This window comes from Trematomus bernacchii, unplaced genomic scaffold (assembly GCF_902827165.1).
Source record: "Trematomus bernacchii unplaced genomic scaffold, fTreBer1.1, whole genome shotgun sequence".
Classification (NCBI taxonomy): Eukaryota; Metazoa; Chordata; class Actinopteri; order Perciformes; family Nototheniidae; genus Trematomus; species Trematomus bernacchii.
In genome coordinates this window covers 37,015-109,103 of record NW_022987641.1, presented here as the reverse complement: position 1 = coordinate 109,103, position 72,089 = coordinate 37,015, and the positions used below count along the sequence as shown (strand labels likewise).

General features: G+C 40.0%; 10 non-coding genes across 10 annotated transcripts; 6 read left to right on the top strand and 4 right to left on the bottom strand.

Moving 5' to 3' along the window:
* Positions 1-34,660: 34,660 nt before the first annotated feature.
* Positions 34,661-34,733, bottom strand: trnak-cuu. Its single transcript has one exon. It is a non-coding gene; the product is annotated as a tRNA-Lys (tRNA).
* A 355-nt stretch (positions 34,734-35,088) lies between these two features.
* On the bottom strand, positions 35,089-35,161 carry trnak-cuu. Its single transcript has one exon. It is a non-coding gene; the product is annotated as a tRNA-Lys (tRNA).
* Positions 35,162-35,452: 291 nt separating this feature from the next.
* On the bottom strand, positions 35,453-35,525 carry trnak-cuu. The gene has a single exon. It is a non-coding gene; the product is annotated as a tRNA-Lys (tRNA).
* A 14,941-nt stretch (positions 35,526-50,466) lies between these two features.
* On the top strand, positions 50,467-50,538 carry trnaq-cug. The gene has a single exon. It is a non-coding gene; the product is annotated as a tRNA-Gln (tRNA).
* A 537-nt stretch (positions 50,539-51,075) lies between these two features.
* On the top strand, positions 51,076-51,147 carry trnae-cuc. Its single transcript has one exon. It is a non-coding gene; the product is annotated as a tRNA-Glu (tRNA).
* Positions 51,148-51,252: 105 nt separating this feature from the next.
* On the top strand, positions 51,253-51,324 carry trnaq-cug. Its single transcript has one exon. It is a non-coding gene; the product is annotated as a tRNA-Gln (tRNA).
* Positions 51,325-52,157: 833 nt separating this feature from the next.
* Positions 52,158-52,229, top strand: trnaq-cug. Its single transcript has one exon. It is a non-coding gene; the product is annotated as a tRNA-Gln (tRNA).
* Positions 52,230-52,774: 545 nt separating this feature from the next.
* Positions 52,775-52,846, top strand: trnae-cuc. Its single transcript has one exon. It is a non-coding gene; the product is annotated as a tRNA-Glu (tRNA).
* A 94-nt stretch (positions 52,847-52,940) lies between these two features.
* On the top strand, positions 52,941-53,012 carry trnaq-cug. Its single transcript has one exon. It is a non-coding gene; the product is annotated as a tRNA-Gln (tRNA).
* A 604-nt stretch (positions 53,013-53,616) lies between these two features.
* Positions 53,617-53,689, bottom strand: trnav-cac. The gene has a single exon. It is a non-coding gene; the product is annotated as a tRNA-Val (tRNA).
* Between the last annotated feature and the right edge of the window lie 18,400 nt (positions 53,690-72,089).

Below are 72,089 nucleotides of genomic sequence, written 5' to 3'. Positions count from 1 at the left end.
GAAATACTATACTATGATTTGAAGACAACAGTTTTTTTAAATGTAAAAAACACTTTTTTTATTTACAGAATTTCATATTTACAATTTATTGTTTTCACCCCATAGGAATCAATAATACATTTATACTGATTGCAACATCCCCAGGATCTTCTCCAGCACAGAATCCCCCAGATGAAGGGAAATATTATAATGGAGTTTTTGCACCTCGGCCAAAGTATTCATGTGTATGCTGTTTTTGACACAAAGATGCATTACATCTACAAACAGAGCATACAATGCGAGCACATGATACACTTTTGGTGTTTGTTTCATTTCTTCGGTAATGTTACAGAATGTTTCGGAAAATGAAGATTCCAGTACCATTTTAAATGTTTCGTTTACAATCGTTTCCCAATGACCCGGAATAGTACTGCCAGAATGAACGATATCCAAAATGTCTTCTAGTTTACAAACTTCAGCCGTTCTGTTTACACGGGGATCACTACTCATTCTGTTTTCAATCGTCATCAACAACACACTTATTAAACAGGTATTGACTGCATTCTGATAGATAAATACAGATTGTTTTCCATAGTAGTTACCCATTTTTATTTTAGTTTAAAGAAAAGTCAAAGTATCGAAGAAAAAAAAATCCCCGGCTTCAATCAACCGCTGGTTATTAGTCTTCTTCCTCTCCATCCAGCTCGGCATGGATCTTTTCAAGTCTCTCCTTGAGGCGTCTGCAGTTTTGAGATTGTGCAGAAAAGCCTCCGAAGCGCCTTGGATCCTCCATTCAGCCGTGTAAATGTTTATATCATTAAGACTCTGGTCAATCGCAGTAATGAAGTCGGCGAGCCAAAGTCTTTTTCATTAACGCGTTGTAATTGTTTCTGAAGAAATATTCTGGAATGTCATTCACACAATCGTGTTGCCTCTGGCCGGGGTGACTGACTCGGCATCCATTGCAGATTTTTTCTCTGTACCGATGCAGCACCCCTCTCCAGAATATCAACCAACTCCGATTTCACTATGTTCAAAAACAGAGACGTCTTGGCCCCAGGAGTAACATCAGCAGCTGTAGTATTGCAAGATTTGGGTGTCCACAATGGTGGTGACGATAGTAGTCCAGGAGTTTGTTCCTGGCTGCAACTCGCGGGGGGAGACTTGGTTTTTCTCAGATCCCTGGCTAGTTTTCAACGGGCGTCTTAGTGGGGTCCTTCGTTTTAGATGATTTGCTGAATGGGGGGTGGACTTATTGTGTTGAGTGGGGGGATTCATCTGTAGAATTGAGAGTTTTTAGAAAAGTTCTTTAAGCTTTGTAGCTTTTTCATCTATCATTTCCAACCAAGCAGCAAGAGGTCAAATGTAAGAATAAGTAATAGTTTGTCACGATTTTACGGAAAAAGTCAAAAGTATAGTTTGTCTGAAAAAAAAATATATATATATATATATATATATATATGGAAAAGTCATTGTGTACAATAGTATGTTGAAAAACAAAAACAAAAAAGAAAACTCAATTCATTACAAAATAATGAATATTTTACCAAGTTATAAAGTTTTGCATCCATTAAAGTGTAACTATAAGTATCTTTGTAGGAGAAAAAAATAAAAAATAATTTAAGTTACTTCCATAAAACTGGATTGTCTTACCTTTAAGAGTCACAGTCTTAAAGAAAATCTGTTCAGAAAAAGTACTTAACTTTCTACCAGTTGTAAAGTTGTCATACATAAAACTGTATCCAAAAAGTAAGTGAAAGACAACGGGAGAAAAATAATAAAACTTCCCCTTTTAGAGTCACAGTCTTTAAAAAAATACATTTTATTACAAAATAATTGACATTCTACCAGTTGCCAAATGTTCCTACATTAAAGTGTATCAAAAAAGTATCTTGGTAGCTGAAAATAACTAAAATATCAGAGAAAACCTACATTATTTAACTGTACAAGTGTTTTTAAAAGTGTTGCATACCTCAAAGTGTGTCAAAAAGTATCTTGACATGAGAAAAAAGCCAAAATCTGCCTTGTGTCAGTGAATAAGTGTTAAAATCACAAACTTATAGATAAGCTAGAGGCTATTTTAGATTTGTCTATTAGAGTTAAAGGGTTAAATAACATTTTCAACTGCTGTTCATAGTTACTGGATACATAACGAACCTCATCATTATCTCGATTTTCTACTTCCATTTTTATTTAACAGTGAAACGTCTTATTTTAGTACAGTCTAGTCAAAGGAGTTAATACTATTACTATATATGAAAGCAAAAATAAAACACATTTTCATTTGTTATGGTTGCTTAATTGAAAAACACACCATTCGCCACATTTTCAGAAAGACATATTACATTTGACCAAGTTAATGTCGTAGTGCATACAAGGTAATAGACTTAACGATTTGCACTGCTGCTTCTCTCCGCGTTTCATTTACAGTGATCGGTTTATCGTTCAATTCACATTGCCCAAGTAGATGTTTAGGGGTCTCTTGGAAGTAAATGAATGCATTTTTTATATCAGATAAGTGCATTAACATCACTTGCAAATTCTCTATCCTTTCACCCGCAACGATTATAATCTGCTTTGCTTCTTCTTCGGTTTCACCATTATTAGCTCTGAATGTAATCCTTTCTGGGGCTTGCTTTTGGTATTTGTTCAACACATTCGCAGCAGTCGGTTAGCGGTAGATGATCTATAAGATTATTATGATCCGGTAATGGCTCTACAACACTATCAGCATCCTCTATAGTTAGTTGAAATTTCTTCACTTTGTTCCTTTTTCTTTTCACCTTCCTTCTTTTTGTCTTTTTCCGTCCTATTGTCCCTTTTCTTTTCATTCGCAATCTGCGTTTGCTTTTCATTTTTCTTCTCCTTTTCATTTTGCTTTTTCTTTTTCTTCGGTTTTCTTTACTTTTGCTTTTCTTTTCTGCTAATTGTCGTTTGCGATCTTGGCGAGTAGTATGAGATATATTGTTTCTATAAAGGTTATCTATAATACCATCTTTTAAAGAAAGGTATTCTTCATATGTCATTTTATCATAGTCCTCTTTTGTCCTAAAGACCTTACACGGATATGATATAGAGGGAAGCTCTTCTTCGGGAACATCCTCTCCCTTACTTTGTAACATCCAGTCATTAAGCCCATATCCGTTATCCTGGTGATAATAAGGGTAGGCTACATCAGACTTGGTTTTTCTCAGATCCATGGCTAGTTTTCAACGGTCGTCTTAGCGGGGTCCTTAGTTTTGGATGATTTGCTGAGTGGGGTGGGACTTATTGCGTTGGGTGGGGGGAGTCATCTGTAGAAATGAGAGTTTCTTTCACCCGTATAATGTCCCTCGCTGTTTGACTCTTTTTAAAAAGTTATTTTTCATCTATCATTTTCAACCAAGCAGCATGAGGTCAAATTTAATAAGTAATAGTTTGTCACGATTTTACGGGAAAAAAGTCAGAGCGCAATGTCACATCTTAAAGACAGCTTGAACTGGATAGATGGTTAGTCTTTTTTCAAACATACCATATGTTCTGCATGTTAGTATATTTGGCCAGTCGGGTTAGGCCCTACTGCCCCACTCCCCAATAGGGAAGTCACGCTTTGGGAAGAGGTGTTTAATTTCACAGATCTGACTTAATTGTTGTTGTGATGGTTGAAGGAAGAGGGACGGGGGAGGAAAATTCAGAGGGTGAAGAAGCAGAAAGATAACTTGTTTGTAAAACGGACAGCACGTCAGTTTCAGGAAAGATGACACCGGTTTTATGCATGACATGCCAAATATCCTGAAGCCCTACACAGAAAAAGGTACAAGTATATTGTGTTGAAAATATCGCAAAAAGTCGTAATATTGTATAATGTATTAGTTGCATGTTGTATTTTGATAAAAATCACTGTATATTCAAAAATATAATGGAGAGAAAAAAACAAAATATCACAGTATGTTGAAAAATATGAAAAAGTAATGTTGTGTTAAAATAACATGAAAGAAATCAAAAGTAAAGCATCTAAAAACATATATTTAAAAAAGTAATGTTAGTCAAGTCAAGTTATCAAAACTGCATTGTTTCATCGAAACAGTGTTAAAATCACAAACTCTCCATTTAGAGTTTGATTCTTGAAGAAAACTCAATTCATTACAAATGAATGAATATTTTACCAAGTTATAAAGTTTTGCATCCATTAAAGTGTAACTATAAGTATCTTTGTAGGAGAAAAAACGAAAATCATTTAAGTTATTTCCAGAAAACTGGATTGTTTTACTAAAATCCCAAAGTGCCTTTAAGAGTCACAGTCTTAAAGAAAATCTGTTCGTCTTAGTGGGGGTCCTTAGTTTTGGATGATTTGCTAATTGGGGTGGGACTTATTGCGTTGAATGTCTGTATATTCAAAAATATAATGGAAAAAAGGAGAGAAAAAAACAAAATATCACAGTATGTTGAAAAATATTAAAAAAGTAATGTTAGTCAAGTCAAGTTATCAAAACTGCATTGTTTCATCGAAACAGTGTTGAAAATCACAAACTCTCCATTAGAGTTTGATTCTTGAAGAAAACTCAATTCGTTACAAATGAATGAATATTTGACCAAGTTATAAAGTTTTCCATACATAAACGTGTATCTTACAGTTCCTTTGCGAGAGAATTACGCACAAATCTGTCATATCAAAAACATTCTATTGCAGTATTTTATCTGTTTTATGTGCACTGTTGGAGGAGCCTGTGACCTATGTTTTTTCATTGACATATCTACACTGTAGCTGATGGGCATATGCCATAAAGCCTTGAAACTTGAAAACTTAAAATGATCAGAAACTGCATTGTCTCACTGAAAACAACTCTAAAGAAAACCCCATTCCAATAAAAGTTTTAGGTGACTAAGGCCCCGCTCACACGGGACCGTTTGCGTTTATGCACAGTATGCGTATTCAAAAAAGTCTTCCGTTCACATGCATTTGTTTCATTTAACGTGTCTGTTCAAACGAGGCCGCTGGAAACGCTGTAGTACATATGCCGGGACTGTAAGTGGCGCTGTAACTTCCGCCAAAATACACCAAAAGCAGCGAAGAAGAGCAGCCCCAGCAGCCCCCGCCGCAATGTTGCCATGGCTACCCTTCTGTTCATGCCCCGCCGTGTATTTAGCAACATGTAGTTCATGTAATTCTCCATGTCCACTTGTTGCTGATGGTTGTGGTAGAGGAGCTGTATATTTTTGTACTAATATCTGTAGCATGGTCAGTAGCAGTAGCACTAGCAGTAGCTACTGACAGGAGGAAGTGTGTGTGGTGATTGCTGGTATTCAGCGGGATATAGTAATTTCCTCAGCATATGGATAAATGCTACGGGGAAGTTAACTGAAAGAAACCGAATCTGTGGATATTGCATCGACCGACGTCTCCGTGGAGAGGACCCGCTCAGAAAAGAGAGATATTCTCTACAAACACCGGGTGAGATCCTCCTTTGTCAATATAATGGATCAATGCATGAAATCTGACTCTGTTTATTTTGTTTAAGGAGTATATTGGGCGTTAACTATTCTGGTTTGCCTTTTATAATATTATTTCATTCAAGAACCCCTTGTGCGTTTAATTAACACAGCTATTTTTGATAGTTGCTACAGCAATGAGCAGGAGAGGTTTTTTTTTTTTTTTTTCGCTATTTTTTCAGGAAATATTCATATAGAGGTGATTACACGGACTCGGTTGACCCCCCAGAGCGTTCGTTTGCAAATCTATCCACCTTGGGACCCGTTATCGTTTGTGGGGTCAGTTTCTATCGGCCTCGTGTAAATAATAGGGCTATACGCACGCGAAACTATGCAGATACAAGCAGTTTTCTCCTCGTGTAAACGGCGCCTTAGTGAATGAGAATTAACGGCTGATAGCAAGATCAGGAGGTGACAGGCAGGGGGGATGGGAGGGCGTGGGAGGGGGTGTGAGGGGAGACTCTTCTCTTTTCTCCATACCTGCAGCTATTTCTAATATTACCCCCACCCCGCCTCATATAACTTCATATAGGGATTATTTTATTAATGGAGTGATGTAATTAAACATAAAGAAAAAAACCAAATACCAGGGGGTCATTAAGATCTTTAATTTATTGTCAACCTCTTCAGAGAGACTTCGTTGCAGTTAATACTAGATTACCCCCTCCTTTCAATAAGAGAGCCCCTTACAGTTAGTAAAGTAATTAAACATTAGTTCACAATCCGTACAATTCAAGAGAGCATCCTTAGTTATTAGCACAACTCATATTTAAAAAAAAACGGTCTGGGTAGGAGGGGAATACGTGTATATGTGTGTGTGTGTGTGTGTGTGTGTGTGTGTGTGTGTGTGTGTGTGTGTGTGTGTGTGTGTGTGTGTGTGTGTGGAGGGAAATCTCTCCGGTCAGAATGATATCCCCTTTAGCACAATACCGCATCAGTTGCACCACTTTACTGCACCGTCTTTTAATAAGCAGGTAGTCATATCATTAGCTAGAACTAGCTAGATCTGATCGATATGGACATAAACGCGAGTAAAGTCTAATCTGACGGGAGAGACCAGCTGTTGCTGACGAGTCGACACGTAGCTCTGCATGATCCCCTGCAGCGGTGAGCGGAACAAAACACACGCTTCAGGTTAGAATATCACACGCAGCTATTTTAATTACCTCTCAAGCTACCTAAACTAGTTATAGATATGTTTAGTTTTACTGTCGGGTCACTCATTATTGGATCCGCGAGCTGCATGATACTGGCGTGTTGTCAGGAGAGGGGGAGAGCGCTCCGTTTATTATTCCCGTGTTATTGTAAATTACTGTACACGTTTGAATAGTTAATTCATCTACTATAATTAGTTTGTTTAATATCGAATCATATCAATTTGTTTCAAAAGCTCAATAAATAACATAGAAGACCTTTGACCGGCACTTTTCTAATTTTGTCCGTAAGATTTAAACTGTAACGGACATGTTGACCGGACAGGAGGGGGGAGGAGGAGGGGGGTGGGTTGAGAGGGGTGGGGGCTGAGAGGGGAGGGGGCTGAGAGGGGTGGGGGCGACAGGGCGGATGTGACACCTGTATGTGAGGGGGAGGGGGGTGGGCTGAGAGGGGTGGGGGCTACCGGGAGGATGTAACACCTGTACGCGATAACACCTCGAACAAAGGGGCTCATTAGCATATCAAAGGGGGGCTCATTAGCATAATTAGGGGGCGGGACTTAGAAGGTGTGACCTGTCACTTTTTTATGCATACTAATGTGATTGAAAGGGGATTGGTAATACTACTCCAAGGACCTCATATTATGTCTGTCATTAATGTTACATCACCTATTATAACAATTTTCTTTCCTTTTTTCTCTTCTCTTAACTGAATAGTCCTGTCTTTAAGTATAACCCAATGTAAAGTCCTTTTCCTGCACCATTTTAAGGCTTCAAAACAGGCATTTGTACTGTATGTGTTTGGAGAAATTACACAATCAATGGCCCAGAATTGTACTGTATAAACTATGAATCTTGTGGTACTTGAAGAAATACAGACTGGTTAAGCCGGCCAGGTTATATATATATATATATATATATATATATATATATATATATATATATATATATATATATATGCCTTTTTTGGAGCCCTTTTTTGCAATATTTATTAAAATGTCACTAGTTATTTAAACAAACCACTATCTGAGGATAATACAAGCAACAATAAAACGTCCTTTATCTAGAGAGCCATTGAAGCCCATGAAGAATTTTTCTTTCCACACATTTTTTCAACTGCTGTACCTGTTAGACCCCAAGCCTGTTTTTCAGATTTCAGGCTCGAAAATGACATGCCCAGAACAAATGACTATAACTTCACTTCTAAAAGGGTTAAATTAATCATCTTTTTTCTCAAAGCAAGGTTACATCTGTGAGATGGATGTAGAAGTGTCAGAATCAATATAGATGTTTCTGTGTCAGAGTGAATTCAGATGGAACATAGTAAAAAAGTGTAAATTCTTACCTCCGCCTAACAAAAAACCATTACTTATAGTGAAAACCACCCTTGAATGATGGGTTAGTAGCCTAAAAGCTTTAGGAATCCAAATTATAGCATATAATAAGTACCCTGTATCAAGATTGAGGCAAAACAAGTGAAAATTTACCTTTTTAGAGATATTTAGGGAAAAAAATTCCAGGCGGAATAAGCTTTGGTCACATTTGGGCACATCTGGTTCCATCAGTGCCATTTGACCTTTTTCAGGTACCAGACTGTAAAAATCATTTTATAACATTGAATCATCACTATAATTATTCATTCCATCAAAAAAAAAAAAAAAAAAATAAAAGAAATTATTGTAAAATTTAACCTGCTAATTATTGTCATGGATTTGAAAACTGATGTTGTTTATTTGCTATGTTCTGGCTGCTAGCTCAGTGAATTATTGCCTGCAGTGATGGGGTGTATACCCATGGAATCTGTGGAATCTCAGCTTTCAGATGATGTGTTGTTTGTGCAGAAAGTATAATTATAAATGATAATTTTTGTGAGTTATGAGCAGAAATAGCATTAGTCCGTATTTGCTAAGGGCTCATGAGCCGCGTTCACACCAAGTACTTTCCTGTACTTAGTTCCGGCACTAAGAGCCCTGGCGCTTTTAACCCCAGGGCACTTAGTACAGATCGCGTTCACACCGGAGTACTTTTCCCTGAGGGAAGATTACAAGTACAGTAGGTGGCGGTAAGCACCTTAAAGTTGTTTGCAATCCGCTACAAAACAAGAGAAGAAGAAAAACTTCCCGCGTATACTGTCTGTTGTTTACCTTCCGACCTCAGACATGATGGAGATGGAGTCGACTGGAGTTGTGCTGTTTGTGCTCATGTTATACAGCTTTGTAACTTCGTTAATGCGACCAGAGCCTGAGCCTATTAGGCGTCCGACAAAAATCCGGAGCCGCCACACGTCGAATGCTATAATCGCAAAGTTTCTTCAGCATCAAAGGCAGTTCAAAAGCTTTAGGAAAAGGATTGGCCGACGGAAAGCACACATGACTGCCATGTTTCACCGTAGGATGGCTGATACAGGATCTGTTTAATCGCCATGTCGGTTTTCTTTATTGCACTCTCAAGACATAACATTAAATAGAAATATTTTAAATGTAACTAAAGTGTCAGTTGTACATGTCAGTAAACATTGTCAATATAAAATAAAGTGTCAGTTGTACTATATAATAACAGTAATAATAATATAAAATAAACTGTCCCAGCTGTAGGGAGTCTCAGCAGCAAACCCACCTTTATTATATATCTTCCTGAGACCCACTGCATCCGTCAGCCATAAACACTATGCAAACATACATGTTAGTTTTGGCCCATAGTGGACTCCATGTTGTGTTGTGTGAAATGGGGGGGAATTAAAAGTTTAGGTCAAATAATATTTAAAATGATATAAATTATCATATTTGTGTATGTGCCGCTGCCATTCCCCCACAAGGTTGCAACATTGATGATAAATAAATGACAAATAAAGCTTTGCCAGTTTATAACCGATGAAACATGATGGTATCAGAATAATCACTTACATGTGATGTATAGGATGCTACACAGGTCACTAAAGATAAAGTGTCAGGAGAAATAAGCTTAATCGCCATGTCGGTTTTCTTTATTGCACTCTCAAGACATAACATTAAATAGAACAATTTTAAATGTAAATAAAGTGTCAGTTGTACATGTCAGTAAACATTATATATAAAATAAAGTCATAACAGTAATAACAATATAAAATAAACTGTCCCAGGTGTAGGGATATTCTCAGCAGCATACACACCTTAGTGCAACGTTGTGTGTCGTGTGTCAGTATTTACATTTACAAAAACTATACCAAATAAACTGTTATTAAATGCAGTTTGTCGCTCATCCTGCCGCTGCGCCGACGCTTCCTCATGGCGCAGCGCCCACACTTCATCCTGGTGCTGCTGGCGCTCCATCTGCTGCTTGAACACTTCTGCCTGGCGCTCCATCGAGGTGAGCATCTTGTCCTCCGTTTCCTGGGCCTTGGTGAACAGCACCATCTGATCTCCACACAGCGACTCATTCACCACGGCACGCCGGTCCTCCAACGCCTGGGCGGTGTCAAAGAAATTCGCATCCCGTGTCCGCTTTCCTAAGAGGGGAAAATAAGCAAGATACAAGATCTGTTTAGTCGCCATGTAGTTTTACAACATACTAGGAATGTTTTTTTGTATTTTCACAAATAGAATTAAGGTTTCACAAATCTGAAACTGTGTTCTAAAGAATCTTTTGACTCTCTGGGATAATCCAGTCCAGATTTGATAAGTCTAGGTATAGTGGTTTTAGATCAGGACCTGGTCTAATGTGGTCTAATGTGGTCTACATGTAAAAAAAGCACTGAAATCTCCCTTTTTTGTATTTTCACAAATAGAATTAAGGTTTCACAAATCTGAAACTGTGTTATAAAGAATGTTTGGCCTCTCTGGGATAATCCAGTCCAAATAAATCGGCTATGCAGCGATTCAAGAGGTTCAAACACGGAGGATTGTTCCTTTTTGAAGAGTGCTTCATGTATGCTTGAACTTTGTTTAATGTTGTTGAGGCAAGTTAAACATAAAATATGATGAATATTATGAAATAAACATGATTGTGAACATCAGTTCGATGCGTAACGTTCTTTCAAGACAAAGTTACAGTGTGTGTACCTTTGCGTTTGGTTGCTGGTAAGGAGGACGAGCTAGCGCTGTGATCTAGAATGCAAAGCTCGCTTGTTTCCAATCCCGAGAGTTGTCCATCCTCGCCTGAAACACACGATTAGTGCCATGAGTTAGTGAAGCAAATTACAGAAACACTGCACAGTTATTCACAAGTCAAAACGTTTTCAGAGCGGCCGAGAATATCTAGCTAGCTAGATGTAGCTAGCTCGGAGCCTAGCATGGCTAGCTTGATCTACTGAGCAAATAAAAGTACATCTGAGACCATTATTGTGCAGATTAAAACCCCAGTGCATGTAGTTGATTTTACCTTCGTCGTGGTAGTCATCGTTGGCCACTGAATCCGCCGTTTGTAGTCCTGCCTGAGTTTCTTTATTTTTAGCCGGTGGGGCTGTGCACAATTCCCAGGTCGAGTGAAAGCTACCGAACTGGCTTCAGTAGCATTCCCTGGGTCGCCTCCTCGGCGTAGATCTCCAGAAGCGCCGACACCTCCTCATCATTTCTTGATGCTTGCCATAACTGCTTTCAAAAACAAACACAACGCACGGAGCGTTGTGTTTTTGTAGCGAGGAAAATCAATGGCGTCTCCACACAACATTTTCAGAGTTGTACGGGCGTGGTTTGCAATTCGCCCAGCCAATCAGCACTGGGGCACTTTTGGAGCACTTTTCACCCACAGAAAAGTACGCTCTCTGAGCTGGCTCTAAAAATGGGGGTAAAAGTACCCGAGATTAAGTACGATTGTTGGTGTGAACGCGACATAAGGGGTACTCACGGAACTAAAATGCGAAAAGTACGGTGAAAGTACTCCGGTGTGAACGCGGCTATGGAAAGGCTTCTTGTGGGAATTATTATTATTATAATTTTTTTTTTTTTTCATATAGTCAGTTAGCTGAGTTTCTTCCCGTCAGCTGGGTGTGGAACATTAATAGTTTCATAAATGACACTTCAGAGATCACACTGGTGCTAGCAGATTTTCGGACCCTTCGGCGGGTCCTTGGGGTTTAACAGGTTTAATAAAGTTGCCACGTGTTTTCAAATTCAAGTTAAGGCACTATCTGTGCAGAACATTACAAATATTCTTCATTTGCAGTATTTTAAAAGTGTTCAGAAAGACTGCATCAATTATATGCTATATATATATATATGCTATATATATATATATATATATCTATATATATATATATAGATATATATATATAATATCAATATTAACTTCAACCAAAGTCAATTGAAATAGCGGGCAAAAATGGGTTAATTGCCATGGATGTGGTGTTTAATATAGTTTACGTTCAATTTTAACTATTTTAGGCAGAAAAACGTATATTGACCAAACCTTTTTTAATAATTTACTATAATTTAGAAAGGTTTTTGTGAGAAATCATTTCAAAAGTAAACATTTTATATTTAAATTGTTAAATTAAACAGAACATTATTAATTAATACATTTTTATAATTTTTTTTAATTATGAATCCATTAATTTTATTGTATTTCCTTGAGGCTGGGGATATCCAGCATGTGGTTCAACATGTAATACAAGTAAGTATATATGTACAACATGGAAAAGTAAATAAAATAAGTTTAATAGGAGGATGTGGATTTATTTTCTCTCACCTCCCACACAATCAAACAATCTATAATTTAGCTCTGACCTTCACAAAAACATTTTGTTGAATTGGACACATTTTTCGAAGCTCTATTGACTGACATGCGATGACTGGGACTGATGGAAGAATCTGAGAGGAATGAACTAGGAGCAGAGAAATAATCATATTTAAAAGACAGCAGCATCATAAGAGGCCAACAAGAGTCACAAGGGTGTGTCACTTTGCTGAAGGATATTTGTGACCAGCTCTCCAGGCCAGACTCTAAAGACTTTCCAAGGGGTAAAATGCTGCTGCTGGAGTACTGAGTGGAAGTATTGCTGATATCATGTCTACCATCCTCTTAAAGTACTCTGTCCAACAATATCAGTCTCATGAGAAAGGTGTTTTAACGCTTATTCAAAATAGCAGAGAAACATGCATTATTGTACTCAGGAGGGGACATTGACAGAGGATTACTCAAAAAGTACACAGTAAAAGTACTTCATAGTACTTGTGGGACTAGTACTGAGTCCAACAGTGTCAATCTCACGAAGAACTAATGGCAACAAATAATTTTTTCCCTCATCAAACTTAGCAGAAGTGGCTTGATTTTGTTCTCAGGAGGGGACTTTGACAGAGGATTAAAAAAAAAAACACACACTAGAAGTACTTCAATGTATTGTGAGGTGTAATAATACTGAGTCCAGCAGTCTCAATATCATTAAGAACTTATGGTAAAATTGTCTTTTTATCACGCATTATGTACTACGGAGGGGACTCTGACAGAGGATTACACACAAAGTACACAGTAAAAGTACTTCATTTTATTTCTGGTAGCAGTCAACTAGTACTGAGTCCAACAGTATCAGTTTTATTAAGAACTTGTGGTAACAAATATTTGTATCACTCATTGAAAGAGCAGGAAAGAAAATGAAGAGCAGCTGATTTGAAAAGACAAACTCGAGAGACGGCTGAGTGACCGCAGTGCAGAATCGCTGTATAGTTTAAATCTCCTTACAATGTTGTCCATTTTACCCATAGGCTTATTATATTTACAGCCCTTAATAACATTCATTTTCTGGGCTCAATGTGTGTCTTGGCTGTTTTCGTTGTGATCGCTAAATTCACCTTATAATATTATCACTATAACACTGACCCAGATCGCTGGATCGCTAGAAACACCTGCCATCAGACTGGCAAGGGCTGTTCCATGCTCTGCTCAACCTCCCGCCTTCCCAATGGACTCAGTAGCGCCCCCTGCTGCCATGGAGCATGCTTGAGTGAGCATGTGTGAGTGTGTTTGAGCACAACCAAGGCGGAATATTACTGCCAAATGTCACGTGAGTGAGTCACGTGACTTTTGGCAGTAATATTCCGCCGTGAGAAGAAAAAGTTTTGTACTTGTAAAAAAAAGTTGTGTACTTGTAAAACCAATGCTGAATTTGTCTCTGAAACATGATTTATTCGAAAAATGTTATGTGTTTGTTTGATAGATACGTTTTTTCTTTTCAAAACTAAATGCATTAGTTTGTAGATGGTGTTTTGTATTTGCAAACCACATTGTGTTTGTTAGTGAATCATGAGGCATTTGTAAAACCTGTTTAGTTTGTTTGTGGAGTTATGGCAGGAAATTAGCTCCATATGAACATCTTTGCCACATTAAGGTAGCGGGCCTTCTATATGCAAAACTGTCATAAAACATTGCAGTTTGAAGTTAACATGCTGACTACCTTCAGCAAGTGGAAAAGAAGTGAAAGCTCCTTTGTGCGGGATCACACTAAGCAAAGCCCCAACGATGTTTCTTCAAAAATTCAAGGTAGCATTGGAAGAGAAATTGATTAAAGTTATTATTTTTGGGATGACTTCATTTTTGTGGACACTTTGTCGCACTATTCTGACTTGTATATGCATCCTTCAATAGTGGCTAGTATCAAAAAAATAAAAAAAATATGGACTTTTATTAATCCCCGTGGGGAAATTGTTTCTCTGCATTTGACCCATCCTAGTGTCAGGAGCAGTGGGCTGCCATTTTGAACGGCGCCCGGGGAGCAGTGTAGGGAACGGTGCCTTGCTCAGGGACACCTCGGTAGCACTTGGTCTTGCCGGGAATTGAACTGGTGACCTTTTCTAAAAAGTATATGGCTGTTTCCTAGAGATACTATGTACAAGTACTGATCTGTTACAAACCGTACTATGACGCTCTCCCTGCAGAGATCCACAACATCCCCACGCTTCACGCCTTTATAAGGGCCCTCAAGTCCAGGCTGAAGACTTTTATTTTTGCCGCTGCTTTTAATTGAACTATTCATATCTTTAACTGCACTGTAACTTTTATCCATGTATTTTTTCTTTTAATGTTTATTTTATTATCTTTTCTTTTTAATGACTGATTTTAAATGCCATTTTCTTAATGTCTTCCAGTTTTGTAAAGCACTTTGAATTGCCTTGTGTTGAAAGGTGCTATATAAATAAACTTGCCTTGCCTTGCCTTGCCTTGCCTTGCCTCAAGTCCCACCTCTCTGCCAAGGCCTTCGACTGTTTGTCTGACTGTTTGTCTGACTGTTTGTCTGACTGTTTGTCTGACTGTTTTTTCTGTAAAGCGACCTTTGGTCCCCTGAAAGGCGCTATATAAATCGAAGTTATTATTATTATTATTATTATTATTGTTATCAGGAAGAATTGCATGCTATATTGAAATGTATGCTGAGCTGTTTTTTGAGAGAGTCTTTTGTTCTTATTAAACTAACTTATCCTATATTTTGATTTGACTTTACTGATTGCTTTGTTGGCTTTCATGTGTATTACCGTGTGTTTGTACGGTTCAACTGTTTTATCTTGGTTTTAGTTGTTTTTGGCTGCTTTCCAAAGCAAATAATAATAATGATTATCTCAACAAAACAAAAAAAATCAAAGTTATACTTACCACATCTAGAATTGCCAGAAGTGACATTTGGAGAAAGACCTGTGTTGTTTCCCTGTAGTCTTTGACAGGTCGGATCATTGAGCGCAGCTCCTTGGTTTTGGTCAGGTTCAGGTGGGTTAGAATATCTTGATAGGAGAAGTTACTTTCTATTGGGAGGACATCAAGACAATATCTCTATCAGAGAGTTACTTATTCATAGGAACAACTCTCTCAGAGAGCAGACCCGGAGGTAGAGAGCAGAAAGAGAGGAGCGGATGGAGAGCAGAGAGAGGAGAGCGAAGATGACAGAGAAGAGATAAAAGAGAGAGACGCGAGCGAGAAGAGAGAGAGCGCTCGCTCTCTCCTATGCTATACTCTATCATCTCTCTCTCACTTCGTCTATTCTTCTCTCTCTCTCTCTCTCTCTCTCTCTCTCTCTCTCTCTCTCTCTCTCTCTCTCTCTCTTCCCTTAAACTTATCCAGTGCTGTACAGTATTCACATGGAGATAAGCCCCGAATATTCGCATCGCTCTAATCGCTCGAGTTTCACCGCGGCTGTCAGCTGTGTTTACTCCTGTCATTCAAACAGGACGCGCTGGAGAGGGGGCGGGACTTATATCCATGCAAATACTATGGTAGATACCAACTACAACAAAATGAACATATTTTACGGTGATTTAATTGTGATACACCTTTCAAAATGATGCCGAAGTAACAACATACTGATAGCGGTTAGTAAAAACCATGAATTAATGCTTTGACAAGACGGCAGGCGAAACACCTTCAAAAGTGCGTGTTTTCTGAATCGAGATCGGATCGATCAGGCTAAGCTAACCTGTACACTGCAAAAACAGCCCTTCCAAAAACAAGCAAAAATATTCTTGAATCTAGTCGGATGTTCCTGTACCAAGCAAAACAATCTGCCAATGGGGTGAGCCAAATTAGCTTGGCTAGAATTCTTAAAACTAGAATTAAAATCTAGCAACTGAAAGACGGTAATGGGCCTTGAAACTAGACTTAAAATTAGTGTTTTGGTTGAGTTGACTAAGAATGTATTTCTTAAATTAAGATTTATAATTAGCAAAGAAAGCTTACAATAATAATCATTGGCTTTAATTGACTCAATATATGAGTGACTTTGTCTTAAACTTAGAATGTAAATCTTAAATTAAGTTTAAAAATCAGCAAATAAAGCTTACAATAAGAATTAAATTCTTTAATTGGCATAATATATAAGTGCATTTGTCTTAAATTAAGACAGCGGGAACATTCTTATTGTTGGTGTGTGTGTGTGTTGTGTGTGCAGTTACATTACATGTTACTTGTTAGATGCTTTTATCCAAAGCGACTAACATACTCAATACTGTGGACAATCCCAACAGGAGCACTTTGGGGTGAAGTGTCTTGCCCAGGGACACAACGACATGCTGACTGCAGTGGGGTTTGAACCTGTGCTCCCCTGATCACAACACCAACAAACTATACCACTGCGCCACATGCCTCCAGTTGTCTCAATGACAATGTGAAAAGTGAATAGACAGCTCTCGACAATGAATAAATATATATAATTTTCAGGGTTCGTACGGGTGCTGGAAATCCTTGAAAATGCTTGAAATTGTACGAGGTGTTTTCAAGGTTTGAAAAGTGCTTGAATTTTGGGAATGGTGCTTGAATTTGGGATAAAGTGCTTGAAATTGTAAATCCTTTACTTCGCTTTTTAGATTAAAAGAAAATAAAGAAGTCGGAGCGCCTTAATTGCTTCGCTTTTACATAAAACAGCCCCGCTCCGGCCTTCCCGCGCTATGCGCGTGACCTGCAAGTGTTTTTGTTACGTGTGACCTGGACATTCTGATGAGAGTGATAGATGACAGTATGCCAGGAGGTTGCAGTTACAACGAGCGCTGGCTAGCAGAAGACAAATACAAGCCATGGCTAAAACGAGGGTCAATCCCACGAGTAGCCTCCTGCAAAGTTTGCAAAAAATAACGATGCGAGAGTCTGCGCTGACGAGCCACATGAAAGGTACGCCGTAGTAGAGCATTTTAGATTAGGCTAACGTTGCATGTTACGTTTGTTTAAGCTAACGTTAGCAAGCTGAATAGCGAACTCGATGAGGGATAATAATAATTGCAGGGGACAATCATTTCAGAGGAGCATACCTACGTTAATATGTGCGTTACAGTCGCTATCCTGTGGTGTTCAGAGGATGAAGCACTCACTGTTGTAATTCAACCCAGTCTCACGGCATTTCGTGTTATAGTCACGAAATATAATCTATTGATTCGACACAGAGTGATTTTAAAAGAAATGTATTTCTACTGGTAGTATGTTTCGTGCCTAAACCAAATGTGACTTGCTCTATCGAAATCAGTCACATTGACCCAAAGACACATTTTTGTTTGTATTACTGGTCTGGGGGAAGCTCGCGAGTGTGTGTGTATTTTTGTGTTTGTGTGTATTGTGTTTTGAAGTAAAAAGATATGATTCTAGACTGTATTGAAGTAAACATGTATTATTTTGAATTGTATTTTAGTGAACATGTATTGTTTGAACTGTTTTAAGTAATCCCATATATAATGTCTTCTCACTTACAACTCACTGACCCAGAGATCCTGTTTCACACCCACACAGCTCCTTTTCACCAGAGTGCACATACACATGTTCTTTTCAAGGTTCTTATGGACATCATTATATTTGTGCACAAGGTTTAATTGTATGAGAAAGAATAGTTTATGTGAAAGATCCCATGGGAAAGTAAGGGAGTGTATATCGGGGCAGAGATAAGATTGACTTTGACCTTGTGGAACCTTAGAATCTCACGTTCTGGTCAGAACTCTGATTCGCTGTATTGAACCCGACCAGAAGTGAATCCAACCAGTAAAAACACCTGGGGGATGTGAGCAGCTCACACAGCTCCTCCTCACGGACTCTCTAATTCGCTTCGGAGTAAAATGGGAAGGAAAAAGTCAACACATCTTCGCCCCAAAATATGAATATGAATACTGTTGTTTTTGTATGTAAAATGCTTCTGGTTTGCTGAAGGCTGGTCTAGAGATGTGTAAACCGCATCCCAAACCTGAAGTCTGTACTTCTCGTTTCCTGAAGGCTGGTCTGTCTACCTGTAAACCGCATCACAAACCTGAAGTCCGGAGTACTCTGTATAACTTGTATACGTGTTCTATTCCCTACCAGTAAACTCAGATAATTGTTATAACTTTTGATTCCGGTGTTTTCAATTCCTTTCTTTATTAAATAGAGATCAGCCTCATTCAACAAACGGCGCGGAGGGGGGGCTATCAGCCACCAGATAGGTGTTCTGCTCCAACAGTTTGTGTAGCGGGGAAACACTGACAAGAAACACCGGCTGTTGTTATGCCTGCTGTGACATTAAGTTACTCCGTTCTCCGCTTGTAATTATGCCGTTACAAGCTTCAAAGTTGTATTTATCATCTGAATTTGCGGAAACAAGTTTAATATTCTGAAAGCCAATACTTTGTTTATTTGAAAACAGATGAAAACAAACTGTCCCGGACCCTGTTGTGTTATCTATGATTACTATACGCCTTTACTTCATAATTTCAGCCGGAGGGAGGGGGGGCGGCGCTGCGGAAGAGCAGGGTGCGAGTTGAGAGGTGCCTCTTCTTCCCTTTGCAAGCTTAAAACATTTATTTATCATGAGATTTTGGCAATAACAGTTTCATATTCTGAAAGCCAAGACTTTGTTTATTTAAAATCAAACAAAACACCCAAACCCTGAAAATCTAGTTTTTTTACACAAATCCACGTTTATTTTTTAAATGACCCGTTGCGACTTTTGACTGATTTCGATAGAGCGGGTCACAAATAATAACTATTAGAAGGAAAAAAAATATATACAGATTTCAGTATTCTGAGGCTCTGAGCCCCATTTCTTTTCCTCACAGATGGCAAAAAAAGCCCGACATTATACGATTTAAAATAAAAACAATAATCGAGTTTTTATGAACCCCACAGCTTCTGGTCTTCCAAGACCCGACCGGACAAGACGCAGGCACGAAACACACTACCAATATAAATACATTGCTTTTAAAATCGTTCTGTGTGACACGAAAAAAAGGGGAAAATCGTGTTGGTGAACACGAATCAATAAATTACATTTATTTCGTGAAAATATAGTTAAAGTAGCGACAGTAAAAGTAGTCATTGTGCAGATTGGTCCATTTCAGAATAATATATATGATATGTTTTATAATGATTGAGCATTAAAGTGTTATCAAAGCAGGTAAAGGTGCAGCTAGTTTGAATGACTTTGTATACTGCAGGGTTGCTTGTGAATTTACTCCAGGTGGAACTAAAGTCTGATTTAACACTTGATTATATTTCACATCATTCATCCACATCTGTAAAGTAACTAAAGGTATTACATACATGTAGTGGAGTAAAAGTACACCATTTACCTCTGACTTATGTTTACTGCCAACCTAAAAGTACCTCAAAAATAGTAATCAATAATGTATTGAAAAGTGATTTGGCTGATTGTTTTATATTGGCTCAGCCAGGTTATATGGGATGCCCAGTCTACGTACAGATGGGTCACTCATTTTGAAATATTAAACTTAGTTTTCTTTTCTTTAATTTTTCATCCTCATGTAGAATGCTATTATGAAACACACATTTGGTTGTTTATAGCATAAAGAACATCTGATTTAATGTGAGGTAGGGAAATAATCATTTGAGTATAAGTATGTGTATATAAATATGTCATTTACAACAGCTGTAAGATGCTTGAAAAGCTTGAAAATGCACCTTGAAAATGCTTGAAAAGTGTTGAATTTGACTTTGGAAAAGGTGTAAGAACCCTGAATTTGTTTAGAGCGTTGGTTTCATTGCTTTTAAATTGTCTATTGTTTTTACTTGTACTTGTTTTATGGTATGTGAGCTGTGCTGTGTTATTTGTTGTATGTTTTGTTTTGTTTATCTGACTGTACAGCACTTTGGTCTGGAGGTTTAAAGTGCTCTATAAATAAAGCTGTGTTGTATTATATTGTATATCCTCAATTGTTAAGCCACTAAATCATATCATTAATATTGCTACCAATCAAGGGAGTTTTCCCAATCAATGGAAGCCTGCTGTTGTGGTCCCGCTATTCAAAGGTGGTGACCCTCTCATGACATCCAACTACAAGCCCATCAGTATCTTACCCATAGTATCCAAGGTATTTGAAAAACGGATTGCCAGACAAATCATCAATCATCTCAACAACAGCTCCTTTCCACTGCATCCAATGCAATTTGGATTCAGGGCCAACCACTCAGAAACAGCGACATGCTTCTTCGTAGAGAAAGTAAAGGCATCAATGGACAGGGTTGGGGGGGCCATGTTCCTTGATTTACGGAAAGCTTTTGGCACTGTTAATCATAACATCGTATTGCAAAAAATGCTCAACTTAAATGTTTCTATAGAATTCACCAACCTCTTTAAATTGTATCTTTCATCCCGCTCCCAATGTGTTAAAATTGAGAACCATAAGTCTAGTGCGCTATGTCTGTCAACTGGAGTATCGCAGGGCTCTGTATTGGGCCCAATCCTGTTTAGCATGTACATCAATGATCTGCCTTCTGTGTGTGGACAATGTGATGTATTAATGTATGCTGATGATACTGTTGTTTTTACTCATGGCAAAACCGCAGAAGAGGCTGCTACCAAGGTCACTGATGTCTTGGTGAATATTACATCCTGGCTTAACAATAATTGTTTGCAACCAAATATTTCAAAGACAGTGTATGTTCTTCTCCAAGGGCCACAGCATTGTTACAGAACAAGATGTTTTCTTCTCTGGAAGGAGACTACAGGTTGTCTCAGAGTCTAAGTACTTAGGAATACACATTGACACAAACCTCAGTTTCAAAACCCACATCAAAAAGGTCTGCAATAAAGTGAAGTTCAATCTGTCAAATTTCAGATACATTAGAAACTTCCTATCAACTGCAGCAGCAGAGCTATACCTTCACTCAATGGTCCTCTCCCACATCAACTACTGTCTGATAAGCTACTCTAATGCACACTCTACAGCTCTAAAACCACTGGAATCACTGTATAAACAAGCACTCAGAACACTGGACAAAAAGCCATTCCGGTATCATCATTGCCACATTGTTAAAAAGTTTAATCTGTTCGGCTGGGAAAATCTCATAGTTTACAAAAACGTCTGCTTAGTTTATAAGAGCACTCGTGGGTTGGCTCCTCCTCCTCTGGCTGGCTGCATCAGCCTAAAGCCCACCTCAACCAGGGCTAGAGGTGCGGCTAGGGGAGACTGCACCATCCCATTTAGGAAGAGTGCATTCAGCCAGGCTGTCTTTTCATTCCACGCATCCCATCAATGGAATTCACTACCACCATCTATAAGAGAGTCCTCATCCTACTACTCATTCAAACACAGTGTTAAAAAGTGGCTCATTGAAAACCAACAGTGTCAGCACTGATGTGTGTGTGTTAGGGATGTGCATCTCCATCACTGAGGCCGATACGATGCGCATCTCGATACGCTACCAACGATACAATACATTAACGATACCTTTGAAACACCAGGCGATACGATACGATACGATTCACCCCTGTTGCGATATAGTTCGATACGATTTGATTCAACATTATGCGATACGGGACGATACGATGTGATTCAACACGATGCAAAATAATGATACAATTCATTATGGTAGGACAGAGGATTTTGTTTTATTCCTTATATGCAGCAAATCATACATTAACAAAAAAGTGCTTCACATATTTGCTTCTCTCTACTAGTACTGCACATCCCATCATGCTGTTTCTTTTTTACCTTAAAAAAAAAAAAACACTTGGACCTTTCATAAACTGGCCTTTTCACAAGTGTAGTAGTGTTCTCTGTCTCCAGAGTACAGTTCAATTTTATAACACCTCACAGTTAAACAATTTAAGGATGCCCAGGATTAACAATGTGCAAATAACAACTACCATAGTGCAATGCACATACAACTGCCAGCCTGATGTGCTTAACTCACCAGTGAGCAGAAAGCAGTGGTTTCTATAGGAACAATAAAGAAAATAACCTTTCACAAACAGGTATTTCATAACTGCTTACAATTGTAAGGAAGCCTGTGACTGCCAGTCACAGGCTGTTGTAAACTAAACACCACTCTCACTGACAGAACACCTCACTGAGTGATTGAACTCATATGTCTAACTTTCAGGTTTCTCTTTTCAGCCGCAGACCCCATGTTGCCTCTATGTGCGTTGCTAAGTTCCTCGTACTACTTGTGTACTTTAAAGCCGCACGGCATCGTTTACAATTTGCGAGCGATTTTTCAAGTTGTCCGTCTTCAACCCAAACTGTAGCCGATGTGCACTCTTTCAACCGGTGCACTCGCATCTTGAACGTTTATGCCGGTGCACCGATGCGAATCGGTGAATCTTAACATCCCTAGTGTGTGTGTGTGTGTGTGGTGTGTGTGTGTGTGTGTGTGTGTGTGTGTGTGTGTGTGTGTGTGTGTGTGTGTGTGTGTGTGTGTGTGTGTGTGTGTGTGTGTGTGTGTGTGTGTGTGAGGGTGTAGGTGTTAGTATGAGTGCGTATTGTGAATGTTTTCTTTATTATCATGACTTGCTCCTTACCTGTATTCAGTGATGTCGTCTATTGTAAATATGTACATTTTTTTTGTATAACAATGTCGTGGTATTTTAATTCTTGCTTGTAGGATGCCTATCACCATCTGGCAAAGGGACTATCGGTGAAAACTAGCCTTTTGGCTCATTCGAGTACTTTTACATGTTTTTAATATGTTGATTAATGTACACTGTTTTAAATAAATCAATTCAATTCAATATATGAAATGTAAAATTGGTGTAATTTCATCAGATTCTTAAATTGAAAAGTTGTTTGACGGTTTATTTCTTAAAATAAGAAAAAATAAATCTGTTCCATGCTGCAAAAAAGGAATTTTAAGATAGTAAAAAAACTTGTTTCTGGGAAACAATTCTTATTTTTCGTCTAAAAAGTCAAATAATCTTGTTAAGAATGTTTTGCTTAAGAAAAGTAGTCTTACTTTGAGAAAATATATCTTACTTTTTTTTCCGGCATGCCGGGAATGTATGCAAACCAATACTTTAACTTGTTACTGGTTAATTCTAGCTCAATATAAGATAGCATTTTTTAATAAGAAAAAGTAAGATATATTTTCTCAAAGTAAGAATACTTTTCTTAAGCAAAACATTCTCAACCAGATTATCTGACTTTTTAGACGAAAAATAAGAATTGTTTCCAAGAAACAAGTTTTTTTTACATTCTTAAAATTCCTTTTTTGCAGTGTAGCTGCTCCGTCCAAACTCACAACAACGTCAAACAGGTAATACGTGGCGCTGTCCGGTGCTGACCAATCACCAAGCGTAATTTCTTGACTGGCAGCAAAACAATCAATCACAGCAGTGCTTCTCCGGCTGGCTCTGTCCAATCATAAACAAGAAGTGTTCTCCCTAAAGGAATACCCTTTCCGTAATTTTCTGAAATGTTGTAGTGTTTTGTGAAATGTTGTTTTGACTTGCACTTCAGGGCCACCGTACGTCTGTGTTCAAATTAATGTTGCATTATTACAGCCATAAACAATTGTCCTTTAGCTGTAAAATCAGTTTTAAACACATTAACCATTACTGGTTTCGATTATGATTTTGTTGAAATAGACCGACACAATCACACACAAATACACAGAGAAAAGTAAACTGTACACACTATTTTTTTTCCCTTTTCAACCCGTTATTACTTGACACTTCACTCATGTCAACAAAGCACTTTGAATTGAATATACTGCAGGTTTTGTGTGTTTCCTGAACACTGAACTCACCCTGGCTGACCACCACCAACACCATGAGAGCGAGAACCACAGTCTTCATGTTTTCACCAGTCTGTACACAAATCTGTGTATGGAAAAAAGCAAAGGGGAAAAGTGTGACAAATTAAAAGCTACTTTTAAGTTGAAGCATTTCAATAAATGCACATTTGAAAAGAGAACTCAAAGATATCTAACCTTGTATTGTCCCACTGCGTTGTTGATTCTTCTGATCTGTGCTGCCAGGCTGCAAGTTTAGGACTTGTTGAGCAACTGAATCCATCCAGCGTCAATGAAGCCTTTACTTACGGGCTCCAGGGTTAAGAGTGATGCTGCCACAGACTTGATTCAAACAAGTCTCCACAGGACCTGGACACGTCTTGGAGGTGCCTGCACATTAACACTTCAACGCTTCACCTGGAAACATTTACAAATAATGTCAAACCATTGTAAAGAATGTACAAACCACAAATGATTGTTCTTCTGTTTTAACCAGATGTACTGTAATCCTCATTTTGTAGATGAAGAGTTGTTCATTTGGACAATAGAAAACACACAAACATAACGAAGATCAAATAAATCACATACGTCTATTAACAGATAGAAAGTCAGAAAATAATGAGACTTCAAAACATGGATGGCAAACTATATGATCATGGCATGATTTAAACAGTGATGCAAATTAGGATGAAACATAAACAAAGCAAAACAAAGACAGATAATGGTGTGTAAGAGTGTGTGTTCAGTATATGTGTGTATGCAAAAGGGATCATGAATCAGAATGAAAATGGACAAGTAAGACATTAAGCGTTTGAAAGAGCATATTTAGAGTAGTTAGCTGCAGTTGTAAGTGTTTCCTGAACACTGAACTCACCCTGGCTGACCACCACCAACACCACGAGAGCCAGAATCACAGTCTTCATGTGTTCACGTGTCTGTAGACCAGTGTCTGTTTAGAAAAAGCAAAGGTGGATAAGCTTGAGAAATCAAATGCAATATTTATGGACACACATTAGTCATGCACATTTGAAAAAAGACATCCCACCTTATATTGTCCTGCTGCGGTGTTGATTCTTCAGATGTGTGCTGCCAGAGTGTCAGACTCCTTTTTATTTGGACTTGTTGAGCAATTGATTCAAATCCAGTGTATCATTAACTCTAAAATGTGTTCTTATTTGCAAACAAAGCAACTTATCAAGGCCAGATGTGGATGCTACAATCCCAATGAACCCGCTAATCAACCAGGAAAATATCTAAATATTACAATTCTCATATTTTAATATTGCTCATGTAAGCCTTACATAGTCTGAGTTATTCAGATGAACGTAGTTTAACTGGATGAAGACACCTGTGAAGCACATCTAGAACAACTTGGCAAACAAGTCAAATTTGGCCCCCTATCATTTGTATGTTGATATAGCAGCATCATTTTATCTTAAAAACATCAACAGATCACACCAAAAATGATAAAGACAGTTTGAAAGTTCATGAATCATTTCTGAACCTTTTGATTGTCAACAGATTTCCAGTGCAAAGTGTATTTACTGGATTATTTCCAAGAGGCGTGCCTGAACACTGTTTTGCAACAGCAACACACTTGAAAGAAAATGATCAGACAAACAAGGCAACGTTACATTGGGACTTTAGATAAAGCAAAACTATAGAAAACAACAAAGCACAAGCTACAGTTTAACATTCTGGCAGTCCCTCATATTAAAACAGTTTGTTGTTTCCACCTGACTTGAAAGCTTAATTAGGAATTGGGCGGAAAATGTGCCTTAAGCCTAACTGCCTGTATAACATCTTACAACATGTCTCTGCAAAGAAAAAAAAGGGTGGAAGTTTGAGATCAGAAAACGTATTGTTGTATTCTGTTTCATAAACCACATATCAGAAAAACGTTAAGATATCACACCTGGTAAATAGCTTAGCAGAGAACTAACATTCACTTTGAAATCCTGTAAACACGTGACGCACAAGTTGTCCTAAAAACAAAACAGTTTCCCCGTTGATTTGGCACACTGTCCTTCATAGGGCAGTATACTGTACAAAGTTAAAATATAGGTAACACTTTATTTTGATAGTCCATAGTTAACACTCTATAAGTCATCAGTTGACATTCAACAACACTGTTTCAACAGACAAGTAACATGCATTTAACTAACTGCCAGTAGAATATAAGGTACATCTCAAGTGTTGATCTATAGATTTTACAAAAAGTGTCTGTTAACGGTCAACATATTTTTTGCAACAGGTTATTAACCGATATTCAACCTTACTATCTGTAGATTGTGTCAACATCTTCAAAATTGACAATCAACTACTCAAAATCAATCTGTCAGTTGAAGGTCAACAGGGTCATGTCGACTATCTGTTGATAATCTGTTGAGAGTCAAGATGTCAACTAAAGATTACATTAAGCATTAGTTGATGATCAACAGATAAGCAACTTTAGAGTTTAGTTGACTATCTGTTGATCGTCAACTAATCCATAGTTGACTATCAGTATACTTTTAGTAGGCATTCTCCACTAAGCGTTTGTCGGCATGTGTTAGGACTATCCAATTAAAGTGAAAAACAGTTGAGAACAGTAGAAAGTCTATCAACAGAATCCACTAATTATATGCAACAGACATGGGAATAAAGCGAAATGTTTTGCACAACTGATCACGAACACTGGATAACTGAAGTCAATACCAGGCTATAAAGCACAGTAAAACAAACAGTATATGCAGCATATCAGAGATAGAAAGCTTTTTTATTTTAAGAATATACTACAAATATAGTAAAAACACTGAACAGTTGTGAAATGATCAAAAATAAAGTTTGAAACACATTATCTACCAGCTGGTAGTCAATACCAGGCAAACGGAAATAAATCACTGCACTGCAGATTTGAACAGTGTAATAACTATAAATAAAATAAACAACGAAACTTGACCAACAGAAGAACATTAAATTATTGATCTACCCTGAGGCCAAGGTCAACCGTTAAAGGTATAATATGTAGGAATTTCCTATAAAACAATGTATAGATATATATATATATATATATATATATATATATATATATATATGATCCACTACAAGTGTGTGATGGTGTCTGTATCTACAGAGACCCTGCCCTCTGCCTGTATTTTCTCTTCTCCTTTTATTTTGCTGTGTTCAGGACGTTTATGGGCGTCAGCAAAGAGCCTTTGGGTCCAATGTGTGGGTCTAGCCCCCAGCCAATTACCAGGGTGTGCAGCTCCATCAGTAAACAACAGTAATTAGGCTACAGAAAGGTCCTAAACTGATCCGTGGTTACCATCCCTTATGTCCTTGATAAGTCTTCCAAGTACACCATGTTTATATGTTCTTGCTAACCAGTAGGTCCACTCTATGAAGGAGAGCTGTTTTTTTACGGTTTTCTCAGAACGATTTCCCCGCATACGCCAAACTTCCCTCTTGTATGTCTGCCATGCTCTCTCAATATTTTGAGTATGTAGTCCTGTTTGTGGATCAACATCATTCTGGCTGTGGTTGACCCTGACATGCCAGTAGCCCTCCTGGGAAAGACTGGCATATGCTCTCCACTCATCACTCACAACAAGACTTTGAGGCTTGATATGCTTCTTGATGATGGGAACAAGGGTCTTCTTGTTTCTTCTCTTTACTAGGCGAAGAATGGGACGTCTGCTTGCAGCTTTGATCTCGAGTATACCAAACACCCACGATCTCTTTCTTTTCCAGGTGTTACCAAAGCGTCCTCTTCCATACTACCAAAAAACAGTGTGAACATTATTACAAAATAATCTCTTGACTTTATGTTTAATCAATCTATTGTTAGTCAGGTGTAATTACCTTTTCATTGAAATCTGTTTTAAATGTTATGTTTATGCATGGTTTTTGTTGTGTGATTTCCTGTTTTGCTCCTTTTACCCCTCACTACTCTGTCTCTCCTTCTCTGCAGGGCTGGTGTGTGACAGGGGGCGTGGCTGGTATTCTCCTGGCTGCAGATGAGGCACACCTGTTCCCATTCAGATAATCACCTGCTCTTTAAGAGCCTGGCCCTCACCTCACTTCTCTGCCAGAGAATTAAATGCTGTTCAACGATCCAGAGTGCCTTTCTGCAGCCTTGAGTTTTGTTTTGTTTCTTTGCAGTTTTTGAGCTACTTTTCGAGTATAGCCTGGGACGTTTCCCTCTGCTTTGTTTTTGGACCTTTCTGCAGCCAGCCAGCTCCCTGTTTTCAGTACCTGCCTTGGCCTATTATTTATTAAACACCTTGAGCTTAACTTGTGTCTGTCTCTGCTTTGGGGTCCAAGAATCCATAAGTCACATTAAATTCCTTAAAACACAGTAAACATGCTTACAAAATGATTTACTGGAAAGGGATAATCTTCTCAAGGTCTAACCCTAAGGTTATCTTTTTTCTCCTCGACAGTTCATGAATTTATGCTTTTATTTGTGTCACTATGACCACATTAGGAACCAGAAAATCTTGACTGAAATTGATTGAAAACAATTACCAAATCTTGTGACACTGCAATGCAATTCAATTTAGTCTTGACTCTGGCTTTGTGTGAATATTTAGTTATTTATTCATTATCTATGTAATGTTTGAGTTAGGAACACCTGTTCCTGTTTTATTTGACTAATATATAAGATAAATACAGAAGCCTAATGCATTCACTTGAGAAAAAAAGGTTTTTCACAAGAACTTTTCCTGGAATTCTGAGATAATAATCTTGTTGATTAAGAAAAACAGAAAACGTTTATTTCTCATGTGTATGCATTACGCTTCCCTAAATAAACCCTCTTTAGGTTAAACAAATACAATAAAATGTCAATGAGTGCAAATTGTTTCCCCTGTGTATGAATAAGTTACATATTTGTTATCTTTGGGTTGGAAACCACCTCACACAAAAGCCCAAATAATTAACATCTTCCTTAACATAATCAATATGGCACTATTATTGGAGAGGATGTTTGGTGATAGGAAGGCACAATTTTCACCGGATGCTGGTTTTATTTAACATCAATAAAGCAGTTTTATGTGTTTTCCCTATGCTTTCACATTGTAGGCAAGGCAAGGCAAGGCAAGTTTATTTATATAGCACATTTCAACACAAGGCAATTCAAAGTGCTTTACAAAAATGGAAGACATTATGAAAATGGCATTTAAAATCAGTCATTAAAAAGAAAAGATAATAAAATAAACATTAAAAGAAAAAATACATGGATAAAAGTTAAAAGTTACAGTGCAGTTTAAGAAGTGAATAGTTCAATTAAAAGCAGCGGCAAAAAGAAAAGTCTTCAGCCTGGATTTAATAGTAAGAGTTGCAGCGGACCTGCAGGTTTCTGGGAGTTTGTTCCAGATATTTGGAGCATAATAACTGAATGCTGCTTCATGTTTAGTTCTCACTCTGGGGACAGAAAGCTGACCAGTCCCTGAAGACCTGAGAGATCTGGATGGTTCATAATTTAGCAGTAGGTCAGACATGTATTTTGGGCCTAAACCATTCAAAGCTTTATAAACCAGCAGCAGTATTTTTGAAATCTATTCTTTGACACACAGGAAGCCAGTGTAAGGACTTCAGAACAGGAGTGATGTGATCCACTTTCTTAATGTTAGTGAGGACTCGAGCAGCGGCGTTCTGAATTAGCTGCAGCTTTCTAATAGATTTTTTAGTGAGACCTGTAAAGACACCATTACAGTAGTCGAGTCTACTGAAGATAAAAGCATGGACAAGTTTTTCCAAATCCTGCTGTGACATTAGTCTTTTAATCCTAGATATGTTCTTTAGGTGATAGTAGGCTGATTTAGTAACTGTTTTAATGTGACTGTTGAAACTCAGGTCAGAGTCCATGACTACACCTAGATTTCTGGCTTTATCTGTTGTTTTGAACATTGCAGACTGAAGCTCAGCGCTAACTTTTATACGTTCTGCCTTGGCTCCAAAAACCATTACCTCAGTTTTTTCTTTGTTTAATTGGAGAAAGTTCTGACACATCCAGTCATTGATTTGTTCAATGCACTTACTCAGTGTTTGAATTGGAGCATAATCTCCTGGTGAAATTGTTACGTAAATTTGTGTGTCATCCGCATAGCTATGGTAACTTATTTTGTTGTTTTTCATTATCTGAGCCAGTAGTAGCATGTAGATGTTAAAGAGAAGAGGCCCCAAGATGGAGCCTTGAGGTACCCCACATGTCATATTTGTCAACTCAGATGTGTATTTACCTATAGAAACAACGTTTTTTCTGTCCTTTAAGTAGGACTCAAACCAATTTAGAACTGTTGCCGAAAGTCCCACCCAGTTTTCTAGTCGGTCTAGTAATATGTTGTGGTCAACAGTGTCAAACGCAGCACTGAGATCTAATAATACTAACACTGAAGTTCTGCCACTGTCTGTGTTTAAGTGGATGTCATTGAAGACCTTTACAAGAGCAGTCTCAGTGCTGTGGTTTGGACGAAATCCTGACTGGAACACATCCAAACAGTTATTTAAATGCAAGAAGTTACTCAACTGTTGAAATACAACTTTTTCAATGATTTTACCTAGAAATGGCAGGTTTGATATTGGCCTGTAATTGTTCATTACTGAAGCATCTAGATTATTCCTTTTTAAGAGCGGTTTAATGACTGCAGTTTTCAGGGCCTCTGGAAAAATACCTGAGTGAAGAGATGTGTTTACTATATGAAGTAGATCTGAGGCCATGCAAGGAAAAACATCTTTGAAAAATCCTGTTGGAATAATATCAAGGCAGCAGGAGGAGGATTTCAGATGTTGAATAATGTCCTCTAAGTTTTTACCATTAATCTGATGGAATTGTGTCATGGTGTTTGAATTGATATTAGGTGGACATAGGGACAACACATTTGCTGTACCTGATGCAGAGGCACTGACTGCTTGTCTAATTTTCTGAATTTTGTCAGTGAAGAAGGAGGCAAAATCATTGCACGCCCTGGTGGATAGAAATTCAGAGGCTACTGACACTGGGGGGTTAGTTAGTCTGTCGACGGTAGCAAACAAGGCACGTGCGTTGTTTTTGTTTTTGGTAATGATGTCAGAGAAGAAAGACTGTCGTGCGTTTTTCAATTCCAAATTATAAAGGCCAAGTCTCTCTTTATAGATTTCAAAATGAACCTGGAGATTTGTTTTTCGCCACCTACGTTCAGCTTTTCGACACTCTCTTTTTTCTGTTCTCACGGTCATGGCCTTTCTCCATGGAGATATTTTCTTGCCAATCACTTCCTTTACCGTAGTTGGAGCAATGGTATCTATAATATTTTTAATTTTTGAATTAAAATGATCTACTAGCTCATTTACTGAGATGTTAGCAGGGGAGAGTGTGGATGAAAAATTATGAGTAAACATTTCCCTAGTATTTTCAGTTAAATATCGCTTTGTGGTTACCTCTTTCTGAACATTTTTGTGAACAGAAATAGAGCTCTCAAAGAAAACACAGGAATGATCAGAGAGTGCAACATCAGTCACCACAACCTTTGAGATATTCAGACCCTTTGAGATAATTAAGTCCAGAGTGTGCCCCTTATTGTGCGTGGGCTCCGCCACATGCTGAGTCAGTCCATAGTTATCAAGAACACAAAACAGTTATTTAGCCCCTCTGTCCTGGGGGTTGTCAACATGGATGTTAAAATCACCAACAATGACTAGACGGTCAAAGTCAATACACACTATAGACAGCAGTTCAGTAAAATCATCAAAAAAGCTTGCACAGTATTTGGGTGGTCTATAGATATTTAGGAACAGAGCTCGAGAGGAGCATTTCAGCTGAAGGGCCACATATTCAAAAGAAGCAAAGTCCCCATAAGATGTCTTCCTGCATTGAATGGAATCATTGAACAAAATAGCAACTCCACCCCCTTTCTTATGCATTCTTTCCTGACTCATAAAACTAAAGTTGGGAGGGGTTGATTCGATAAGAACAGCTGCACTGTTATTTTGTTCAATCCAAGTTTCCGTTAAAAACATAAAATCGAGATTGTGCTCAGTGATAAAATCATTGATTAAAAATGTTTTTCCTGCCAAAGACCTGACATTTAATAAAGCTAGTTTAAGTTTGTTAAATACACTATCAGTAAAAACATTTGTGACAAGCTGTGGCTGACATGGAATCACTGCTAAATTTGATAACCTCACACAAACGTTTGAGCACTTCCTGTTTCTAAGCTGATTTACCGCTCTTAATCTATTACCTATCAACACAGATATCGGCAAAGCTACTGGCAGGCAGGGCCCCGGCATGTGCTGGAAAGAGTTGAGAGTGCCAAACGCCCTTGAGCCTGGAGTACTGAAGTTTGGCTTCTTCATTTCCTGTAGATTGTAAATAGGACATCCTTGGCAGGGGAATGGGGAGGGTGGATCACCATTGTAAAATTACAGTGGCATGATGACATCATAATGAAACAGTTTTTTTATTAACTGATTGACAGCTTTGGGGAGAGTGATAGTCATTTCGGCCATTTAAAAAAAAATATCCTATCTATAGGCGCATTCACACCGCAGTACTTTTCCCACAAAGGTTCATAAGAACTTAGTTCATGAGAACTCTTTAGTGAAATGGGGACTTAGTTTAATTCACACTTCCAGCAGAGAAAACGGGAAAATCACCTCTCTTTGCCCGCTCACAGACCCCCAAAGGACGGCCTAGAGACCTCCAAGAGGTGTCCCTGAAATGGGGACTTAGTTTATTTCACACTTCCAGGAGAGAGTCCGGCAAAATCCCGTCTCTTTGCCGGCCTATAGACCCCCAAAGGACGGCCTAGATCTACGGTGGTAGAAAGTCACCATCCCCAGGAACTCCCGGAGCGACCGGGCTGTGAGCGGACGGGGAAACGCCGCAACAGCCTCAACCTTCGCAGGCAGGGGTGCTGCACCGCCTTTGGTGACGCGGTGTCCGAGGAAGTCAATGTTAAAAACCCAGAACTGGCACTTTGCAGGATTGATTATCAACCCGTGTTGGCTGAGCCTCGTGAAAAGGGCTCGGAGGTGTGACAGGTGCTCTTCCACCGAAGCGCTGGCGACGAGTATGTCGTCCAGGTAGACGAAAACAAACGGCAGGTCCCATAGCACCGAATCCATCAGGCGCTGGAACGTTTGAGCGGCGTTCTTAAGCCCAAAAGGCATCCGCAGGAACTCGAAAAGTCCAAATGGCGTTATCACTGCCGTCTTGGGAACGTCCAGGGGATACATGGGCACCTGGTGGTATCTGCGCACCAGGTCCACTTTAGAAAACACCAGCGTACCGGCCAGATGTGCTGAAAAGTCTTGAATGTGCGGCACCGGGTAGCGGTCAGGTGTCGTGGCGTCGTTGAGGCGGCGGTAATCCCCGCACAGGCTTAATCAGAGAGGTGAAAGCCAACATGAAAAACTTGAAGAAGGCAGTCACTCTCCACCAGTTTAAGGTGAAGAGGAACAAACTGGATTGTCTGCCGAGCCAGGCGGAGCATCTCACCGCCATGGCGGCCGCTGAGAAGCGCATCCCGGAGCTCCTCGACCTGATGGCCAGCAAGCCGACCTCAATCACCCAGTACCTTCTCTATGGCTATCTCACCCTCCATTGGAGCCTCCTGTATGGCCACCGTCCGGGCGTGTACGCAAACATGACCAACACTGAGGTCTTAGAGGCGGACTAAAGGGGAACTGCTCAGGGCTACATCATCCATGTGCAGGATCACAAGACGGCCAAGACATTTGGCGAAGCACAGCTGGCGCTTACAGTAAAGGAGTTTAGCTGGGTCATGCGTGGATGGGGATTAAAAATCATTGCTGGGTCCTCAGAATGAATTCTTCCTTTTCACAACAGGGATTTTGGCCTCCAAGAACCTGAACGCTCACTTGAAGAGGGCATGGGCTGATGCTGGGCTAGAAACAGCCGTCACCTTCACAATCCTGCGCACTGCCCTGGCTGACAATATCAAGCATCACCAAGATCCAGAAAGCCGGTCGATTCTCGCCAGGTTTATGTGTCACGACATAACCACGGCTGACCGGTTCTACGCGAATGCGCCTGGAATAAAGGAGGCATTGAAAATCCGCTCCATGTTCAGGGCGTCATCGGTTGCGGCAGCAGCTGCATCAGCATCAGAAGGATGTCTACCGCCGTCAGATGGGGATACCTCCGAAGAGGGCTCCGGGGCTGAGAGCAGCAGACAAGACCCCAACGATACCTCTTCTTCAGAGCATGAGCAACCTGATGGGTCATTGGAGCGGGAGCAGCAGTGGAAGCGGGAGCAGCAGTGGAAGCGGAAGCGGGAGGGAAAGAGGCCAATGAAGTCGGTGCCGGGGCCGGTTGACACTCCTGAGGAGGGGGCAGGGGCCGTGGACTCAACCTGTTTGCCCTGGTGCACCGTACGAATTAGACACCTAATATGGTCCCCGGGCCCCCGCTAAACATTGGGAATATTTACCGACTGAGCTAGCCGGGCTAACAACAATACTAAAATAGGCCACATTTTTTAATTTCAGATGGATGGGCCGATTACTTTCCGCTTGCAAAAAAAAGGGGTACAGAGTTTGAATGAAGGACAATCCGAAACACCCTTCTCTAGGCTTTCTCGTTTTGCCCTAGTTTTGCCGTGTTCACATTTATTCAATTAACCAAATCTGGAGGTGAAAGGTTCAAGGTTTCGAAACAACTGGTCTGAATGATCTAGGATTAAGACACCCTAAAACACTACAGCCCAACGTGGGGCTCGAACCCACGACCCTGTGATTAAGAGTCTCATGCTCTACCGACTGAGCTAGCCGGGCTAACCACAATGCTAAAATAGGCCAAAGTTTTGAATTTCAGATGGAAGGCCCGATTACATTCCGCTTGCAAAAAAAGGGGTACAGAGTTTGAATGAAGGGCAATCCGAAACCCCTTCTCTAGGCTTTCTCGTTTTGCCCTAGAGGTTGATTGAAAGGCAATCCGAAACACCCTTCTCTAGGCTTTCTCATTTTGCCCTAGAGTTTGATTGAAGGGCAATCCGAAAGATCCTTCTCTAAGCTTTTTCGTTTTGCCGTGTTCACATTTATTCAATGAACCAAATCTGGAGGTGAAAGGTTCAAGGTTTCGAAACAACTGGTCTGAATGATCTAGGATTAAGACACCCTAAAACACTACAGCTCAACGTGGGGCTCGAACCCACGACCCTGAGATTAAGAGTCTCATGCTCTACCGACTGAGCTAGCCGGGCTAACAAAAATACTCAAATCGGCCACATTTTTTAATTTCAGACGGATGGGCCGATTACTTTCCGCTTGCAAAAAAAAGGGGTACAAAGTTTGAATGAAGGACAATCCGAAACACCCTTCTCATTATGCCCTGGAGTTTGATTGAAGGGCAATCCGAAACACCCTTCTGTAGGCTTTCTCGTTTTGCCCTAGTTCTGCCGTGTTCACATTTAGTCAAACCTGGAGGTGAGAGGTGAGAGGTTTTGAAACAACTGGTCTGAATGATCTAGGATTAAGACACCCTAAAACACTACAGCCCAACGTGGGGCTCGAACATATGACCGTGAGATTAAGAGTCTCATGCTCTACCGACTGAGCTAGCCGGGCTAACAAAAATACTCAAATCGGCCAAATTTTTTAATTTCAGACGGATGGGCCGATTACTTTCCGCTTGCAAAAAAAAGGGGTACAGAGTTTGATTGAAGGGCAATCCGAAACACCCTTCTGTAGGCTTTCTCGTTTTGCCCTAGTTCTGCCGTGTTCACATTTAGTCAAACCTGGAGGTGAGAGGTGAGAGGTTTTGAAACAACTGGGGGGTATACTACGAATCAAGATTTTCGTTTAGCAAGCTAACTTCAGGGGTTTCCGGTCCTACGAAGCTGGTTCACTTTTTAGCAGGCTGGATAACTTATTCTGAACGGCTAGCCTCCGGAGCAGGATAGGTTCCAGGATAAAAGCACTGCCTGCTGACCAATCAGAGCTCAGTGTGCAGAGTTTAAAGCGATCAATTCATATGACAGGAGGAGAAAGGAAATACAGTTTAAACTGCCGTTGCAGGAAAGACGGCCGGCCAAAATCACCGGCTGTGTGAGCGTGAAAATTAATAGAATATCCCCTCCCATCTTCAGAGCAATCTGACTATTATAAAATTAGCGTTAAGAAAGCTTACTTAAATATCTGCCACAACATAAGTAACCGGATCAAAGTAACATTACGTAGCCAACAGTCCGCGGCACTGTGAGTGCAGACGGCGATGTGTCCCATTATCATTCGTATCACATGATATCACATCATAATGTATCATATATTTCCTTATCTGAGTCAGCTTCTTGAGCCGTATCTGGCGTGCAACACTCACAGTGTCACTTAGCCTACTGTATGCAGAAGTATTATTTTAAGCAACACATTAAGTTGACGAAACACTCGAGTAAAATGTAATTAAAGTCAGGTGTCTTAGACGGGGCAGTGATATCATAAAACTGTTAATGAACGTATTCAAACACTTTTTCTTTTACCAGCAGTATTCACCTTGCAGCTGCAACTATGTGGCTTTTATCCTGGATAAAGTCTTTAAGTCATGGATGTTTAAAGTTTAACGTCTTCATATTCTAATATTAGTTGACTTTTCATTCAGGAAATATATGACGCGCTGCGCTGTCAGTACACGGCTTGTCCGTGTTTGTGATTGGTCGAACACTCCAAATACCACCCCTTTTATGTGAACGCGCACCTAACTAGATAGGACACGGCTGGCTTGAGCGATCGAGTTGATAGCCAGCGTCGTAGGACCGTTTAGCGAGAGCGTTTTTTTTTTTGGATTTAGTCAACCGGATAACTCAAAACATATCCAGGATATGTTTTTTTTTTTTTTTTACAAATCTTTTTATTGCAAACAAGTCATAATCCAGCAAATGACAAGAAGTGAGAGCAGTAATACTAAACAGTACAGATGTTACAATTACAATGGGGATCATTACAAAGGACCTCCTTGAAATTGCATTCACTTCAGGGTTCGTAGAGTCCTTGTTTACAGTCTTTTTTTTTTTTTTCATTTAACCCCCCCGACCCCCACCCACAGGTATGGATGGCCCCAAATAGTAAAATAACTGAATAAGTCAGATACAATTATAAGTAAAACATAAATAATAATACTAATACAAAATAAAATAAAAAATAAAAAATAATAAATAATAAATAATAAAATAAATAAAGTCGAGAGCGAAAACAGTCTGCTGGTGTAAGGGAAGAAAATAATAGTAAACATTGTCGTCTTGGTGAGGAAAAAGGGTTTCATTTAGAGCGAAAAGGAAATATAGATGAGTAGTCTAGGGCAAAAGACAAAGGATAATGGCGGAAGAGCAGTAATATGAATGGTCACTTTTATTTAATTTATTCCCTTTCAGAGAGCTACCTGCTAATTGGGGCGTGAACCGAAGCTCTATGTAACCCGTGCTGTTTCCTGAATTGGAGCCAAATGCTTAAGGTGCTAGTAACAATTGGGTTACTCAAATGTTTATGGGTCGCTACAGGGAGCTGAGAGCAGATTATAGAGTGCAAAGGAGCAGAAGATGACAGCTCGATATGTACCCAAGGTGGGCAGGGGTCTGAAAGTTTATATTTAGCCCAATAGAGGAGTTTGTTAATATTAGAGGCCCAGTAATAGTGGCGAAAGTTGGGGAGCGCCAGGCCCCCTTCTGATTTAGGGAGTTGGAGACACAACCTTCTAATACGCGCAGGCTTGTTGTTCCAGATGAACGCATTCAACTGCTTATCAAGATCAGTGAAAAAAGATTTGTTGATGCGTACAGGGATGTGTTGGAAAAGGTAAAGAAACTTTGGCAGGATGACCATCTTTATAAGGTTGACGCGACCCGCAAGAGACAGGGGAAGGGAGGCCCACCTAGACATATCAGCTTTGCATTTATCTAGTAGAGGCTGAAAGTTTTTCGGGAACAGGTCTTTAAAAGAGTTTGCAACAAACACCCCCAAGTATTTGAACCCCTCCACAGCCCTTTTAAAGGGGAATAGGGATTGGGGAAGTGCCTCTGCCATTTTATTTACAAAAAATACTTCGCTCTTTTGAATGTTTAGTTTGTAACCTGATACACGACCAAATTGATCTAAAATCGACAGTATGGGGGGGAGAGAGGATAAGGGGTTCGAGATCATAAGAAGAAGGTCATCAGCATACAGAGACAGTTTATGAACCAAGCCATGACGCGTAATGCCCTCAAACCTATCATGGCTTCTGAGCCAGATAGCGAGAGGTTCAATGGCTATATTGAACAACAGCGGCGAAAGAGGACACCCCTGGCGAGTACCACGTTGGAGAGAGAAAGGGGGAGATCGAATGCCATTAGTGTGTACAGAGGCAGATGGAGAGGCATATAGGAGTTTAATCCAGGAAATAAATTGGGAATCGAAACCAAATGTATCAAGACTAGAAAATAGGAAACCCCACTCAACCCTATCAAAGGCCTTCTCTGCGTCAAGTGTCACTATGACTTCGGGGGTGTTAGAGGAAGGAGAGAAAATTACATCAAGCAACCTCCTTGTGTTAAAAAGAGTGTCTCCCCACCATAAAGCCTGTTTGGTCCAGCGAAATTATATCTGGCGGATAGCCAGTATTTTGGCCAGTATCTTACAGTCCACATTTAACAGTGAGATTGGTCTGTAACTGCCACATGAAGTAGGATCTTTGTCTTTCTTGAGAAGCAAGGAGATAGACGCAATGGACAACGTTTCTGGCAATCGGCCTGTCTGGAGAGAGTCATTGTACATCCTTGCCAAAATCGGGGCTAACTTGAAAGAATATGCCTTATAGAATTCAACTGTATAGCCGTCAGGCCCAGGAGACTTCCCACTTTGCATAGATTTTATTGCATCATGTATCTCAAGGGTGGAGATGGGGCCGCCCAATTCGCCAGCGATGTTCTCGTTAATTTTGGGGTATGTTAAGGAGTCAAGAGGATTGGAGGTCGTGGCAGGGATCGGGGGACAATCCGAAGTGTAGAGATTGGTGTAAAATTCAGAGAAAGCCCTGTTAATATCAGCTGGGTTAGAAGTAAGGTTGCCATCGGACAATCTGATTTGGGGAATCAATCTGGACGCACTGGCCGCACGAGCTTGTTGAGCTAGGAGTCTACCAGCTTTGTCGCCCTGCTCAAAGTAACGTTGCCTACACTGTCTCAGTTGTCTCTCAACAATGCCTGTCATCAGAAGGTCGTGTTCTGAATGTAGCAGGAGGCGTTTTTTATAGAGAGAAGGAGAGGGAGAGGAGGAGTACGTTTCATCGAGTAAGCGAAGCTCAACACAGATTTCTGAAAGCCTAGCCTTTTCCTCTTTTCTCTTACGTGAAGTGTACGAAATGACCTGTCCCCGTACAGTGGCCTTAAGAGCCTCCCAGAGAATACCGCTACTAACGTCGGAAGTGTCATTAATTTCAATGTAGGAAGAAATCTGAGTGGAAAGATAGTCTCTAAATTCACTGTCTGACAGCAGGGGAGAATTGAATTTCCATAATGGAGGGGGGGACATACCAAGAGGGAAATTAATGTCAACCGAGGTGGGAGAATGATCTGAGATGGCTATCGGATGGTATACGCATACATTTACTAGATGAATCAAATTGTTATCGAGTAAAAATAAATCAATTCGTGAAAATGTGTGGTGCCTGTGCGAGAAGAAGGAAAATGCTCTACTTTGCGGGTTAATAAATCTCCAGGGGTCTGAGAGTCCTAATCGTGATGCATTGTGCAGTACTACCTTGGCCGAATTGGAGAGAGTAGCTTGTGTGAGCCTTGTCGAGACTCACGTCCTGGACCAAATTCCAGTCGCCAGCCATAATAATACGATGGTTGTCGGCGTTGGGAATTTGAGCGAAGAGGTTCACAAAAAAATTACCATCATCCCAATTGGGAGCGTAGATAGAATCTAGTATCACTGGTGTGTTCTGTAGCGTCCCCGAAACTATGACATAACGACCATTAGGATCTGATATCGAATTTGTCAGTTCAAATCTGACATTCTTGTGAATAATAATTGCTGCCCCTCTGGCTTTGTGGGAGAATTTTGAGTGGAACAAGTGACTCATCCATGCCCTCTTAATACGAAGGGTATCAGAAGATTTAAGATGAGTTTCCTGCAGGAATATGATATCTCCATTCAGATCTTGCAGCCGTGTCATTACTTTACCCATTTTAACAGCGTTGTTCATGCCCTTAGTATTCCAGGAAATCAGGCGCACTCCTCTACCTGTCGTTGTCATGGCAGATACCATCTAGGAAGTTCCTTGAAGACAAGTTGACCTGGACAAACACTGTCTTGCATACACAGGAGAAAGAGAAGAGAGGACGACGAAAAATAATAATAGTAATGATAATAACAAAAAATAAAAATAAAAACCCATGTGACCATACCTATAGCTAAACCCAAAATACACACCATAATCAAGCACTCTGGCTCAGATCTATGTAATTACACTAACACTTGTAATTACACTAACACTAGTCTTCCGGGGACCTAGTCCCTATCTAAACAGTAAACCATCCCCATATTATTAAGTGAACAGGAAATTGTCAAATATTATGCAGAAAAAATGACACATACAATTTAGTGCAGTAAAAATCAGCATGAACAATCGATCCAACAAGTAAATACAATGTATTTTATTCATTCAGATAAATGAGACATAATAGGAAATAAAATAAAGTGCAAAAGAAATCTCTGAATGGTAAAGGCACAGGTGGACAAGAAAATAAGCTAGTGCAACAGCTCCACATCAATGGAGCTGTTGCTCCCTCTAGAGGCAAAAGCGATACTCAACAGGCATTCATAACGGCAAGGAACAACAAAAAGGATAAGAAGTCAATGAAAACAGGCCAAGAAAATAACTACTAGCCGTGGAGAAACACACATGTCTGTCTGCGTGATAACGCCATAATTAAAACCCATGTGAACTAATAGGTCAGACAAGTTACTGAAGTAGCCACGATGGGCTAGTAAACTGGGCTAACGTTACCAAACCGCAGCAGTCAGGCGGAAGAGGATGTATGAGAGCCGATACCAGATCGGTCAGCTGCAATAAAGTCCTTGGCCTCAGAAACGGAGGAAAGTCTCTTCCTGACCCCATCCTTCAGTGTGATGTTAAGCCTCGCAGGGAAAAGTAGTGAGGGCTTGAAGCCCCGTTGGTAAAGTTCAGACATCACCTCTTGGTATTCCCTGCGCTGCTCCACTATCTCAGAAGGATAATCCTCGTAGATTGCAATGGGGGTCCCACGGTACTGCAGCTTGCCTCTCTTAGCTCTGGCCTCACGGATGATTTTATCTTTCTGCTGGAATCTGAGGAGTCTGACGACCACGGGTCTCGGTCTCTGACCCGGTCCTGGCTTGTTGGAGAGTGTACGGTGCGCTCTGTCGCACTCCGGTGGAGACTCAAAAACGCCGTCACCAAGGACCTCAGCCAGAAGTTCAGAAAAGAAGGTGGAGGGATGAGGCCCTTCGATGGACTCAGGTAGACCAATGATCCTGATATTGTTACGGCGGCTGCGAGACTCTAAGTCCGTCAATTTAGCTTGTAGCTTGGTATTATTCTCAGCTAGCTTAGCACACATCGATTCCAAACTTTGTAAGCGTCCGTCTTGTTCGTTAGCGTTGGATTCAAGCGAATTAATTGAGTGGGTATGATCGGAGACTGTGGTTTGAATGCAGTCTAGCTTGGCTTCGAGCGTAGATAAAGTAGCCTTGAAGTCTGCAGAGATAGCATTCCGGTGTTGTTCCAGTTGGTTAGCCAAAACCGCCATGTTGAAGTCACTGCCATTTGCCGCCGGCATGGCAGACTGCTCCTTCTTGTCCGACTTCTGCTGCTTGGAAGGCATAATCCAGCACCGGAGTGTTTAGAATGGAATAATTATCCACCTGGCGATGGCCAAAGGCAAAACTATGGGGATTTAAAATAGTAAATGAATAAAAGTTACGGGAGCTAGATTCGAAACTGCCTACTCCATCTCGCCCCACCGGAAGTCCCAGGATATGTTGAACTAGATTCGTAGTATACCTCCCTGGTCTGAATGATCTAGGATTAAGACACCCTAAAAAATTACAGCCCAACGTGGGGCTCGAACCCACTACCCTGAGATTAAGAGTCTCATAATCTTCTTTCCTACAGTAAAGGCATCTTCCATCATGATTTTAGTTTTCCAAGGGGTTCCTTTCCAACATCTCCTTTGCTGAGTCTCAGTGGAAGTGTTGTTTCTTGCAAAGATGTACCCTTCTTAAGTACTGAATGCAGACATTTCCGGCCAACCCCGCCTCAGTTTTGATTGCTTTCAACGACCATTGTAAGTAAACACCCGCACTCTCAACCATCACCTGATATGAACGGACTGCTATCACCTAACAAGTGGTCAATCAGAGTTGTTGATGTTTCTCGTTGCAACTCTGGCAGCAGCAGCAATACTTAAACAATGCTAAGAAGCTCAGGCAATGAATATCCACTTCAGAAGGCACATTCAGCTTAAGTCTCCAAATCAAATCTTGAGATAATGTGTATCACTGCATGTCAATACTATGCAATCTACAGGTAACTTCTGTAGTAATATAGTACAGAATAATGACTCATTTTGAAGTTGGGAGGTGACTGCATTCTGTCCATACTCAAAGACATAGACTATAGTTGAAATGTGCATATCTTACTAAAGTTGACTACTAATGTACAACTAACACACTGGGAGAAATAAAGGTCAACAAAACTACCCCAACAAGTAGCACTTACTGCATTACACTCAAGTCAGTGCCTGTGTTTGGGTAATTTGGGTGACAAATACATGCAATAAATGGTGAGCATTTGAGAAACAATATTTATGTTGAATTCCTCACAACCAAGACAACCCAAAAGAGAAGCACTTATGAAGACCAAAATCATTAGTGTCTTGCTTTAGGGTAATCTGAATGAGATTTCAATGACATATCAATGTTGTATCCACGCGCAAACGTGTACTTAGCTTTTCAGCAGTTTCTGTAGTGTAGTGGTCATCACGTTCGCCTCACACGCGAAGGTAAGCCGTGTATACCCATAGAAGACTTTCTATTGGCCAGAAGCCTCTTCAAAAGAACGACGGTTCGAATCCCACCTGACCCAAACAAAATCCCCACATTCAGTTTCAAAATGTTGCTCATTATACACAAATACTACATTTATCTTTTCAAACGTTTAAAGTTAAAGTTGAAACTGATATTTAGAGTCAGCAATGAATTATTCTTTCCTTGCTGCTTTTATAATAGTTATTTTAACCTTAATATATAGCAATCATAACAATAATAACACAAACTAGAGAATGCAATTCCTGAAAAAATTGCTAGTGGGAATGTTTTATGCTGAAAAGCTGACGCTAAACTGCTATGCTGAAATGTAATGTGTAAGAAGAAAGTGAAGAATTTAGATTGAAATTATACATGAACACTGGGGGCTTGAATGTGTGATGAGTGAAGAAAAGAAAGTAAAAACGCTTGGAAAAGCAGCAGAATATTTGAACTGCAAACTTTTGAATTAACTTGATGGCGAATGATCTGTGGCCATGGCAGCGGCATTTGATGACACCCCATAATACGCTTAGATGCGTTGATGGCTGCATCGTTACCAAACCTGTGAAGTTTTGGGCCGTTTGAAGCATTTTCACTGAAGTTATGAGAAAACCGTGTTTCATGGCGAGCATTGTGTTGCCATGGCAATGGCATTTGAAGAAATCTCAAAACTGTCTCGTAGATGTCTTCACGGCTGTACTGTTAGCACACATGTGAATTTTGAGCACTTTTTGAACATTTTCATAGGAGTTAAAGGGACATCGTGTTTTATGGCGAGGGATGCATTTCCATGGAAACGGCATATGGTGAGATTTCAAATTTGGCGTAGAGCTGTTGAGGCATGGACCGGTGATATACAAGTGAAGATTGGGGGACGATTGGACCGTGTCCATTGGACTTACAGCGACATCGTATTTCATGGCGAGTGGTCTGTCGCCATGGCAACGGCATTTGAGAGAGTGTCAGAGTCACTCAGAGAAGTGATAGAGAAAGCCTCCACCACCTTCCCCAACAGCAGAGTGGTCATGTCAACCCTGCTACCAAGGAAAGACCTCCACCCCGACACCATCCACAGGATCAACAGCAACATGTCCAGAGACTGTATCCTGAGGCCCAACGTCCACCTGGCCCACCACCCCACCCTGGATATCAACTGTCTATACGACCACGTCCATCTGTATAAAAACACAGTCCCCATCTTCTTCCCGGACACTGAAAGACGTCGCTCTCAACAGAGACCAATCCACACCCCGCAGAAGGAGCAGCCCGGCCCAAAACCCCCTTAGACCAGAAAGGCACCCCACTGGACCACCACCCAGACAACACCCATGGAGACAAGATCATCCTCATCTTCTTCCACACCATGCCCCACTAAGATCCCACCAGGGCAGCTATGATTACCCTCAAGCAAGGCCAGAACCACTCCTGTCCCCAGGGGTCCTACCCCTACCTTAGTAGTGCGTGAGGCCATATGTACAGACATGTACATGGGACATGAAAACAGTGCATCTCATATTGACAAAAAAAATCTTACTAACCGAGTTTTCCAAATCACTCTAAAAATAAGCCGTTGTGATACACGTGTAGACAACGTCTGCAGAATCATAAATGATCATTACAATGGGGTCATTAAACCATTATTTCGCTAAGATAAAAAACATTAAAGTTTTGGATTTTAGTGTAATTAACTAATGTTCCACCAGATGGTGCCACACACACCCAGGGGGAAAAGATAAAATATTAATCCAGGAATAAGTGTGCAAAATATGGGTACATTAGTGTTTAAAGTCGGGGGAACTGTTTTAATTCAGGACCAGGGTGAAAAGATAACAGATTTACGCAGGAATAAGTGTGCAAAACATGTGTACATTAGTGTTTAAAGTCGGGGGAACTGTTTTAATTCAGGACCAGGGTGAAAAGAAAACAGATTTACCCAGGAATAAGTGTGCAAAACATGTGGACATTAGTGTTTAAAGTCGGGGGAACTGTTTTAATTCAGGACCAGGGTGAAAAGATAACACATTTACCCAGGAATAAGTGTCTGAATCATGGGTACATTAGTGGTCAGAGTCGTGGGACATTTTTTAATTCAGGAGGTTTTAAGTGTGGTTTCACTTGTAGCACACACCCAGGGGGGAAAAGATAACAGATTTACCCAGGAATAAGTGTGCAAAACATTTGTTTGTTTGTAGCCTTTATTTATCCAGGTTAAAAAATCCCATTGAGATCAACGATCTCTTTTACAAGGGAGACCTGCGGCACATTTAGTTACACATATAAAAACAAACAGAAAAACAAAAGGACATCACAACATAATTACAGGGGTATACATTAGCAACCTATTTACATTTACAGGTATCCAATAATATTTCATCCAGCCGTGCTTTAAAACGATGCAAGGGAATCAAAATGCTCAGTTTCAATATTTTTTGCATGGTGTTCCAAGCCAGAGGAGCAGCGCACATAAAAGCTTTAGCACCTAAAACAGTCCTAGCACTTGGCACATGTAATAAAAACACATCCTGTGATCTCAGGCAATAGCTACTTGCCACTGTCCGTGAGATCAAAGAGCAGATATAAGAAGGTAGTTTACCCAGCATGGCTTTGTAGATGAACATGTACCAATGACTGAGCCTCCGACCAGTAAGTGAAGGCAGACCTGCCTTGGCATACAGGGTACAGTGATGAGTAAGTACTTTACAGTTAGTAACAAATCTCAGAGCACTGTGATAGGCGGCATCTAACCTTTCCAGGCAATGGGCAGGTGCATTCATATACAACAAATCACCATAGTCTAGCACAGGTAAAAAGGTCACAGTGACTAGCCTTTTCCTGGCTTCAAAAGAGAAACAGGACTTGTTTCTGAAAAAGAAACCTAATCTAACCCTCAGCTTTTTAAGCAGATTAGTGACCTGAAGTTTAAAAGTAAGACAATCATCAAGCCAGATACCAAGGTATTTATAATAGCTAACCACTTGGAGTACTTGTCCTTGCATAGTCACAATATCCAAAGCAGTCTCTGGAGTCTTTTTAGCTTTAGAAAAGAGCATTACTTTGGTTTTCTCAACATTTAAAAGAAGCTTTAGTTCAGAGAGCTGAGTCTGAATAATGTTAAAAACAGCCTGTAATTTAACAACCGCCTCCTTAATGGAGGGACCTGCACAGTACATCACGGTGTCATCCGCATAAAAATGCAAAGTAGCTTCATCCACATTTTCACCTAAACTATTGATGTAGATGGAGAATAAAAGTGGACCTAAAACAGAACCTTGAGGAACACCATTAGCAATGTTCAACCACTCAGAAGACAGCCCATCAAAGTGAACACATTGGGACCTTTCAGAGAGGTAGTTCACAAACCACCCCACTGCATGGCTGGATAAGCCAATACTGAGTAGCCTCTGCTTTAAGATGTGATGATCGACTGTGTCAAACGCTTTGGAAAGGTCAATAAATAGAGCTGCACAACTCTGCTTTTTATCCAAAATACTTGTAATGTCATTCACCACTTTCATTGTGGCAGTGATGGTGCTATGTTGCTTTCTGAAGCCTGACTGATGTTTAGACAGAATGTCATTGTTACATAAAAACTCCTTTACCTGTTCACTCACTAGGCGTTCAAGAACCTTAGCCAGAACTGACAATTTCGAGATTGGCCTATAGTTATTTAAAACAGTTGCCTCCCCTCCTTTTAGTAGTGGCAGGACATAAGCTGACTTCCATACTTTAGGAATTGTGTTTGTGCTGAGGGAGAGGTTAAAAAGAGTAGTGAGAGGTGGAGCAATAAAATCTGCAGCTATCTTTAAAAAGAAAGGTTCTACGTTGTCCGGGCCAGCCGGTTTCTTAGGATCTAACTTAGATAAAGCTTCATGAACAACATTTACAGTAAAAGGAGTAAAACTGAAAGTGTTTTCCAGACCACATTGTTCAGAGTCACAGACTGTGGTGTTCACAGTAGCAGAATTAGTCACAGAATCAAACATAGAACCGCAGGACACAACATGCTCATTAAAACAATTTAACATAGTAGCCCTGTCCGATATAGAGCCAGATGCTGTGGTAATGCACGGAGGTAGCTCATTTCGGATCTCACCGGTGGATAGCGATTTTATGGCTTTCCAAAATTTCCTAGGATTATTTAGGTTTTCTGTAGTAACTGACAAATAGTACTTCGACTTAGCACTTTTGACATGTGAAGTGAAGCTATTTCTTAGCTGCCTAAAACGCAGCCATTCTACCTCTGAGCCTGATTTCCTAGCCTTTGCCCAGGCCTTGTTTCTCTCATGTAGGAGACTGGACAGTTCAGCAGAAAACCAAGGATTGTCTCGTCCCTTTACTCTAAAAGTACGTAGGGGTGCATGTTTATCTATAATTTCCATAAAACCAAGATAAAAATAAGACCATGCAGTTTCAACATCAGCACACAGATCGATTTTTCCCCAATCAAACCCAAACAGATCATGAACAAAACCCTGCTCCACAAAATGTTTTATGTGTCTCTTAATAATAATACGGGGTTTAACCTTTTGGACCTTAGTGTCCCTAATTGTGGCTACAACACAGTGGTCACTCACATCATTTGCAAATACTCCCACAGATGGGTATTTATAGGGAACATTAGTTAGAATGAGATCAATTAGGGATGATTTATTAGGGGACTTAACGTTAGGGCGAGTAGGACTGTCAACAATCTGAGTAACATTCAGAGAGATACAAAGGTTTTTAAAATCCTCTGATACTGCAGTTAACCAGTCCCAGTTAAAATCTCCAAGTAGCACTATTTCCTTGTAGTCTAGTTGTGATAAAAGTTTTGCTAGTGAAGACAAGGAGTCCTTGACAGCTGAGGGGGTCTGTAACAGCCCACCACCATGACTTGTTGCCCCTTTGCCACTTCTATATTTAAGGCTAAAAATTCGAATTGCTTACTGACAGATTTGGAGATCAATGTGGTTACACTGTACTTATTCTTAACATAAATGGCAACTCCACCACCTTTATTAGGCCGGTCGGTACGATACACATTATAACCATTTAAGGATATGTCAGAGGCCAAAATAGTTTTATTTAGCCATGTTTCTGATAACACAATGACGTCAGCGTCAGTCGAGCTCGCCCAAATGCGGACAAAATCTAGTTTACCTAACAGACTGCGCACATTCAAGTGGATGAAACCCAACCCAGATCTAGCTTTAAAATCAGCAGGAGTAGCGATCTGACTACTACTACTGGGCGGACCAGGGTTAGGTTGAACATTTCCTGACAGTAATAACAACAAAAAAACCAGGCATCTTTTCCTCTTAATCGACACACACGCATTGTCATCTACTTTAGAATCACCGGAAAAGTCTGCGAGAGTTTGATTAGAGCTTAAGAAGCAGTCCTGAAGAACCATCATCGCAGGCAAACAAAAAAGACAAACATATTTTGTCGAGCAGATTGTCTGCGACAAGGTGACCGGTAACTGTTTGTGTAAGACATCCGAACCTTTACAGGGGATGTCCACTGCGGGCGGTAGAACAGACCTGAACCCAGTCGACTTCTCCGGATGACGAGAGAACTTCTCATTGTCCAAAATAGCTAACAGGCATAGCAGAATCACAATAGGGGCCATTTTCCCAGACCAGCACAGCATCCGGATAGGTGCGAACATGTGTACATTAGTGTTTAAAGTCGGGGGAACTGTTTTAATTCAGGACCAGGGAGAAAAGATAACACATTTACCCAGGAATAAGTGTCTGAATCATGGGTACATTAGTGGTCAGAGTCGTGGGAAATGTTTTAATTCAACAGGAGAGGGTAATTCACTTCTTAACCAGTGAACAGGGCTGCAAACATGGCTACATGAGTGTTAAAATACTGTCAAACTGTTTTAATTCAGTCATAATAATCGTTTTTAGACAGTGTACATTGGACGCAATAAACATACGGAGTTATGGACATAAACGTGTCAGTATAGACGGGAAAATGTACATATTAATCATATTTATTTTGTTAAATGTACAAGAAGCTAAAAACAGTAGAATCACTGCTTTAAGCAGGATATCACACTCACAGGCAGACATACACACACCCAGGGGGGAAAAGATAACAGATTTACCCAGGAATAAGTGTGCAAAACATGTGTACATTAGTGTTTAAAGTCGGGGGAACTGTTTTAATTCAGGATCAGGGTGAAAAGATAACAGATTTACCCAGGAATAAGTGTGCAAAAGATGGGTACATTAGTGTTTAAAGTCGTGGGAAATGTTTTAATTCAGGAGGTTATAAGTGTGGTTTCACTTGTCTCACACACACCCAGGGGGAAAATATAACAGATTTACCCAGGAATAAGTGTGCAAAACATGTGTACATTAGTGTTTAAAGTCGGGGGAACTGTTTTAATTCAGGACCAGGGTGAAAAGATAACACATTTACCCAGGAATAAGTGTCTGAATCATGGGTACATTAGTGCTCAAACTCGATTATAATGTTTTAATTCCGGAAGTTTTAAGTGTGGTTTCACTTGTCCCACACACCCAGAGTGAAAAGATAACATGTTTACCCCGCTAAAGTGTTCAAAACATGGGTATATTAGTGCTCAAACTCGATTAAACTGTTTTAATTCCTGAGGTTTTACGTGTTGGTTCACTCGTCTCACACACCCAGAGTGTTAACAACATTTTTACAAATTTTATAAATTAGTCTAGAGCTCCATCTATTGTAATTTGAGTGTATTACACGTCTGTCCATGGAACGCGAGTTTTGCGCCATTTGAGTGGAGTAAACTCATAGGCAGCTGGAGTAACATGTAAATTGAGACGCATTGGGACATATCATCATCACTTTCAATGTTAACCTTGTACATAGGAGGCACAATTCGCTTACCCAGAGGTCGATGGATCGAAACCATCCTCTGCTAATTGTAAATGCTTTGGATCAGCAGATTCTCTCCATCCATTTTAACCCTGTTCACAAGGCCATATTTACATAAGACGATGCATCCGTTATCTCAAGTGCTAAAGTGTAGCCGATGCAAACGTTGCTGCGATGATCAACCTACAGTCCTCCAATCTTCCAACTGAGCTATGGAGGTGTGCATACAAGCTTAAATTGTTCAGCCTGTGTATTGATGCGGAAAGTAATCATCAAACAACAGTTGTCTTGCAAAGCTTCAACATTCACTCGTCTACTGACCCTGGCTGGGGAAATTGTCAAGATTTGGGAAGAGCCCTTTGAGTAACTCGAGGAGCCAAAACAACACATCTTGGGCCGCGGCCAGGTATAGGAGAGGTGTGGTCTGTTGAGCACAACATTGCCTCTCTGCTCATTTCAGAGGATATTGTTCTGTTTGTTTCAATCAACTATGACCTTGGCGCATACTGGTGCAGTTTGCAGTTGAAGGTGAAGCGGTAGAGAGATGAGTTAGTTACGTGTCTGAGTCTCTGTGTAAAGATACCATCTCTTTGTATACTGTGTGGACATTTTGTGTGGTTCCATGGTGTAATGGTTAGCACTCTGGACTCTGAATCCAGCGATCCGAGTTCAAATCTCGGTGGAACCTTTCGCTGAGTACCCTGAAAAAAGCCAGCTTCTACATCTCAGTTGTAGCAGGATAGTGGTTGCAATGTGGAAGATGAAGATTGACTTGAGAATAAGTCTATCTAGTGAAGTCAAGGGAATAATCTGAGTGGCGTTAGGACAACAACCTGGTCCTTAACACCTCTAAAACCAAGGAGTTGACGATTGACTGCAGGAGAACAAAGAAGGAAGTCCACCATATGTGTGGAAAACTTCAAGTTCCCTGAAGTCAAAACATCTTACAAGGACCTCCAACACATCACACCGGGTTAAAAAGGCCCAGCAAAGACTCTACTTCCTCGAGAAACTAAAACAAGCCAGGCTCTCACGGAAACTTTGTGAAGAAACAAGGGGATGAGTGGTAACTTGCTCACTCTGCACTTTACCTCCACACTACATTACATTACTGTTAAGAGGTAGATATTGAACCCTACTGGAGCTGTTTTCACTACTCTCCAGCTGCCAGCTGTCATACATTCCATGCATTCCTTTTCACAAGCTTCACATACAAGTACAGCATTCCCTGGTGGTCTAGTGGCTAGGATTCGGCGCTCTCACCGCAGCGGCCCGGGTTCGATTCCCGGTCAGGGAACACTCTTTACTTACTGAATATCACGGCCGTTTCATTAAAAACAACTCCCACATAAAACTATACATTGTGCGGACATTGTGCGGACATTGTGCCCACATACCGTGTGGTTCCATGGTGTAATGGTTAGCACTTTGGAATCTGAATCCAGCGATCCGAGTTCAAATCTCGGTGCAACCGTACTTTGAGTAGGTACGTGCTTACTCAACAGACAATCATCAGTGCCTCAGACACAATGAACATAAAAGGCAAAACTCCTGCAATTGTATTTTTTAAGGGCCTCTATTGCCAAAGGTAAAGAAGAACGATTGGATCTGGTATGCGCTGCCTTTGTCAATTGAAACGGCCGACAATGAGTACAGTACATTTTTGCCAGCCTTGGAGTTCTAAACATCAAGCAGAGTGGCGCAGCGGAAGCGTGCTGGGCCCATAACCCAGAGGTCGATGGATCGAAACCATCCTCTGCTAATTGTAAATGCTTTGGATCAGCAGATTCTCTCAGTCCATTTTAACCCTGTTCACAAGGCCATATTTACATAAGACGATGCATCCGTTATCTCAAGTGCTAAAGTGTATCAACCTACAGTCCTCCAATCTTCCAACTGAGCTATGGAGGTGTGCATACAAGCTTAAATTGTTCAGCCTGTGTATTGATGCGGAAAGTAATCATCAAACAACAGTTGTCTTGCAAAGCTTCAACATTCACTCGTCTACTGACCCTGGCTGGGGAAATTGTCAAGATTTGGGAAGAGCCCTTTGAGTAACTCGAGGAGCCAAAACAACACATTTTGGGCCGCAGCCAGGTATAGGAGAGGTGTGGTCTGTTGAGCACAACATTTCCTCTCTGCTCATTTCAAAGGATATTGTTCTGTTTGTTTCAACCAACTATGACCTTGGCGCATACTGGTGCAGTTTGCAGTTGAAGGTGAAGCGGTAGAGAGATGAGTTAGTTACGTGTCTGAGTCTCTGTGTAAAGATACCATCTCTTTGTATACTGTGTGGACATTTTATGTGGTTCCATGGTGTAATGGTTAGCACTCTGGACTCTGAATCCAGCAATCCGAGTTCAAATCTCGGTGGAACCTTTCGCTGAGTACCCTGAAAAAAGCCAGCTTCTACATCTCAGTTGTAGCAGGATAGTGGTTGCAATGTGGAAGATGAAGACTGACTTGAGAATAAGTCTATCTAGTGAAGTCAAGGGAATAATCTGAGTGGAGTTAGGACAACAACCTGGTCCTTAACACCTCTAAAACCAAGGAGTTGACAATTGACTGCAGGAGAACAAAGAAGGAAGTCCACCATATGTGTGGAAAACTTCAAGTTCCCTGAAGTCAATATGTCAAAACATCTTACAAGGACCTCCAACACATCACACCGGGTTAAAAAGGCCCAGCAAAGACTCTACTTCCTCGAGAAACTAAAACAAGCCAGGCTCTCACGGAAACTTTGTGAAGAAACAAGGGGATGAGTGGTAACTTGCTCACTCTGCACTTTACCTCCACACTACATTACATTACTGTTAAGAGGTAGATATTGAACCCTACTGGAGCTGTTTTCACTACTCTCCAGCTGCCAGCTGTCATACATTCCATGCATTGCTTTTCACAAGCTTCACATACAAATACAGCATTCCCTGGTGGTCTAGTGGCTAGGATTCGGCGCTCTCACCGCCGCGGCCCGGGTTTGATTCCCGGTCAGGGAACACTCTTTACTTACTGAATATCACGGCCGTTTCATTAAAAACAACTCCCACATAAAACTATACATTGTGCGGACATTGTGCCCACATACCGTGTGGTTCCATGGTGTAATGGTTAGCACTTTGGAATCTGAATCCAGCGATCCGAGTTCAAATCTCGGTGCAACCGTACTTTGAGTAGGTACGTGCTTACTCAACAGACAATCATCAGTGCCTCAGACACAATGAACATAAAAGGCAAAACTCCTGCAATTGTATTTTTTAAGGGCCTCTATTGCCAAAGGTAAAGAAGAACGATTGGATCTGGTATGCGCTGCCTTTGTCAATTGAAACGGCCGACAATGAGTACAGTACATTTTTGCCAGCCTTGGAGTTCTAAACATCAAGCAGAGTGGCGCAGCGGAAGCGTGCTGGGCCCATAACCCAGAGGTCGATGGATCGAAACCATCCTCTGCTAATTGTAAATGCTTTGGATCAGCAGATTCTCTCAGTCCATTTTAACCCTGTTCACAAGGCCATATTTACATAAGACGATGCATCCGTTATCTCAAGTGCTAAAGTGTAGCCGATGCAAACGTTGCTGCGATGATCAACCTACAGTCCTCCAATCTTCCAACTGAGCTATGGAGGTGTGCATACAAGCTTAAATTGTTCAGCCTGTGTATTGATGCGGAAAGTAATCATCAAACAACAGTTGTCTTGCAAAGCTTCAACATTCACTCGTCTACTGACCCTGGTTGAGTTATTTGAAGTTGATCAGGATCAAAGAAGAGTGTTTCTGCCCGGTTTTGAGCCGGGGACCTTTCGCGTGTGAGGCGAACGTGATGACCACTACACGACAGAAACTGCTGAAAAGCTAAGTACACGTTTGCGCGTGGATACAACATTGATATGTCTTTGAAATCTCATTCAGATTACCCTAAAGCAAGACACAAATGATTTTGGTCTTCATAAGTGCTTATCTTTGGGGTTGTCTTGGTTGTGAGGAATTCAACAGAAATATTGTTTCTCAAATGCTCACCATTTATTGCATATATTTGTCACCCAAATTACCCAAACACAGGCACTGACTTGAGTGTAATGCAGTAAGTGCTACTTGTTGGGGTAGTTTTGTTGACCTTTATTTCTCCCAGTGTGTTAGTTGCACATTAGTATTCAACTTAAGTAACATTTCAACTATAGTCTATGTCTTTGAGTATGGACAGAATGCAGTCACCTCCCAACTTCAAAATGAGTCATTATTCTGTACTATATTACTACAGAAGTTACCTGTAGATTGCATAGTATTGACATGCAGTGATACACATTATCTCAAGATTTGATTTGGAGACTTAAGCTGAATGTGCCTTCTGAAGTGGATATTCATTGCCTGAGCTTCTTAGCATTGTTTAAGTATTGCTGCTGCTGCTAGAGTTGCAACGAGAAACATCAACAACTCTGATTGACCACTTGTTAGGTGATAGCAGTCCGTTCATATCAGGTGATGGTTGAGAGTGCGGGTCTTTACTTACAATGGTCGTTGAAAGCAATCAAAACTGAGGCGGGGTTGGCCGGAAATGTCTGCATTCAGTACTTAAGAAGGGTACATCTTTGCAAGAAACAACACTTCCACTGAGGCACAGCAAAGGAGATGTTGGAAAGGAACCCCTTGGAAAACGTTAAAATCATGATGGAAGATGCCTTTACTGTAGGAAATTGAAAGTCTTTGATATTGGCCCAACTTGAGCATTGATTTGCAAATTAATTCAGCAAGTGCTTCCTGTTGGGGCGGTTGAAGAGGACAAATGCTACAGACTATAACTAAACATGTCATTGAAATCACATTCAGATTACCCTAAAGCAAAACACTAATGTATTGTTTTCTTCATAAGTGCTTCTCTTTGGGGTTGTCTTGGTTGTGAGGAATTCAACAGAAATATTGTTTCTCAAATGCTCACAATTTGTTGCATCTATTTGTATCTGATTCCATCACACACAATATAATTTCAGTCTTCAGAGTTCAGATTTGGTCATTATGATAACCTTTAGAAAAACACTAACTTTGTTTACATTGCAGTAAGTGCTTTTGTTGGGGTAGTTTTGCTGACCCAGCATCATCCAGCATGTTATCTATATGTTCATATGCAATGTTTAATTTTAAGTTTTTTTTAAGACAACAAGAAAAGTCAGAGAAGATGGTGGAAAACCCCACGTGGAAACTCAGAAGCCATGAAGAGTTGCAAGTCTTTGATATTGAACCAACTTGAGCATTGGGCTGAGTCTGAATTCAATAAGTGCTTCTCTTTGGGGCGGTTGAACATGACAAATGCTACAGACTGTAAAGGAAGAATTATATGTCATTGAAATCTCATTCAGATTACCCTAAAGCAAGACACTAATGATTTTGGTCTTCATAAGTGCTTCTCTTTGGGGTTGTCTTGGTTGTGAGGAATTCAACAGAAATATTGTTTCTCAAATGCTCACCATTTATTGCATGTATTTGTCACCCAAATTACCCAAACACAGGCACTGACTTGAGTGTAATGCAGTAAGTGCTCCTTGTTGGGGTAGTTTTGTTGACCTTTATTTCTCCCAGTGTGTTGGTTGTACATTAGTATTCAACTTTAGTAAGATATGCACATTTCAACTATAGTCTGTCTTTGAGTATGGACAGAATGCAGTCACCTCCCAACTTCAAAATGAGTCATTATTCTGTTCTATATTACTACAGAAGTTACCTGTAGATTGCATAGTATTGACATGCAGTGATACACATTATCTCAACATTTGATTTGGAGGCTTAAGCTGAATGTGCCTTCTGAAGTGGATAGTCATTGCCTGAGCTTCTTAGCATTGTTTAAGTATTGCTGCTGCTGCCAGAGTTGCAACGAGAAACATCAACAACTCTGATTGACCACTTGTTAGGTGATAGCAGTCCGTTCATATCATGTGATGGTTGAGAGTGCGGGTGTTTACTTACAATGGTTGTTGAAAGCAATCAAAACTGAGGCGGGGTTGGCCGGAAATGTCTGCATTCAGTACTTAAGAAGGGTACATCTTTGCAAGAAACAACACTTCCACTGAGGCACAGCAAAGGAGATGTTGGAAAGGAACCCCTTGGAAAACGGTAAAATCATGATGGAAGATGCCTTTACTGTAGGAAATTGAAAGTCTTTGATATTGGCCCAACTTGAGCATTGATTTGCAAATGAATTCAGCAAGTGCTTCCTGTTGGGGCGGTTGAAGAGGACACATGCTACAGACTATAAATAAACATGTAATTGAAATCACATTCAGATTACCCTAAAGCAAAACACTAATGTTTTTTTTTCTTCATAAGTGCTTCTCTTTGGGGTTGTCTTGGTTGTGAGGAATTCAACAGAAATATTGTTTCTCAAATGCTCACAATTTGTTGCATCTATTTGTATCTGATTCCATCACACACAATATAATTTCAGTCTTCAGAGTTCAGATTTGGTCATTATGATAACCTTTACACAAACACTAACTTTGTTTACATTGCAGTACGTACTTTTGTTGGGGTATTTTTGCTGACCCAGCATCATCCAGAGTGTTATCTATATGTTCATATGCAATGTTTAATTTTAAGTTTTTTTTAAGACAACAAGAAAAGTCAGAGAAGATGGTGGAAAACCCCACGTGGAAACTCAGAAGCCATGAAGAGTTGCAAGTCTTTGATATTGAGTCTGAATTCAATAAGTGCTTCTCGTTGGGGCGGTTGAACATGACAAATGCTACAGACTGTAAAGGAAGAATTATATGTCATTGAAATCACATTCAGATTACCCTAAAGCAAGACACTAATGATTTTGGTCTTCATAAGTGCTTCTCTTTGGGGTTGTCTTGGTTGTGAGGAATTCAACAGAAATATTGTTTCTCAAATGCTCACCATTTATTGCATGTATTTGTCACCCAAATTACCCAAACACAGGCACTGACTTGAGTGTAATGCAGTAAGTGCTACTTGTTGGGGTAGTTTTGTTGACCTTTATTTCTCCCAGTGTGATAGTTGTACATTAGTATTCAACTTTAGTAAGATATGCATATTTCAACTATAGTCTATGTCTTTGAGTATGGACAGAATGCAGTCACCTCCCAACTTCAAAATGAGTCATTATTCTGTACTATATTACTACAGAAGTTACCTGTAGATTGCATAGTATTGACATGCAGTGATACACATTATCTCAAGATTTGATTTGGAGACTTAGGCGCCGTTTACACGAGGAGAAAACTGCTTGTATCTGCATAGTTTTGCGTGCGTATAGCCCTATTATATACACGAGGCCGATAGAAACTGACCCCACAAACAATAACGGGTCCCAAGGTGGATAGATTTGCAAACGAAACGCTCTGGGGGGTCAACCGAGTCCGTGTAATCACCTCGATACGAATATTTCCTGAAAAAATAACGATAGCCCCGCCTCTCCCCACCTCTCCTGCTCACTGCTGTAGCAACTATCAAAAATAGCTGTGTTAATTAAACGCACAAGGGGTTCTTGAATGAAATAATATTATAAAAGACAAACCAGAATTGTTAACGCCCAATATACTCCTTAAAGAAAATAAACAGAGTCAGATTTCATGCATTGATCCATTATATTGACAAAGGAGGATCTCACCCGGTGTTTGTAGAGAATATCTCTCTTTCTGAGCCGTCCTCTCCACGGAGTTGTTTTCTTTCGTGTTTCTTGGTCGGGATGCAATATCCACAGATTGGTTTCTTTCAGTTTCTTTCAGTTTCAGTTTCGGGGCTTAAACAGAAGGGTAGCCATGGCAACATTGCAGCGGGGCTGCTCAGTTGCTCTTCTTCGCGGCTTTTGGTGTATTTTGGCGGAAGTTACAGCGCCACTTACAGTCCCAGCATATGTACTACAGCGTTTCCAGCGGCCTCGTTTGAACAGACACGTTAAATGAAACAAATGCATGTGAACGGAAGACTTTTTTGAATACGCATACTGTGCATAAACGCAAACGGTCCCGTGTGAGCGGGGCCTTAAGCTGAATGTGCCTTCTGAAGTGGATATTCATTGCCTGAGCTTCTTAGCATTGTTTAAGTATTGCTGCTGCTGCCAGAGTTGCAACGAGAAACATCAACAACTCTGATTGACCACTTGTTAGGTGATAGCAGTCCGTTCATATCAGGTGATGGTTGAGAGTGCGGGTGTTTACTTACAATGGTCGTTGAATGCAATCAAAACTGAGGCGGGGTTTGCCGGAAATGTCGGCATTCAGTACTTAAGAAGGGTACATCTTTGCAAGAAACAACACTTCCACTGAGGCACAGCAAAGGAGATGTTGGAAAGGAACTCCTTGGAAAACGGTAAAATCATGATGGAAGATGCCTTTACTGTAGGAAATTGAAAGTCTTTGATGTTGGCCCAACTTGAGCATTGATTTGCAAATGAATTCAGCAAGTGCTTCCTGTTGGGGCGGTTGAAGAAGACAAATGCTACAGACTATAACTAAACATGTCATTGAAATCACATTCAGATTACCCTAAAGCAAAACACTAATGATTTTTTTTTCTTCATAAGTGCTTCTCTTTGGGGTTGTCTTGGTTGTGAGGAATTCAACAGAAATATTGTTTCTCAAATGCTCACAATTTGTTGCATCTATTTGTATCTGATTCCATCACACACAATATAATTTCAGTCTTCAGAGTTCAGATTTGGTCATTATGATAACCTTTACAAAAACACTAACTTTGTTTACATTGCAGTAAGTGCTTTTGTTGGGGTAGTTTTGCTGACCCAGCATCATCCAGAGTGTTATCTATATGTTCATATGCAATGTTTAATTTAAAGCTTTTTTTAAGACAAAAATAAAAGTCAGAGAAGATGGTGGAAAACCCCACGTGGAAACTCAGAAGCCATGAAAAGTTGCAAGTCTTTGATATTGAACCAACGTGAGCATTGGTCTGAGTCTGAATTCAATAAGTGCTTCTCGTTGGGGCGGTTGACCATGACAAATGCTACAGACTGTAAAGGAAGAATTATATGTCATTGAAATCACATTCAGATAACCCTAAAGCAAGACACTAATGATTTTGGTCTTCATAAGTGCTTCTCTTTGGGGTTGTCTTGGTTGTGAGGAATTCAACATAAATATTGTTTCTCAAATGCTCACCATTTATTGCATGTATTTGTCACCCAAATTACCCAAACACAGTCACTGACTTGTGTGTAATGCAGTAAGTGCTACTTGTTGGGGTAGTTTTGTTGACCTTTATTTCTCCCAGTGTGTTAGTTGTACATTAGTATTCAACTTTAGTAAGATATGCACATTTCAACTATAGTCTATGTCTTTGAGTATGGACAGAATGCAGTCACCTCCCAACTTCAAAATGAGTCATTATTCTGTACTATATTACTAGAGAAGTTACCTGTAGATTGCATAGTATTGACATGCAGTGATACACATTATCTCAAGATTTGATTTGGAGGCTTACGCTGAATGTGCCTTCTGAAGTGGATATTCATTGCCTGAGCTTCTTAGCATTGTTTAAGTATTGCTGCTGCTGCCAGAGTTGCAACGAGAAACATCAACAACTCTGATTGACCACTTGTTAGGTGATAGCAGTCCGTTCATATCAGGTGATGGTTGAGAGTGCGGGTGTTTACTTACAATGGTCGTTGAAAGCAATCAAAACTGAGGCGGGGTTTGCCGGAAATGTCTGCATTCAGTACTTAAGAAGGGTACATCTTTGCAAGAAACAACACTTCCACTGAGGCACAGCAAAGGAGATGTTGGAAAGGAACCCCTTGGAAAACGGTAAAATCATGATGGAAGATGCCTTTACTGTAGGAAATTGAAAGTCTTTGATATTGGCCCAACTTGAGCATTGATTTGCAAATGAATTCAGCAAGTGCTTCCTGTTGGGGCGGTTGAAGAGGACAAATGCTACAGACTATAACTAAACATGTCCCAGCATCATCCAGAGCAGGGGTGGGCAATTATTTTTTACAAGGGGCCACTTCAGAAACTCGAGCTGTGTTGGGGGGCCGAATCAAAAATAAGTTGAACTTAATTCTGCTCAATATACCAATACTGAAAAGGTGTTTTACAGTATGTTAAAGATAAGAAATGAATCAGCTTTATACAAAAAGAAATGAGTGCTTTTGATTTTTGTTTTTCAGTTCATTTTACTTGTTCAGTGAGAAAAGTCCAGTCTGTCTTGGGCTTGAACAAGTGCACGGAAATCTGGTTCAATGTCTGAGGTGGATTTGCGAAGGACAGCTGAGAGGTGATCATCAGTGATAGAGGATCTGTATCTGTATTTGTTGAACTTCATCACTGAGAATGTCTGTTCACATATGTAGGTAGATCCAAAGAGGACCATCATCTTCTGAGCACGTCTCCTGATGTGTGGAAAGTTCTCCTCTTTCAGGGAAGCGTAAAACTCAGGCAGTGAGACTGACCTAAAGTGCTCTGACAGAAGTGTGTCAGACTGCAGTTCAATGAGTTCAAGCTGAACATCACTGGGTGCATCATCCACATGGCATGTAAATGGGGAAAAGATCATGTTCATTTTATTCTCAACTGTTTTGAAGTCTTTAAATCGCCTTGAAAACTCACCATGCAGTGCTTCTAACATGGATGAGTACCTCTGGAGGTGATCAGCTGATGGTGTGGCTTCCTTCAGTGTTGGCAAGTGCGTGAGAATGTTGTCCTCCATTTGGCTTGAGAGAAGCTGCAGCTTTCTCATGAAAGCCTTCACTGCACTGTACATGTCATGCACAAAAAGGCCCTTGCCTTGCAGTTTGACATTTAGTTCACTCATTAGTGCAGTCACATCTACAGCAAAACCAAGGTCTGCCATCCAGTCTGCATCTGAAAGCTGTGGGATGTCGTTTCCTTTCTTCACACAGAAGTCTTGAATCTCTTCTCTCAGGTCCCATACTCTTTTCAGCACTTTGCCCAGGCTGAGCCACCTGACAGCTGCATGGTAGGGTATGTCACGATGTTCAGTCTCACTTTCCTCCAAAAGTGCAACAAACTGTCTGTGATTCAATGCTCTTGCCCTGATGAAGTTAACTATTTTAGTTACAACATCAACAACATGGTTAATTTTTAACACTGACTTACACAACACTTCCTGATGTATAATACAATGCAAAAATACCAATTTCTGCTCAGGGTTCATTTCTGTCACTTTATCCTGCATTCTCTTCAATAGTCCAACATTTTTCCCTGTCAGATTTGGACAACCATCCGTTGTCACGCCTGCCAGCTTGTCCCATTTCAGTCCCAACTTTTCCACATGCATTTACCTCCGTGAACAAATCACTCCCTGTTGTTGTCCCTTTCATTGACTGCATGGCTGCCAGCTCCTCCGTGATTTTGAAGTCTGTAGGTATCCCACGTAGGAAGATGAGTAGCTGGGCAGTGTCACGTACATCGCAGCTCTCATCCAAAGCCAAGGAAAAAAAGTAAAAGTTGACCGCTCTGTTCTGCAGCTGAAGCTCCAGATTTCCCGCGATGTCCTCAATTCTCCTCGTAACAGTGCGTCGCGAGAGCGGCACTTTCTCAAATGCCTCCTTTTTCTCCGGGCATATTAGTGCGGCAGAGTCCAACAAACACTCCTTAATGAACTCTCCGTCCGAAAACGGTTTACTTTTAAGACATAACTAGTCTTGACAGCTGCATCTCTGGATGTGGAATGTTTTGTGAAAATGTGTTGTTGGCTTTGCAGCTTAGCTAGCAAAGCATCCGACCCCTTTGCCCGCTCTTCCTCAGACAGGTTCTTGTATTTATCTGCGTGTTTGGTAGCATAGTGGCGACTCAAATTGTACTCCTTGAACACAGCGACCTGCGCACCACAAACTAAACACACAGCTTTACCTTTCACTTCTGTAAATAAATACTTAGCGGTCCATGTCTTGTTGAAAACGCGGCATTCAGTATCGATCTTTCTTTTTTTGCCCTTAGAGGACATTTCGTGGACTAGCCGGCCAGCATCACTCGTAGCTGTTCACGGCATGCGCGTTTACGTAAATAAATAAAAAAAACAGCAGCGCCCTTTTCAAAATAAAAGCAACACAGTTAGAAAAGTATTTACGCCATGCAAGCAATACAGCTGTGTTGCTTTTATTTTGAAAAGGTTGCTGTTTTTTTTAATTATGTTATAATTTATGATCAACCTCACACGGGCCGGCCAAGGCCGGCCAACGGGCCGGATGTGGCCCGCGGGCCGTAAAATGCCCACCCCTGATCCAGAGTGTTATCTATATGTTCATATGCAATGTTTAATTTAAAGTTTTTTTTAAGACAAAAAGAAAAGTCAGAGAAGATGGTGGAAAACCCCACGTGGAAACTCAGAAGCCATGAAAAGTTGCAAGTCTTTGATATTGAACCAACGTGAGCATTGGTCTGAGTCTGAATTCAATAAGTGCTTCTCGTTGGGGCGGTTGAACATGACAAATGCTACAGACTGTAAAGGAAGAATTATATGTCATTGAAATCACATTCAGATTACCCTAAAGCAAGACACTAATGATTTTGGTCTTCATAAGTGCTTCTCTTTGGGGTTGTCTTGGTTGTGAGGAATTCAACAGAAATATTGTTTCTCAAATGCTCACCATTTGTTCAATCTATTTGTATCTGATTCCATCACATACAATATAATTTATGTCATCAGAGTTCAGATTTGGTCCTTATTATTACCTTTACAAAAACACTAACTTTGTTTACATTGCAGTAAGTGCTTTTGTTGGGGTAGTTTTGCTGACCCTGCATCATCCAATGTGTTATCTATATGTTCATATGCACACTTTATTTTTACGTCATATATTAGAAGACAAAAAGAAAAGTCAGAAGATGGTGGAAAACCCCACGTGGAAACTCATAAGCCATGAAGAGTTGCAAGTCTTTGATATTGAACCAACTTCAGCATTGGGCTGAGTCTAAATTCAATAAGTGCTTCTCTTTGGGGCGGTTGAACATGACAAATGCTACAGACTGTAAAGGAAGAATTATATGTCATTGAAATCTCATTCAGATTACCCTAAAGCAAGACACTAATGATTTTTGTCTTCATAAGTGCTTCTCTTTGGGGTTGTCTTGGTTGTGAGGAATTCAACAGAAATATTGTTTCTCAAATGCTCACCATTTATTGCATGTATTTGTCACCCAAATTACCCAAACACAGGCACTGACTTGAGTGTAATGCAGTAAGTGCTACTTGTTGGGGTAGTTTTGTTGACCTGTATTTCTCCCAGTGTGTTGGTTGTACATTAGTATTCAACTTTAGTAAGATATGCACATTTCAACTATAGTCTGTCTTTGAGTATGGACAGAATGCAGTCACCTCCCAACTTCAAAATGAGTCATTATTCTGTACTATATTACTACAGAAGTTACCTGTAGATTGCATAGTATTGAAATGCAGTGATACACATTATCTCAAGATTTGATTTGGACACTTAAGCTGAATGTACCTTCTGAAGTGGATATTCATTGCCTGAGCTTCTTAGCATTGTTTAAGTATTGCTGCTGCTGCCAGAGTTGCAACGAGAAACATCAACAACTCTAATTGATCACTTGTTAGGTGATAGCAGTCCGTTCATATCAGGTGATGGTTGAGAGTGCGGGTGTTTACTTACAATGGTCGTTGAAAGTAATCAAAACTGAGGCGGGATTGGCCGGAAATGTCTGCATTCAGTACTTAAGAAGGGTACATCTTTGCAAGAAACAACACTTCCACTGAGGCACAGCAAAGGAGATGTTGGAAAGGAACTCCTTGGAAAACGGTAAAATCATGATGGAAGATGCCTTGACTGTAGGAAATTGAAAGTCTTTGATATTGGCCCAACTTGAGCATTTGAATTCAGCAAGTGCTTCCTGTTGGGGCGGTTGAAGAGGACAAATGCTACAGACTATAACTAAACATGTCATTGAAATCACATTCAGATTACCCTAAAGCAAAACACTAATGTTTTTTTTTCTTCATAAGTGCTTCTCTTTGGGGTTGTCTTGGTTGTGAGGAATTCAACAGAAATATTGTTTCTCAAATGCTCACAATTTGTTGCATCTATTTGTATCTGATTCCATCACACACAATATAATTTCAGTCTTCAGAGTTCAGATTTGGTCATTATGATAACCTTTACAAAAACACTAACTTTGTTTACATTGCAGTAAGTGCTTTTGTTGGGGTAGTTTTGCTGACCCAGCATCATCCAGAGTGTTATCTATATGTTCATATGCAATGTTTAATTTTAAGTTTTTTTTAAGACAACAAGAAAAGTCAGAGAAGATGGTGGAAAACCCCACGTGGAAACTCAGAAGCCATGAAGAGTTGCAAGTCTTTGATATTGAGTCTGAATTCAATAAGTGCTTCTCGTTGGGGCGGTTGAACATGACAAATGCTACAGACTGTAAAGGAAGAATTATATGTCATTGAAATCTACATTCAGATTACCCTAAAGCAAGACACTAATGATTTTGGTCTTCATAAGTGCTTCTCTTTGGGGTTGTCTTGGTTGTGAGGAATTCAACAGAAATATTGTTTCTCAAATGCTCACAATTTGTTCAATCTATTTGTATCTGATTCCATCACATACAATATAATTTATGTCATAAGAGTTCAGATTTGGTCCTTATTATTACCTTTACAAAAACACTAACTTTGTTTACATTGCAGTAAGTGCTTTTGTTGGGGTAGTTTTGCTGACCCAGCATCATCCAATGTGTTATCTATATGTTCATATGCACACTTTATTTTTACGTCATATATTAGAAGACAAAAATTAAAGTCAGAGAAGATGGTGGAAAACCCCACTTGAAAACTCATAAGCCATGAAGAGTTGCAAAACTTTGATATTGAACCAACTTGAGCATTGGGCTGAGTCTGAATTCAATAAGTGCTTCTCTTTGGGGCGGTTGAACATGACAAATGCTACAGACTGTAAAGGAAGAATTATATGTCATTGAAATCTCATTCAGATTACCCTAAAGCAAGACACTAATGATTTTGGTCTTCATAAGTGCTTCTCTTTGGGGTTGTCTTGGTTGTGAGGAATTCAACAGAAATATTGTTTCTCAAATGCTCACCATTTATTGCATGTATTTGTCACCCAAATTACCCAAACACAGGCACTGACTTGAGTGTAATGCAGTAAGTGCTCCTTGTTGGGGTAGTTTTGTTGACCTTTATTTCTCCCAGTGTGTTGGTTGTACATTAGTATTCAACTTTAGTAAGATATGCACATTTCAACTATAGTCTGTCTTTGAGTATGGACAGAATGCAGTCACCTCCCAACTTCAAAATGAGTCATTATTCTGTTCTATATTACTACAGAAGTTACCTGTAGATTGCATAGTATTGACATGCAGTGATACACATTATCTCAAGATTTGATTTGGAGACTTAAGCTGAATGTGCCTTCTGAAGTGGATATTCATTGCCTGAGCTTCTTAGCATTGTTTAAGTATTGCTGCTGCTGCCAGAGTTGCAACGAAAAACATCAACAACTCTGATTGACCACTTGTTAGGTGATAGCAGTCCGTTCATATCAGGTGATGGTTGAGAGTGCAGGTGTTTACTTACAATGGTTGTTGAATGCAATCAAAACTGAGGCGGGGTTGGCCGGAAATGTCTGCATTCAGTACTGAAGAAGGGTACATCTTTGCAAGAAACAACACTTCCACTGAGGCACAGCAAAGGAGATGTTGGAAAGGAACCCCTTGGAAAACGGTAAAATCATGATGGAAGATTTCTTTACTGTAGGAAATTGAAAGTCTTTGATATTGGCCCAACTTGAGCATTGATTTGCAATTGAATTCAGCAAGTGCTTCCTGTTGGGGCGGTTGAAGAGGACAAATGCTACAGACTATAACTAAACATGTCATTGAAATCACATTCAGATTACCCTAAAGCAAAACACTAATGATTTTTGTCTTCATAAGTGCTTCTCTTTGGGGCTGTCTTGGTTGTGAGGAATTCAACAGAAATATTGTTTCTCAAATGCTCACAATTTGTTGCATCTATTTGTATCTGATTCCATCACACACAATATAATTTCAGTCTTCAGAGTTCAGATTTGGTCATTATGATAACCTTTACAAAAACACTAACTTTGTTTACATTGCAGTAAGTGCTTTTGTTGGGGTAGTTTTGCTGACCCAGCATCATCCAGCGTGTTATCTATATGTTCATATGCAATGTTTAATTTAAAGTTTTTTTTAAGACAAAAATAAAAGTCAGAGAAGATGGTGGAAAACCCCACGTGGAAACTCAGAAGCCATGAAAAGTTGCAAGTCTTTGATATTGAACCAACGTGAGCATTGGTCTGAGTCTGAATTCAATAAGTGCTTCTCATTGGGGCGGTTGAACATGACAAATGCTACAGACTGTAAAGGAAGAATTATATGTCATTGAAATCTCATTCAGATTACCCTAAAGCAAGACACTAATGCTTTTGGTCTTCATAAGTGCTTCTCTTTGGGGTTGTCTTGGTTGTGAGGAATTCAACATAAATATTGTTTCTCAAATGCTCACCATTTATTGCATGTATTTGTCACCCAAATTACCCAAACACAGGCACTGACTTGAGTGTAATGCAGTAAGTGCTACTTGTTGGGGTAGTTTTGTTGACCTTTATTTCTCCCAGTGTGTTAGTTGTACATTAGTATTCAACTTTAGTAAGATATGCACATTTCAACTATAGTCTATGTCTTTGAGTATGGACAGAATGCAGTCACCTCCCAACTTCAAAATGAGTCATTATTCTGTACTATATTACTACAGAAGTTACCTGTAGATTGCATAGTATTGACATGCAGTGATACACATTATCTCAAGATTTGATTTGGAGGCTTACGCTGAATGTGCCTTCTGAAGTGGATATTCATTGCCTGAGCTTCTTAGCATTGTTTAAGTATTGCTGCTGCTGCCAGAGTTGCAACGAGAAACATCAACAACTCTGATTGACCACTTGTTAGGTGATAGCAGTCCGTTCATATCATGTGATGGTTGAGAGTGCGGGTGTTTACTTACAATGGTCGTTGAAAGCAATCAAAACTGAGGCGGGGTTGGCCGGAAATGTCTGCATTCAGTACTTAAGAAGGGTACATCTTTGCAAGAAACAACACTTCCACTGAGGCACAGCAAAGGAGATGTTGGAAAGGAACCCCTTGGAAAACGGTAAAATCATGATGGAAGATGCCTTTACTGTAGGAAATTGAAAGTCTTTGATATTGGCCCAACTTGAGCATTGATTTGCAAATGAATTCAGCAAGTGCTTCCTGTTGGGGCGGTTGAAGAGGACACATGCTACAGACTATAACTAAACATGTCATTGAAATCACATTCAGATTACCCTAAAGCAAAACACTAATGTTTTTTTTTCTTCATAAGTGCTTCTCTTTGGGGTTGTCTTGGTTGTGAGGAATTCAACAGAAATATTGTTTCTCAAATGCTCACAATTTGTTGCATCTATTTGTATCTGATTCCATCACACACAATATAATTTCAGTCTTCAGAGTTCAGATTTGGTCATTATGATAACCTTTACACAAACACTAACTTTGTTTACATTGCAGTAAGTGCTTTTGTTGGGGTAGTTTTGCTGACCCAGCATCATCCAGAGTGTTATCTATATGTTCATATGCAATGTTTAATTTTAAGTTTTTTTTAAGACAACAAGAAAAGTCAGAGAAGATGGTGGAAAACCCCACGTGGAAACTCAGAAGCCATGAAGAGTTGCAAGTCTTTGATATTGAGTCTGAATTCAATAAGTGCTTCTCGTTGGGGCGGTTGAACATGACAAATGCTACAGACTGTAAAGGAAGAATTATATGTCATTGAAATCACATTCAGATTACCCTAAAGCAAGACACTAATGATTTTGGTCTTCATAAGTGCTTCTCTTTGGGGTTGTCTTGGTTGTGAGGAATTCAACAGAAATATTGTTTCTCAAATGCTCACCATTTATTGCATGTATTTGTCACCCAAATTACCCAAACACAGGCACTGACTTGAGTGTAATGCAGTAAGTGCTACTTGTTGGGGTAGTTTTGTTGACCTTTATTTCTCCCAGTGTGTTAGTTGTACATTAGTATTCAACTTTAGTAAGATATGCATATTTCAACTATAGTCTATGTCTTTGAGTATGGACAGAATGCAGTCACCTCCCAACTTAAAAATGAGTCATTATTCTGTACTATATTACTACAGAAGTTACCTGTAGATTGCATAGTATTGACATGCAGTGATACACATTATCTCAAGATTTGATTTGGAGACTTAGGCGCCGTTTACACGAGGAGAAAACTGCTTGTATCTGCATAGTTTTGCGTGCGTATAGCCCTATTATATACACGAGGCCGATAGAAACTGACCCCACAAACAATAACGGGTCCCAAGGTGGATAGATTTGCAAACGAAACGCTCTGGGGGGTCAACCGAGTCCGTGTAATCACCTCGATACGAATATTTCCTGAAAAAATAACGATAGCCCCGCCTCTCCCCACCTCTCCTGCTCACTGCTGTAGCAACTATCAAAAATAGCTGTGTTAATTAAACGCACAAGGGGTTCTTGAATGAAATAATATTATAAAAGACAAACCAGAATTGTTAACGCCCAATATACTCCTTAAACAAAATAAACAGAGTCAGATTTCATGCATTGATCCATTATATTGACAAAGGAGGATCTCACCCGGTGTTTGTAGAGAATATCTCTCTTTCTGAGCCGTCCTCTCCACGGAGTTGTTTTCTTTCGTGTTTCTTGGTCGGGATGCAATATCCACAGATTGGTTTCTTTCAGTTTCTTTCAGTTTCTTTCAGTTTCAGTTTCAGTTTCGGGGCTTAAACAGAAGGGTAGCCATGGCAACATTGCAGCGGGGCTGCTCAGTTGCTCTTCTTCGCGGCTTTTGGTGTATTTTGGCGGAAGTTACAGCGCCACTTACAGTCCCAGCATATGTACTACAGCGTTTCCAGCGGCCTCGTTTGAACAGACACGTTAAATGAAACAAATGCATGTGAACGGAAGACTTTTTTGAATACGCATACTGTGCATAAACGCAAACGGTCCCGTGTGAGCGGGGCCTTAAGCTGAATGTGCCTTCTGAAGTGGATATTCATTGCCTGAGCTTCTTAGCATTGTTTAAGTATTGCTGCTGCTGCCAGAGTTGCAACGAGAAACATCAACAACTCTGATTGACCACTTGTTAGGTGATAGCAGTCCGTTCATATCAGGTGATGGTTGAGAGTGCGGGTGTTTACTTACAATGGTCGTTGAATGCAATCAAAACTGAGGCGGGGTTTGCCGGAAATGTCGGCATTCAGTACTTAAGAAGGGTACATCTTTGCAAGAAACAACACTTCCACTGAGGCACAGCAAAGGAGATGTTGGAAAGGAACTCCTTGGAAAACGGTAAAATCATGAAGGAAGATGCCTTTACTGTAGGAAATTGAAAGTCTTTGATATTGGCCCAACTTGAGCATTGATTTGCAAATGAATTCAGCAAGTGCTTCCTGTTGGGGCGGTTGAAGAAGACAAATGCTACAGACTATAACTAAACATGTCATTGAAATCACATTCAGATTACCCTAAAGCAAAACACTAATGATTTTTTTTTCTTCATAAGTGCTTCTCTTTGGGGTTGTCTTGGTTGTGAGGAATTCAACAGAAATATTGTTTCTCAAATGCTCACAATTTGTTGCATCTATTTGTATCTGATTCCATCACACACAATATAATTTCAGTCTTCAGAGTTCAGATTTGGTCATTATGATAACCTTTACAAAAACACTAACTTTGTTTACATTGCAGTAAGTGCTTTTGTTGGGGTAGTTTTGCTGACCCAGCATCATCCAGAGTGTTATCTATATGTTCATATGCAATGTTTAATTTAAAGCTTTTTTTAAGACAAAAATAAAAGTCAGAGAAGATGGTGGAAAACCCCACGTGGAAACTCAGAAGCCATGAAAAGTTGCAAGTCTTTGATATTGAACCAACGTGAGCATTGGTCTGAGTCTGAATTCAATAAGTGCTTCTCGTTGGGGCGGTTGACCATGACAAATGCTACAGACTGTAAAGGAAGAATTATATGTCATTGAAATCACATTCAGATAACCCTAAAGCAAGACACTAATGATTTTGGTCTTCATAAGTGCTTCTCTTTGGGGTTGTCTTGGTTGTGAGGAATTCAACAGAAATATTGTTTCTCAAATGCTCACCATTTATTGCATGTATTTGTCACCCAAATTACCCAAACACAGGCACTGACTTGAGTGTAATGCAGTAAGTGCTCCTTGTTGGGGTAGTTTTGTTGACCTTTATTTCTCCCAGTGTGTTGGTTGTACATTAGTATTCAACTTTAGTAAGATATGCACATTTCAACTATAGTCTGTCTTTGAGTATGGACAGAATGCAGTCACCTCCCAACTTCAAAATGAGTCATTATTCTGTTCTATATTACTACAGAAGTTACCTGTAGATTGCATAGTATTGAAATGCAGTGATACACATTATCTCAAGATTTGATTTGGACACTTAAGCTGAATGTGCCTTCTGAAGTGGATATTCATTGCCTGAGCTTCTTAGCATTGTTTAAGTATTGCTGCTGCTGCCAGAGTTGCAACGAGAAACATCAACAACTCTAATTGATCACTTGTTAGGTGATAGCAGTCCGTTCATATCAGGTGATGGTTGAGAGTGCGGGTGTTTACTTACAATGGTCGTTGAAAGCAATCAAAACTGAGGCGGGATTGGCCGGAAATGTCTGCATTCAGTACTTAAGAAGGGTACATCTTTGCAAGAAACAACACTTCCACTGAGGCACAGCAAAGGAGATGTTGGAAAGGAACTCCTTGGAAAACGGTAAAATCATGATGGAAGATGCCTTGACTGTAGGAAATTGAAAGTCTTTGATATTGGCCCAACTTGAGCATTTGAATTCAGCAAGTGCTTCCTGTTGGGGCGGTTGAAGAAGACAAATGCTACAGACTATAACTAAACATGTCATTGAAATCACATTCAGATTACCCTAAAGCAAAACACTAATGATTTTTTTTTCTTCATAAGTGCTTCTCTTTGGGGTTGTCTTGGTTGTGAGGAATTCAACAGAAATATTGTTTCTCAAATGCTCACAATTTGTTGCATCTATTTGTATCTGATTCCATCACACACAATATAATTTCAGTCTTCAGAGTTCAGATTTGGTCATTATGATAACCTTTACAAAAACACTAACTTTGTTTACATTGCAGTAAGTGCTTTTGTTGGGGTAGTTTTGCTGACCCAGCATCATCCAGAGTGTTATCTATATGTTCATATGCAATGTTTAATTTAAAGTTTTTTTTAAGACAAAAATAAAAGTCAGAGAAGATGGTGGAAAACCCCACGTGGAAACTCAGAAGCCATGAAAAGTTGCAAGTCTTTGATATTGAACCAACGTGAGCATTGGTCTGAGTCTGAATTCAATAAGTGCTTCTCGTTGGGGCGGTTGAACATGACAAATGCTACAGACTGTAAAGGAAGAATTATATGTAATTGAAATCACATTCAGATTACCCTAAAGCAAAAAACTAAGGATGTTGGTCTTCATAAGTGCTTCTCTTTGGGGTTGTCTTGGTTGTGAGGAATTCAACAGAAATATTGTTTCTCAAATGCTAAACATTTATTGCATGTATTTGTCACCCAAATTACCCAAACACAGGCACTGACTTGTGTGTAATGCAGTAAGTGCTACTTGTTGGGGTAGTTTTGTTGACCTTTATTTCTCCCAGTGTGTTAGTTGTACATTAGTATTCAACTTTAGTAAGATATGCACATTTCAACTATAGTCTATGTCTTTGAGTATGGACAGAATGCAGTCACCTCCCAACTTCAAAATGAGTCATTATTCTGTACTATATTACTACAGAAGTTACCTGTAGATTGCATAGTATTGACATGCAGTGATACACATTATCTCAAGATTTGATTTGGAGGCTTACGCTGAATGTGCCTTCTGAAGTGGATATTCATTGCCTGAGCTTCTTAGCATTGTTTAAGTATTGCTGCTGCTGCCAGAGTTGCAACGAGAAACATCAACAACTCTGATTGACCACTTGTTAGGTGATAGCAGTCCGTTCATATCAGGTGATGGTTGAGAGTGCGGGTGTTTACTTACAATGGTCGTTGAAAGCAATCAAAACTGAGGCGGGGTTGGCCGGAAATGTCTGCATTCAGTACTTAAGAAGGGTACATCTTTGCAAGAAACAACACTTCCACTGAGGCACAGCAAAGGAGATGTT